Source organism: Pelodiscus sinensis, chromosome 4 (genome assembly GCF_049634645.1).
Source record: "Pelodiscus sinensis isolate JC-2024 chromosome 4, ASM4963464v1, whole genome shotgun sequence".
Taxonomy (NCBI): domain Eukaryota; kingdom Metazoa; phylum Chordata; order Testudines; family Trionychidae; genus Pelodiscus; species Pelodiscus sinensis.
In genome coordinates, this window is record NC_134714.1 from 57,477,517 (window position 1) to 57,547,500 (window position 69,984).

The window sequence follows — 69,984 nt, forward strand, 5'->3', positions numbered from 1 at the left end:
GCCTCGAAATTTCAAAATAAGCTATTTTGAAATAACATCGAAATAAGCTATGCAATTTGTGTAGGGCAAATTACGTAGCTTATTTTGAGGTATGGTGCTGTGTAGACGCACCCTTGAAGAAGGGAGGGGGGCTGGTAAAAGAACAAATAAAAAATGTCTTTTATCACCCTAAAATACAATGTTACTTATTTGAATGTACACAAGAATACTCTATTGAAAGGATGAGATTTAAATACATTAAAACTGGCGATTTAAGATGACAAAACACTGAAAATAAGCTCAAGCTGAAAAAATGTTCTTATTAGGAATGGGTCTGAAACAAAACTCTCTAAACCACACACACATCCAAAATTTGGGAGATGTTTGATATCTGAATCCTGACCTGGATTAAAATTTTGGAAACAGCCCTGATCTTTAAAAGGACCAAAACAAACCCTACACTAAAGTATTGATGAACTCTTGGAAGTCTGAAATCCACTTTGTGACTTAGATTTTGCAGTTTGACTGCCTCTCCAAATCCTTATAGAGGGGAAAAAGTGTTATTCTCTCAAATCTGGGTACAAGCTTGAGAAAAATATCATAGGGTACGTTTACATTGCATCCCTAGTTCGGACTAGGGATGCAAATGGAGACGACCGAAGTAGTTAATGAAGCGGGGATTTAAATATCCTGTGCTGCATTAACATGATCTCGCCGGTGCGCTAGTTAGAATCACAGCTGATTCGAACCAGGAAGTGCGTGCCGGGATGCATTAGTTCGGACTAAAGCCCTTAGTCCGAACTAACATTACTCCTCAAAAAGATGACTCCAAGATCTTTTTTTTTTTCAACATTAACAGCTAATTTAGAACCTATCGTTTTATATTAATGGTTAGTATTATGATTTCTGATGTGCATTACTTTTTTGCACTTATCAACACTACATTTTATCTGCTATTTTGTTGCCTAGTCACCCAGTTTTGTGAGATCCCTGTGTAACTCTTTGCCACCAGCTTTGAACTTAAGTATCTTGAGTCATTTTTGATTATCTGTAAACTTTGCTATCTCATTGTTAACCCCTTTTTCCAGATAATTTATGATTATATTGAACAGTACTGATCCCAGTACAGATTTTTGAGTGTACCCTACCACTTTCCATTGTGAAAACTGACCATTACTAGGCTTTGTTTAATATTTTTTAACTATTCAACTATTTACTGACTTATGAGAAAAAATTCTCCTTTATGTCATGACTGCTTTACTTAAAGCCTTTGGTGAAGAACCTTGTCTAAGGCTTACTGAAAGTCCAAGTACACTGTATCACTGTGATTGTTGACACCACTAAAGAATCCTTATAGATTGGAGAGGCATGATATTCCTTTACAAACACTGCATTGACTTTCCCCCAGCATACCATGTTCATCTACATGTCTGATCATTCTTTCCTTTCCCTTGGTCATATGCATTTTTGAAATGTTACCCATAATCAATATTTTAAATGTCCAGTGATCCTTTTATGTCATTCTCTCAGTTCGGGGGGAAAGTTAGCATAATTGCCACATTTAAGTTGCTCCATGAACCTTCTACTGGCCGCCTGCCTGACTCAATGGGTTCTTTTAGTTAAAATAATAACAATGAAAAAGTCCAATAGTATCAATTTAATGATAAGAGATAACATTATAAACAGGGGGAAAAGATTTAAATTATGAAGATGTTCCAATAATAGTCTGGTATGGGCACGTCTACACAGCAGCGTTCTTTCGAAATAAGAGACATTATTCTGAAATAATAAAGTAAGCATCTACACAGCAAGCCAGTGATTTTGAAATCATTTCAAAATAACAGGCATCTTACTTTGAATTCTGTAACCTTCATTTTACGAGGAATAACCCCTATTCTGAAATAGCTATTTTGGAATAGGGCGTGGATAGACAGGGCAGACAGGGCTATTTAGAAATAAAGGGCCTCCAGGAAAACCCACAAGTGCCCTGCTGGCCACTCTCTCCACCCCCATCAGAACTCTATAACTTCCTTTCCCCTGCAGCCCTTAAAGCTTCAGGCAGAAGGGAAAGGGCTTGTGGTATGAAAAATCTGCTTGCATCATGTCACACAGCAGGACCATGCACAGCCTTCCCTGCTGCGACGGCCAAGCCCACTTCTCCTGCCGAGCCCCCCACAGCTGCCAGCACTGCCCGCGGCAGCTCCCAGCACCCTGTCCAGGGACAGAAGAGGCGTGTGCTGCCTGGTATGGTGTGGCGTGGAGATCCTGGATCTCATTGAGGTCTGGGGTAAGGAGGCAAACCTCCAGGACCTCCATGCCAGATGCAGGAATGAGGATATCTACAGCTGGATAACCAATAGTACTGAGGTCCATCCGGGTGACGAGACAATGGAACCTCCCCTTGAGATGCCCAAAGGCACTTTCCATAACAGTACAAGCTCTGCTGAGCCTAGAGTTAAAATATTGCTTGCTGGGATCAAGGTGTCCAGTGTTGGGCTTCATGAGCCCGGGGAGCAGAGGGTAGGCTGCATCCCCTACAACACAGATTGATATGTCCACGTCCACAACCCTGATGGTGTGGTCAGGGAGAAAGATGCTGGCATACAGTTTCTGGAACAGGCTGGAGTTTTGGAGGACACGTGTGTCATGTGCCTTCCCCGACCACCCAACATAAATGTCTGTGAACTAGCCATGGTGGTCGATGAGGGCATGCAGGACCATTGAAAAATACCCCTTCCAGTTAATGTACTCAGATGCCCAGTGGCTGGCGGCCTGGATAGGAATGTGGATGCCATTAATGCCCGCCCCACAGTTAAGGAAACCCATGACGGCAAAGCTGGCAATGATGGGGTCCACATTGTCCTGCTGTGAAGACTCATCAACCTGGGCAGTGTTGATGTCTCTCACCACATGTAGAAGCAGACAGAGAATCATAGGGTTGCCAGGGCTCTTGGGAGTTCCCTGAACCCCACACCACCCTCCTCTCCCCCACACACCAGGAGCAACCCCGACTTGCCCCATTCCCCATCAAGGCTTTATGAAGGCAGGAATAAAAAACCTTCCAGAGAGGGGACTTCCAACTCCACAGATCCCCCCTTCCCCAGCAAAACCTCACTCCAGCAGTTCAGTTTCCCACCCTTCTGGGACAATAGCTCGAGAGCACCATACCTGCATGACCACAGCCCTAATGGTTGATCTCCCCGCACTGAATTGGTTCCCCACAGGGTGTATCTAGACTACAGGGTTTTTTTTTAAAAAAAGTAGCCTTTTTTTGAAAAAACTTCACCTGCATCTAGACTGAAGCCACGTTCTTTCTAAAGTAAATCGAAAGAACATTGCAGTAAACCTCATTTTATGAGGAATAATGCTTTTTTTCGAAAGTACTCTTTTGAAAAAAGGTGCTATTGAATGCAAACTGTGCTTTTTTGAAAGAGAGCATCTAGACTCTCTTTTGAAAAAGCGGCTCACTTTTTCAAAAAATCTGCTTGTGGTCTAGACGCTAGAGGCTTTTTCGAAAGATTATTTTGAAAAAGCCTCTTTTGAAAGAGGCTTGTAGTCTAGACATAGCCACAGAGAGGTAGCTGTCTTGCATGGTGAGCTTCCAGATGGTGATGGTTACCCACTTCTGGAGGTGGATGACGGGTCTCATGTGGATGTCTTGCCACCTGAGGGCAGGGGTTAGCCACTCATGCAGCTCCAGAAAGGTGTCCTTCTGCATGTGGAAATTCTGAAGCCACTGCTGGTTGTCCCACTACCATAGGATGATCTGTTTCCACTAACTGGAGCTGGTGTGCAGGTGCCAGAAGTGGTGCTGCATGATGTACAGGGGAGGGTGTGGGTGTGGGTTGAGCAGCATAAGCAGCACCCAGAGAGCAGAGTGGAATTTCCCCACAAGGAGCTGGGGGTCCTGTTCCTGCAAACCTGGAAGGCAGCCCACAGCAACTGCAGCAGGAGGAGTACCAAGAGACACGTAAAAACCGATGACTGCTGGGAGGCAGGTCTGGCTCCATTTTAGAGAACTGAGGTATTTGCAAGAGCAACCACAGACAGCAAAGGAAAGACTTTGCTGTCCCTCAATGAGGTAGGCAAAGCTGTACCAGGGGATTTCTTTTAAGCTCAAGCCTCAGCCTTAGGCAGCAGCTCCAGGAAGTGAGTCCTGTCCTGATGCCCTGCCTGAAGTGCTTCCAAGTGGCCTTAATGTGATTCAGCATGCAATGAACGTGGACACTCTATGCTGAAGTAGCTCAGTGCTATTTCGATGGGCATTTGCTATAGAGACGCACTATTTCGAAATAAGCTATTTCAGAGTATTTCCTCTGAAATAGCTTATTCTGAAATAAGTGTGCAGTGTAGACGTGCCCATTATGAGTGTGTGTGGGGAAGAGGGAGGGACAAAATTCTAGACATTCACTTAGTAACCTCGGTTGTCAAATAAATTATAACACTAATACACTTGAAAGACACCCTATCCAATGTTTGGCCTCGGCGTTATCTCTCTCTCTCTCTCTCACTCAACAACAACAAAAACAACAAAAAGAAAAAAAAAGGAATAGCCTCAGAGCTTCACCAAGAATGATAAAGAACTTTTAAAATAGAAAGTGTGGACAGATGGACATGTAGTGTATTATCTTGATCAAAGACCTAGAAATCAGAATGATCGCTGGCACTAAACATGACTGAGCCAAACTACTTTAACTTAGTCAAATTATTAGACTTCCTAATATCACAGTCAACTTCACATATAAAAATTGCTCTTGAACTGGGCTGTCCTGGGAAACTAAATTGCCAACAACATACCACTCTAGTTTCGCTTGTTACATTGATTTTATTACACCCAAATGCATTGATTATTTGTTTTAATTATTTAAAAAATTACTTATGTCTTAAAGAATGGATGGCTCATAGGAATGTTATTATGGCAGAAAGCCTGTAGAGACAGAGCCTGTATATTGCAACTGCCAGTTTCAATCTACTCTGTCTATCCTTCTGTTTTGGAAAGTTTTAATCTCCCGGCTGTTTAGAAGCCTATACAAAATATTTTGGTGTCTTATTCCAGTTCCTAGTGTGCCGTGCTGGCGTGCACAAAACAAAATAGCAACAGAATTGACTCTAATTTGCACTCTCAATGGCTATTAAATCTCCAGGGCTATCAATCTGGCATTTTTCATGAGGTATTATTTAAAATAATTCAGTGGTACTGCTGACTTGTGATTCATCCAGAAGTGGAAATCAATAAGCAGTAAAGCAAGTTTTCAGAATTGGATCTTTTGTTGGCACTAAGAAATACAACAATACACTGGGTCAAATGACAGTATTCAACAATGAGGGAATGGGGAAAAAAATCCAAGGGCCTCAATACCTATATATGTCTGGAAGAATAGCATATAGATGGAAAGGTTGTTTAAAGAATTGTATTATTTTCATGTCACCTGGAAGTTTCCTGCAAACATCCAATATTGTATTATGCTATTTAACATGTCTAAATTACTTCTTATTTTGAATATTTTATAGATAAGATTAGCCAAGATTTTCAAAAACTGCTAATGATTTTGGCTAGCAAGAAGGAAACAAAGTTTGCTGATATCCACAAATATTTTTTCCACTCCAACTCATCTGATGAAGTGGATTTTACCCAGGAAAGTTCATGATCCTATATATTTGTTAGTCTCTAATGGTACGTCTATACCACAGTGTTATTTCAGAATAACTGATGTACAATACATACAATAACTGAAATAACATAATCCACATCTACACTATAAGCATATATTTCAGCATAATGTCAAAATGATGGTCGACCTGAAGGATTTCTTACTCCAACTCCTGTAACCCTCATTTTATGAGTGGTAAGGGATGTTGGAGGAAGAATGCTCTTTCTTGGACTTTTTACTCTGTAGACAGCACCAAAAGCCAAAATAAGCTATTTTGACATAAGCCACACAATTGAGGTAGCTCAGCTTGTATAGCTTATTACAGTTTTAGTTCTGCTGTGTAGACATGCCCTAAGGTGCTACAGGAATACTCATTGTTTTTAAAGTTACAGACTAACATGGCTCCTCCTCTGAGACAAATATTTTAATGGGTCTTGGCTACTGCCCAGCAACTCAGGTTGCTGAAGGCTTAGGTGAATGGCATCTGTGGCCATCCTTGTCTAGTATAGTTAACATGTAAGAAGAACTTTGACATGAGTTGGATTTAGTTACAATATGTAGATCTGTTGAAGAGGAAAGTAAAATTATATTTATACCTAATATGCAAAGAGAGCTGTTTTGCCAAGCAAAATGAGTATTTGAATAAGATACATTCAGATGTTGACACACAAGAATTACTTTCTATGTATCGGTTGATAGCATACCAATGTGCTAAGTTGTTAGCATCACTCTAGGCATGTTATGGATTTACTGTATTACATACAATGTAATTATTGATTTACATAAGTATTGCTATTTTCCCCAAATGTAACAGATTTTAGCTTGAAAGGACTATAAACTGAGAGACTTGCTATAGTTTAAAATTGGCAGCTGGTTGGGAGATGAATGCCAAGCAAAGTGAGTGTACAGGAGGTTCCTGCTGTTTCTGCAGGGAAGCATCCCTGGGTGAGACATCTGCTGTTCAAACTGCACAACACATTGTATCAGGTGATACTCAGTCCACACCTAATCCAATTTTCTTCCACTATTATATTTTCTGGCCACAGGAAAATACAGTTATATTTTGTCATAAATAGTCAAATCTTATTAACTGACTCATGTTTTACTAATGAATCTCTACTTTTCTTAGTATAGTCATTGCTTGTTTAGCAATAATTTCTTTTTCTTTGCATATTTTAGTAGAAATGGCCTAAACTGCAAAATCCAGATCTGAATCTGGATCTAAATGTTTTCAAAATTCAGTCCTGCTTGGATCCGGGTTGCACTGGAAGATTCAGTTGCAGTTTACATTTAATCACAGACTTCCTACACTGACTCAAGTGAATGTCTGCCATTGTAGGAGGTAGTTGGTGATACATTCTACTCATTCTGGTGTGTTTTAGAAACACTTTTAGCATAAATCCTTGAGTGTGATTTGCACTTCACTTATTTTATAAATATATAGACAAGCCTCAGTCTGCACATCATAACCAGCAATATTTTTGTATCATGCACCTCAAATGAGAAAATCTGTAAATCAGTTTTCTGTTGTCTCATCTGTTTTCTTTGTCCCTCTTGCTGCCCCTTCTGTTCTTTTACACATTCTTTCTTACAACTGCTGCTGCTTCAGGGATGGACAGGGACACGTCCTAGGGGGAAGAAATGAAAGTTGACATCCATAAAGGTAAATGGAAAAATGTTTTCCAGTAGGATGCTTTCTTAAGAACAAAATGGTATCACTGCTGAAACAGTGACATTACTGAACAAAATCCATCTCCAACCTGACCACAACCACCTTCTTTAGAAACCCTTCTGCTCAGATGCTACACTACAGCTAAGCCATTTGTGCTCACCTTCAAGGTTTTCCTCAGCTTCAGCTAACATCTTTGCTTTCATCTGCTTCTCTCTACCTAGTTTGTTCCACCGAAACCACATTTTTCCATTCTTGTCTTTGCACTATCTTCTATTCCTCTGTTCTATTTCCAGAACCTCTGGCCTGACCCAGTTTTCCTCGGCTGATTTCAAATCCCTCCTTAAAACATATTTCTTCTGTGATCGTGAAAACATTCCACAAAGGTAGAAGCTCAAAATCTCAACTGGGTGTACTCAGAGTAGTTCCATTGACTTAACTGGACTAGGTGAGGGTCTGGCCATATTTAATAAATAATGAAAAGCTTGTGTCTCCATATCCTCCCTCAGTGTATATTTTGTCTTATGTAATTTCTTGTGGTTAGAGCCTGTATCATCCTTTTGTCCCACACAGAGTTGAAAACATTGTTAGATATTGACTATGATAAATCAATAATACAAAAGCTCCTTCCTTGGCCTTCTTCTCTGAACAAGCAGTTCACAATAAAAGGAAAGGGTACAGAGCCTATTGAGAAAAGGATAAACATTACATGACTCTGGCAAGAGGCTTTGAATTATGGCTTTGACAGCACTAGTTGGCGATAATATTGGCTGCCAAGAAATCTTCTATTGCCACTAACCACCACAAGGCCAAATATATTATTTTATAGCCCTTACTTGCACCTCTTATGTGAATGTCTGCCATTGTAGGATAGTTAATTTTTGTTTTTTAAATCATTGCTCTGGGGGGATGGGGATGAAGGGTTCAGTATGCAGGCTGCCCTGGGGTGAGAGGACTACCCCAGTCCTCTCTGACCACAGCACCTTGAGGCCAGGTGAGAAGTACCTCTCCATGGCTTCTGCAGCTCCAGCAAGCACAGCTGGGGGAGGGGTGCATGTCCCCAGGCTGAGGCAGGTCCAGGTTTGTCTGACCCCTGTGCTCCCCAGCCAGAATAAGATTTCCCTAAGCTAGTGAGTTGACTTGCCATGCAGGTCTTCTCTGGCTGTCAAAGCTATGACTACGACTCATTTTATAAACAGCTACCTGTATTACTGACATATCTTCATCTGTAACTCTGAATTAGGCATAAGTATGGGTTTCTTATCAATGGTTCCTCCTTATAATTCTTCTTCTTTTGTGAATAAGATATACTACGCAGCATGTATGGACTCATGGGAAATTGGACGGTATTTAGGTCCTCTGAAATGATCAATATGCAAGTCACCTTTCTTTCAAAAGCTAATAGGAGGTGGTCCAGTAAAATATATTACGTGACCCTCCTTGTCTGTCTGATAATGTCACTATCAGGCTCCAATTATGTGAGGACTACCGAAGCAGCTCTGTGGACAACTACTACATAGGACACAATATTGGCTGACTGTTATTTACCCCAGGACTCCTCCATTCCTGAACCTTGACATTTGGAGGAGAAACAGCCCTATCTCAGAAGTTTCCAATTGTATATATTTGCATATGTAGACTACATAACTAAGCAAAAAGAATAAAGTAAAATTCATATAGGTTCAAACAAAATGGGCTAATATAAAATAATCCAATTAATCTAATTATTAGATTGATAAACATTTTAAAATAAACTGACAATTCTTTAGAAGATGTACTTAATTATTGGGAAGGCAGCAGTTTTGTTCAGCCATCAACCCTAGAAGCAAAGTAGTATAGTTGTAGCCTGGTCTCTTCCAGGATATTAGGGAGACTAGGTGGGTGAGATTATTGTCATCCTTATTACTAAATGATATATTCATATTCCAGCTGGATGGCTGAACACCAGGAAAGTCAAATCATGTCCAGGGTTAAAGCTAATTCTGAGAATACATCTCTGATATCAGTTAAGAAAGACTGTAAATTATGAGTGATAGACAATCTATTTTTCTCTCCCAAATTGTAGGTAGTTAGGTGATAGACAAAAGTCCAATATAATTCAAGACATTTTGGCCTGTCCTATTAAAATATGAGAATTTAGAAGATGATAACATGGGTTTCTCAGGATTAAACATACAGCTTCAATCCATAATGTAGCCATGTGTTATTTTTTAGCCAGAGAGGTTATTTAAGCTTGGGCTGCTTTAGGTATTTCAAAAAGTATAGGCAATGTTCTCAAATACATCCTGCATGTTTTATATATACAGTACACAAGTACTTACACACTCATTACTAAGTAAAGCAACCGACCAAAAGTGCAAGAATGGTAAGGTCAAGGCATTATTCCATTACTAAAACCGTGAAAAACAAATAAAACCAGGAGATTGATACTTCTTAGGATGGTTATTGCAATTCTTCAGCTTCAGGAAGGTGATATATTCATAATACTGGATAGAACAAGTATGGTTATATTTTAGAATAAATTAATGTAATTCCCCCCCCCCCAACTGGCATTATTGGTGAGGGTGTAGCAATTCAGAGACCTACGTTTTTTCAGTCTGAAGAGAAATTTAAGGGTACTAATGACAGTTGTAGAAAATCATTATGTTTGGCACAGATGTCAGAAAGGCCAAGCTTTCTTACCACTTCTCCCCTTTCCCTCCTCAACTATTCCCCACTCTACAAATTTTTCTGTTGTGCATTGGGCTCTAATTATCATATGAATAATCTAGTTTCTGAATAACATACATTATTTACAACAAAAATCATGCCCCACAGTTGTGCATGCAACACAGAAAGTGATATTGACTTTGAAAGTCTCTATAAAAGAATAACACATATATCAGTTGTTTATTTTTAAATATCTTTTCTCCATAGTCTAAATAGTTTCAAACATTAATAATGGATATTTACCTAGAAAAAATACAGTATAAAGAGTGTACTGCCTAGAGGATAATATTAATTAATAATAATAGTCCATAAGTTAGCATTATTTTCAGAAACCATCTTCTTTTACGTATGTATCGAGAATACTAATTCCAGTAACCTTGTTTAAACTGGGTCACTTCCTTTTAGGCTTTGTAAATATCTAGATGTGAATCTTTTTTACCTATGCAGCTGAGTACATGAGTAATTGTAGGGTATGTTTACCTTGCAAATAAAAGGCGTGTTCTTAACTCAAGCCAGCTAACCCACGTTAGATAATGTGGGTTAAAATAGCAATGAAGACTAGGCAACTCAGCTTTAACTTGCATTAGCAACTGGAGTTCAGTTCCACACCCCCGTAGCAGGGATGGAGAACTTAAGGCCCGGGGCTGGGTGCGGTCCCTGGGTTGCCTGGATCTGGCCCCCAAGACATAGGGACTTCCTCAGCATTAGGGAGCCTGCACTGGCATTCCAGCCCCTCCCCATTGCCTCCCCACAGCCCGTGACTGATTTTTCTGTGTGTCAGCAGACCCCTCCCCCCCCAAAAAAAGGTTTCCCATCCCTGCCCTATAGGCTTTAACGCAAGTAGCTAACCAGAGTGAAAAAGCAAGTTGCCATGTTTTCACTGATATTTTAACCTAAGTTTTCTAACATGGGTTAGCTAACCCAAATTAAGAACACACTATTTGCTGCCGTGTAGACAAACCTTTAGAGGAATATATAGTCCTTGTGTACTGTGAATTATAATCGAGCTGCAAATATGTGTGCTAGTCTGGAATATCAGGTCCAAAAAATGGTAAAGGACACCTTCAATATGAAAAGCCTGGTTATGGAAATTGAGCCCATTCATAGAATGATGGAAGAATAGATTCCTTAGCACAAATTAGAAAGCAACATTGATAAAATACATTAACAGTTATTTTGTGTCACTAAGGCTATGTCTACACTACACTGGTCTTCTAGAAAAAGCTATGCAAATTGCGAACCGCAATTTGCGTAGCTTTTTCCGTTTCTTTTTTCAGAAGAGGTTTTTCCAACATTTGGCCCATTTACACTGGGCCAAATGTTGGAACAAACCCCTTTTTTGGAACATCCCTTCTTCCTCATAAAATGAGGTTTACAGGGATGCCTAAAAAGCACGTCTGCTCTTCTGAAATTTTTTTTCCGGGATATCTTTGGGTATGTCTACACTACCACCCTAGTTCAAACTAGGGTGGTTAATGTAGGCAACCGGAGTTGCAAATGAAGCCCGGGATTTAAATTTCCTGGGCTTCATTTGCATATTGCCGGGCGCCACCATTTTTAAATGTCCGCTAGTTCGGACTCCGTGCCCGCGGCTACACGCGGCACGAATTAGGTAGTTTGGATTAGGCTTCCTATTCCGAACTACCGGTACACCTCGTTCCACGAGGAGTAACAGTAGTTTGGAATAGGAAGCCTAATCCGAACTACCTAGTTCGTGCCGCGTGTAGCCGCGGGCACGGAGTCCGAACTAGCAGACATTTAAAATGGCGGTGCCCGGCAATATGTAAATGAAGCCCAGGAAATTCAAATCCCGGGCTTCATTTGCAACTCCGGTTGCCTACATTAACCACCCTAGTTCGAACAAGGGTGGTAGTGTAGACATACCCTTTGGTATCGCAGAAAAACTCTGCAGTGTAGACATAGCCTAAGTAAGATGTTATGAGGATAATCATCCAAGATTCCCTGATATAACATCATGTCAGTCACCTGAAAGCACAATTCTAATGAATAGATAGTGCCCAGATTTCAAAGGGGCCTTTACACAGGCTCTTTTTGTGCATGAAAACTCCTAGACAAATGGGATTTGCAAATGTATATGCAGGAGTTGATGCATAAAACACATTGTCACAGGCACGGTAGGGGCAATGTGCACAAAAGGTGATCTGAAAATCAGAAAAATGATGTTTTGTACCTTCACACTGACTGATATAAAAGTCTAAAGAATTTTAAGGCAAAAAGGTGACATAGATTGGTGTAAAAATGTGGATAGGCTATAGAAGTCTCCTCCTTCCAAATTCTCTCAGCCATCAAAGTCAAGGCTGCCAGCCTTCTTCAATGAGAAGACTAACTTCTTGAGGAAGAATCTCTTTTTGAGGTTTGTCTCACTATCAACTCTCTTTCTGACAAAAGTGATCATGAGAAACATTCTTCCTAATCCTGCTGAATTTTTCTTGTACTGCTGTGGTACAGAGATATTCCCTGGTACACTAGGATAACCTTAAAACAGACCTTCTCTGGCCTTAGCCAGGCTCAAGGAAGCCTCTCTCAAACTCCTTCTGAGGCAGAATATATTATGAACCTATACAGGTTCCCTAATCCTAACCCTGCTTTTCTTTGGAACCAGTGCATTACAAAGACATCTCTTTCCCATAATGCTGAGCTAGACAATGAAGTGATGAGGAGTATTGTGGGACTTTGCCAGAATCTTTCCAATTATTTTGCTAAAGGTTTTGGTTTCATAAAATGAAAACTTGTTTTGTAAAATGTAAAACTTTATGGAAAAATAATAATCCGAGGCTAAAAATTCTCATAATTTCAAACCAACCAATTCTTAGGTTTGATTTAAATCTATAAAAACAGGGAATTATAGAGTCCAGGCTAAAACGTCTTCTTCTTCATCTTTGTCTTCATCTTAATAATATTATTTTTTTGCTACATACTGTAAGATTCTCAAAACAGAGGCTGGTCTTGAATAAAATGTGTACTGGAAAATCTCAGCACAATGAGAATGAATTAAGGATGAAATATCAGCTTCAATTCTGACTTTTCCTAGTTTATGCCTTTAAAATATATTTTTATAATTTAATATACTCTTGATTCAGTTGCCTTCTTCAGCATTCGCCACTTTGTTCGTGTTTTATGCAATGTCTGATAGGAAGTGTCAAGAGAAATTTAAAATTATAGTTCATTTACTCTGGTTAAACATAAGGAAGCAAAAGCAATTACCAGAGTAAAATGATGGAATTAAAGATTCTTCTTGCAGCCTAGTTAGGCATTTAGTGTTTGATGAGTGTTGCAAAAGATAAATCCATTTTTCATAGAGGGCTGTATCAATCTACCAATCATGAATGAAAGCCTCTGAACATGATTTAGATATCAAATACATAGTTTGCAAACAAAAATCAGTCTTTTTTGACTAGGTAGGTACAAAGTAGTTGACAATATAGTATCCCTTTTTTGTTCTTCAGTAGAAGAATGCTTTTTAAAAAGGTGAATAAGCCTTATTCAACATTCTGACAATTCTTATTAAAAGTATACTTAAAGAGAGATTAAATTCTAAAGAGATCCATGCAGATGTTCTTCAGAAGATCTGAAGTAAATATACCGAATAAATGCATCCTTAACATGTGGATAATATGTGACTTTGTTTTTAGTTTAATTACAAGCTTGCTGCTTGCTAGAAGTTTAAACTTAATTGATTGCTGATTCAGTTTGATTGACCATAAAAATTAACATATACATTTTGTTTTGGTGGCTAACCTAAATTACTGCTTATGCACCTATAATTTAATCCATGGTTTATACTGTACAGTATTTTTTGCAATAATAGAAAATTTGAATTTATATGAGACATATATATATAAACCAGATTTTTTAGGTGAATGATTTATAAATTCAGTTATATAAGTGTTTTATATTGTTTCCTATTGTAATATTTAGGGCAAATTGAGCCTCTAGATTCAAATCTTACTGTGACATGTACCTATATTACCCCTGGAAGTGCTTTGGGAAAGAATGTGTGCCTCAAAATCAAAACTGCTCCATGCTGATCTCTTAATCTAAAAATCAAGGGGGGGGGGGTAATTTTCTGAAGCCTTGTTCTGTGTGTGGCATACTCCTTTCCACCCAGCTCCTTTGGCTATGAGTCTGTCCTCTTGCCACCTACTTGTTTGCTTGTCCCATGCGCTTTTCTTCACCTCAAGCTGTGACTCTGACAGATTTTATGTGTCCATGTGGAGAGGAGAGAACCTTATTCTTCTGGGTACTGTACTCTTCCCTCTGCTCCATGGTCATCTAGCTTCCCCGGTCAAAGCACGGAAGGTGCCATAGCCATGGATCTGTCTACTTTCCCTCTCTTCTTCCCATTTGCTAATGATATTAGATGGGCATCTGCTACCTAAGCCTGTAACTGGTACAATCTAGCTCTTAACAGAAGTACCAAAGTCCTCAACTAGGACTTGACATGCTGTGGCCCATTTTCTTTTGTGAGCTGTGTATGTAAAGTTTTAGGTTACAAACAGAAAAGCCCAAAGTAGTGTAAGGAAGAAAAAATTAACAGGATCTTTTTGAGACAGTTGGAACAAATTCTCTGTCTCTCAAAATTCCACGGGAAACTGGGCCCACGTAAAACACCTCTCAGGTGTCAGAGTTTGGGAACAGCTGTACCCTAGTTTATATGACCACTATATAGAATTTTTTCATGTGCTTTCTAAAATACATCTCAGCATATCATTTATTTGTTGCTAGGTGTGGAGCCAATATGGAAACATTTTGACTCAGTGGAATTTTTTCAGTTTCCAAGGTTTATTAAGTTTTTAAACTTGTAGTTCAATATCAACTCAAATAAACCTGTTCCTATACTCTTTTCTCATCCAAGTAGGGACACAGTACTGTACTTGTTGAATAAGCCAATAAGAAATACTCAGGGTTGAATAGGGTTTTTAAGATCAATCCCTAAATATCTACATGTCTGTGTTTATAGTCTAATGCAATAGTAAAAATATATTGAAAGACTGGTTATTTAGAAACATCTAGTACTGAACAGACCCAGAAATGCAAATTCTGATTGCAATTTCATGCTAGGCAGATTCTTATTTATATCAATTAATGTAACAATGGGATTATGTTAATTTATACCACCTGAAGATCTGGAATTTAGTTCTTAATGATGTTATTTTATTGTTTTGTTTGTAATTACTAATTTGTATTACAGATATGCAAAATTGTTGACAATGCATATTCATTTCTTAAACAGTGCATCAAAAGAGAAAGTTTCAGCTGCGTAATATAAGGGAATGCAACAGAGCTGCAGCATTAGTGGTTCTGAATTACATTTAAATATTACTTAGTGTTCTTTATTACATAAGTTATACCAATGTTCTAGAAAATGCTTTTGAGACCTACCATCTGCTTGCATTGTTGTTGTTCACAAGGTTTAGTATTTTTTCTGGGGTCTAGCCAGCCCGCTTGTGTGTAATAATTTGGAGTCCTTTTATACTTTCCTCAGTAATCATTCACATTCTGTTGCAATACCAGTAAAACTTTAAACAACTACTTCTCATGTTTAATTCATGTTGGGGTTATTGTCAGATGGTTTTAGAATGCTCCCATTCACTACAACCTTCTTAAAATAGCCTTTGGATATACAAACTTACAGATTCCTTCCCCATGTTCCCAGAAGGAAGCTTGTACTGTATCTCCACTGCACATTATATATATATATATATATATATATATATATATATGACAGATCAGGACCTACCAGGTGCAGCTGAATACCTACAGTTCCCACTGACTTTGGAATTATGCCAGTTGCAAATGTCCAATTAGTATATATTTTTAAAAACAATGCTGCTTTTATTTTTCTGTTATTTTTCTGTTTAATTATATATATTTATTGCAACAAAACACAATCCATTTGAGTTGAGAGTTAGAATTGCTGATTTTCATTACATATTCTATGATTTTAGTTAATTAAAATGCATTAAAAATCAGGGAGCATCAGCAGCCTTTGGTTACTTAATTAACCTTTCACTTCAAAAATACCCAGTGAATTTTTATATTATCTCTAGGAATTCCATACACAGCGTCCTCTAAATATTTTCTGTTCAAACTGCCTTGGATATTGTTTCTGGTTCTCAACTGATGGAACATCTAAGGATTTTCTGTACAATTTTAATGCTCAGTGACTTGAAGTTCAGGTCCCATGAAACTTCTTGTGATGGGCTTGTTTGTGTGGGAAAACTTATTTATATTTGCAGAATATCTGTCGGGTGCTTCGCATGTTTATAAAAAGTAAATGCAAAAGGCACATACACAGAGAATTCATTTAAAGATTGGAATGATTATTCATGGAAAATGTGTTGCAGTTTTTATCCTCTTCTAATAAAGAATATTTTTAATATTAAAAGGTCAAATACCTTTGTCATAGCCTGAAATAACTATACCATACCAAAACTTCTCAGTTTATTGTCTGAGGTTGTATTAGTTGTATCATAGCACATTAAGCTGAAAGTTACGATACAACCTTAACTATACTCTAACTTCTTCAACATAATCATTCCTCAATCCTACACATTGGTCTTTGTAGCTCTGTCTTGGCTAGCTAACACATAGTAGCTAACATGAGGTAAAATTCTAGTGAAGAGAAAATAGTTATAATTTTAAGATGTTAGCAGATTGAGGTTAACACAAAGATCCCCCAAGTCTTTACCTTGACCTGCTAATCCTTGTGTAAAAACTACAAAATGCCTGGCATTCAGTATGGTTTTACTAGTTTGTAAGCTAACACCTGTTTTCCTAGTGTGGACACACCTTGTGAGTAGACTGTGGCAGGGCACCATTCATGCAGAGATGTTTGCAAAACTGGGCCCAAAGAGAAATTTTCAAATGGCAATGAGGCACCTAACTCCCTTTGAAAGTAAATTAGATAGGTGCCTGCCATTTGTGCCATTAAAAATCTCCCAATGAGTGTGTACTTATTGTACATATAGACTACTCTACCTTCATTCAATCAAGAGGTAACATTGTGGGGGTGGTATGAATGAACACAATAATGAATTTTAAGAACAGACAATGGCTCACGACTCCCTCTGTCTTTAATGGAAGTTGGATGGCAAACTACACAGGCAAACTCCTTGAATATTTAGGACACAGCACAGAGATGTTCTGTGATATATATATAAAAGTCAAGTTCAACAGTCCATTAAACAATGTACTAATCTCAAGAGTTCATATGCAATTTGGGGTATATTTTCTCTTCACATACAAGCAATTGTAAAAATAATTGCCACGCAGAAAGTAAAGTAAACCTACAAAACACATGCACTGTAGCTGAAGCCTGAAATGTTTTGTGGTAAAATAGCTTTTCTCATTTTGCCTCAAAATGAAAACAATTTTTGCAAAATAACTTCTGGGGCATATCTTTATTTTTTCCCATTTTATGTCCTCTGTGACTACTTTATGTTTGCTGGTAACACACAACTGGTATTGCTTCACTTTGCATGGATTTTCTAGTCTGTTCCTTAATGTGTTTGTAGACTTTCAAGAAATAGCTAATTGCAAGAGTATTATTTTGGTCAGCTTTCTCTAACATAATTAATTTTGTGCAATAAATAAATAAATAGACTCTCACTAACTATGATGATGATAGTAGAATGTCAGTGTGGATCAGACAGAGAAAAAATAATTACATTGAGTGTCAATTCTATGGCACTTTTCATCAGAAGGTCTAAAAGCACTGCAAAACCATTGTTCAAAAAAGGATTGGCTATTAAGGTGGATCTAAAGAATATCCAGAGTGGCACGACTGAGTAGTTAAAAAATAAATATTTTTTAAAAGAAACAAGAATAGTTAGAGATTGACCTATATCTTTTTTCCTTATGGCATAGGTCAGTCTCTAACTAAAGTAGGTTAGGAATTTTTCTATTATGGGAAAATTAGGGACGAGCTTTTTTATAAACTCCTATTGCAGGATTTCTTGCACCTAGAATTGGCTGCTGTGAGAAACAGGTTATTGGACTAGACTGAAGCCTGGGTTGAAGCAGTAAGGCAATTCCTGTGTTTTTATTAATCCCCAGAACATCCCTAAGACATAGGTAGATAATACTATTTTAGAGATTGTTACAAGGCAGCAAGGGATTAAATAACTTGACAAAGGACTCTAACCAGCCCTGTTTTATAGGCAATGTGTGTACATAATGGCTTTCTGTTAAAAAATAATTATCATTACTATATCCGTGGCAGCAATGTTAAGAAACAAGATTCCTGCAAACACTGGCAATTAATACTGCGATCTAACCTGGCTCAGAGTTATTTGTGTAGCTACAAAAAGTATCAGCAGCCATAATCACAATGAGCTGCACTAATCTTTGCAATAGTGGGAAAATTTTGCTATAAAATACTAGTATATGCAGGAATCATACACACTTGGTTAAAAAGAGAACAAAAGGGAATTTATTGCAGCCTTTGTGCTTAGGCATCAACATTGATTACAACACAAGATAATATATCACTTATGAATATATATTACATGCAAAAACCATGTGTGCTTGCAAAGTCAATTACTTGGAAGTTACAAAATGCCAGTTTTATGATTGTCTATTCCAACTTAATTCAGCCTCCACTGAATTAAGACCAGGCTCCCATGGAAAAGTAGAATGACAGCATGTACTTAAATATTACAATTAATGCTGGTCAAAAAAAAAATCAGTGGACTTTTCTTAAAGAAAAAAAGGACTTTTTAACAACTCCCCCTCTCCCCCCAAAAAGAAGGCTGTTATCCCTCAATGGGGAGATGGCACTGCTAGTGCCACATGCAGGCAATGTTCCCTCTAGTTTTTTTCCATCTGTGCATGGAATACATTTTGCTATATGCACTAAGGCATATGTGAATGTACACCATGAGTAGAAACACATGCTCCTGGCTATGGGCAGCTGTGGGTGCTCTGCTAATACGTTGGGCGACATTTGAATTTTTCCTGGGTTGCGACCCAAGCGCACAATTTACAGGGCACCCTGCCCATGACATATGGCATTGGAATAAGCAGAAGAAGATCAATCACAATAAGAAAGAAGTAAAGAGTAAGGGGTAGTATGCCAAAATTTACATTAATAACTGTCATTGTCATACAGCAAAGCAGACCAGTAGAAGCTAGAAATGTTGAGGGCATTGCCATCTGTGGGACATTTTCTTAGGGAATATAAACAATGATGGGCTGAGGCAGGCTGTTAGTTGGTTGCCCCTTTTGTGATCAGTTTCCAGGAAACTGTCTTGACATCTCTCTCTTGATGCATCAATGACAAAATGCTCTAAGGGGGACTTTGTATTACAGGTAAGATGTATCAAGTTTGTTTAATGCTTCATGCAACCTCTTGTGGATTTTCTTTTGCACGCATGTGAAAATGTTTGCAATGGCTAAAGAGAGACTGGTGGTTAATGTGAAAATTGTATCAGAAGAGTGACTATTTAACCTAACAGGAAGTTTTGGAAGAACTGGGCCAGTTCCCCAGTTTAAGTAAAGTGGATTCAGATTTATACTAGCTGAGGATCTGGCCTATCATGTTTAGGCTTTTTAATGCAGCAGTAGGAAAATACAAAATTATCTGTCAATTGAGAATAATTCAAGTGGATGGATGACTCAGGACAATGCATCAGCCCTCTATAGCTATTACTAAGGCTCTTTCAGTCGATCATCTTTGAAAGGGTTAGAAACATGTTACTTTCACGTGAAGAGCTCTTGACTCTTAAGAGCCAAGAGCACTTCACATGAAATGTGAATGTCTGTTGAACATTTATTCTATTATTAAACCATTCTAATCTATTACCAAACCAAAGCATTGCAGCAGGTTTCCCCTTTAGTTCCCGGCATTTCTAGGTTTGAAAAGAAATGTGGAGTGATATTAGAACTCGGCTAATTATATTGCTCCTGCCTTAGTTTGCACTAGGCTTGCCACCTTATATTTTCTTGACTCATCAAACAGATCACACCATTCACCCAAGAAAGACATTATGGGTGAACTTAGAAAAAGAAAAATTAAAGGCTTTCTTGGAACAATTAAGGTCTACTTCAAATCTTACGTTAAAAAATCAGTGTAACAGGCTATATGCTAGCAGACAGCAATAACTCCTTTAAAATTCTTATAATCTACTGGGGGGGGAGCTGGAGGGGGGAGAAAAAAGGCCCTTGGCAGTTGGGAGAAGGTTGGGGGGAGAGGGGAGGAGAGAGAAAACAGCCCTGGTATCTGGGAGGAGATTGGAGGGAGATAAAAGGCCTGTACCAGATGGGACCCCCCACTCTGAGCCCCTCTTCATCCCCCATCCCTCATTCTCAGAGACACCCCCACCCCCAGCCTGCTGCACTCCCCCTCTCTACATCCTCAAGGCCCTGTCCTGCCTCCTGTACCTCTTACCACCAGTCTCCTGCTCTGGAGGACCTGGGCAACCCCTGGTAAGTCTGCTCATGCCCTAAAAATACAAGCACCATTTGGAAATGAAAAACTGCAGAAAAGAACAATAATGGCAATTCTTCTTTATTTTTTGTTTCAAAGATTGAGGACCATAATGCCCTTGTCTATAATAGGACAGTAGGGATACATCAACGGAGCCATGTAGATTAGTTTACTCGACAAAGAGAAATGAAGCGGCGATTTAAATTAGTTTACTTGACAAAGGGAAATGAAGCGGCATTAAGGCTGGCTGGAACCAGTTCCAGCAGGGCACCAGGTCAGGATTTAATGTGTGCTTAAAGGGACCCTACCCGCATCCCGGACTGACAGTTCTCAGGTTTCCCTGCTTGCTTGTCCACTTTGATGAGGGACAGCAAAGCATTTGTGTCTCTGTATGCTCTGCTTGCCCTCACTCGGGACACCACAGCACTCTGCCACAGGGAGCCAGAGCACTCTGGTGTGTCTTGTGGACCCATTGCCATCAGCCTGGCTGCACTTGCTACAGGCTGCCATTCGGGAGGTCCATTGGGAGGCTGTCAGTATCCAGGGGGCCCTGCGGGAGAGCTTCCGCCCCGAGGAGCTCTAACAGTCTCCCTGATCTGTGCCACTGGGGGCATGTGCCCCATTCCTCCCTCATGTTCTTCCACTTACCCTTCCCTAACTGCCCCTTCCTAATGTCAAATAAAATACACTTCTTTTCAAAAATAGAAACTCTGTTTATTTAACAAAATGGCAGTTGGGGGGGGGATTAACCTCTGGGGAGACTGGGGAAAGGAGGCGGGAGACAGGAGGAGAGAGGATGGGAGAGAGAAGGGGGAAAACTGGGAGGAGGAACCTGGAAGGGGGAAGCAAAGGGAGCAAGGAGGAGGGAAATGCTCAGGGTTGGGGGTCTCGTCGGGCCACATGTCTCCTAGCATGGTGGGTGCAGGGGCCTCGGTGTCCCCGGGGGGATGGGGAGGAGGGTGTGAAGGTTGAGATGGGGTGTGTGGAGATTGAGGAGAAGGGTGAGGAGGTTGAGGAGGGAGAGGCGGGAGGGGAAGAAGAAGTGGGAGGAGGTGGGAGGAGGAACGGTAACTGGGGGAGCAGCAGGTGCAGGAGCAGCACAAGGCAGCATGCTCTGCACCAGGGTCTGCAGATGGGTACAGATGGCATGACCCTGGGCAAGCAGCTCCCTCCAGAACTCCTGTTGTTCTTATGTCCGCTGCTCCATGATGCAGGTCAGGGCTTGTAAGACCCCCAGGTGCTGTTCTCGGTACCCCGTGTTGTGGTCGTCCTGTGGAGCACTCGGGTGCGGGAGCATGTCCCGGGAGGGGTGGTGCATCCTGCACATGCAGCTGGTGCAGCTGTGGAGAAAGAAGAGAAGCGGTCAGTTCTTCCTGGGGACACAGTGGGTGAAGCCCAGCTCACCTCTGCGAGGTGAGGATGACCATGTCCTGCACTGTCAGAGCTGCTGTGCTTGCACAGAGGCCATGGTTGGAATGTCCAGCTATTCCCGGGAGTGGGAGCTGCCCCAAAACTGTACCCATGCCCCTGTGCTGTGTATAGTGTGGGTGAGATGGGGGGGAGATGCTAGAGGAGACGTGTGAAGGGAGGATGTCCTGCTGTGTCCCGCCCTGGGGTCAGGAGCATATCAGGTCTCTTCACACACGTGTGGTTATCAGGCCAAGGCCCCTGTGTGACAGGCAGCTGGAGTCACCTGCCCAGGGGCGGCACAGCACTTGCTTGCCTGTGCACAGGTTGCTGCATGATCTGTGGTAAGCAAGGCCCACGTGCGTGGTCCCTGGTCTCCCTTCCTGCATCTCTCCCCCCCCCGGGTAGGGGACAGAGACGGCACTTACATGGTGTGGCCTCCCCGGATGACCCTGCTAACTCTGCAGGTGGGACTGCTTGGGAGTCCTGGCGGTGTGGCGGCTCCTGCTCTGTGCCCTGGTCAGGGTCCTCTGGTCCCGGCTCGCTGCCCCCCGGGGTGGCACGGACCGTCCCACCCCCCCGGGATGTGGTCCAGGGCCTTGAAGTAGGGCAGATGCCTGCTGAGGAGTTGCCCCAAGTGGCCCTCTCATACCCCTGCTGCAGCTCTTTAATTTTCAGGCGCACCTGCTCCTGGGTGCGCCTGTGGCCTTTCTGGGCCATGGTGGCAGCTATGTGGCCATAGATGGTCACATTCCTCTGTCTAGTGCGGAGATCGTGGACATTGGGGGCCTGCCTCCAAACCTCAGTGAGGTCCATGATCTCCTCACTAGTGCAGGAGGGAACGTGGTGTCTACGAGCCCTGGCTGGCTCCTGGGTGCTGGGGGACTGGGCGGGGATGGCTGGCTGGCACTGTCTGCCTGGATCATTGTGGGGGCAGTGGGTCGGGGCAGAGACTGCTGGCAGGCCTGGATATGGCACATGCAGTCTGGCCAGAGTCTACCCCTTTAAGGGCTCCAGAGATGGGGGAAGGGAGAGGAGTTTTCCTGGTTTGGCCCAGAGTGACCACCAAGGGAACCTGGGAAGGGCTGGAGGCCAGCTAATTCGAAATAAGCATCTACACCTCGCTTATTTCTAATTAGCTATTTCGAATTTGGCATTATTCCTCATAGAATGAGGTTTACCAAATTCGAATTAAGTGCCCTGTTATTTCGATTTTATTTCGAAATAGCAGTTTGCCTGTATAGACGCTGTTATTTCGAATTAACTTTGCAGTGTAGACATAACCAAACATGGAGAAGTGCAAGCAAGGTGTCATGGGGCACTGCCCTTCCATACGCTCCTTTGTGGCCCCACATGGCCTTGCAGGCACATTGCATTTAGGGCCCACTCAGGTTCTTTTTACCATTTATTTTGACTAAGTTGGTTCAAGACATGGACCTTCTTCATAGAGCCTTATCTATTAAGTTTTCCTGCCATGTGTATCTCACTGTGTTAATTATCCCAGGTCACCCCACTCTGGATCCATATAAAAGTCCGGTCAGCTTCACCAAACCAAGAATCCCCAGCCTTTCTCTTTGGGGCGGTAAGTTAGCCAGATGTAGGGCCTCAATCAGCTTCTCCCTCAGTTGACCACCTTTCACTAACAGTTCCTCAGCAGGCAGCCTGTCCATCTGCTACTGGTGTCCACCCTGGTATGGCAGAAGAAGCAGCATTTATGCTGGTTCCCTTCTCCCTGCTCACTCCCTATTTATTGGGTGAGTGGAGAGCCTTGCCCTGTCTCTCTGCAAGAGTCCTGACCCTGGGCACACTTGTTCCCAGAAGGGCTTCCCCTCAATGATAATCTCTTAAATCCTTGTATATATGTTGGACTTTTCAGTAAATTTAAATTGATGGGCTGGGCTGACTTCCAGGCACCGCTACCTTCGTAGGGGGACACTACCCCATCACTCCAGGCTACAAAGCATAGCATGGCTGCTAAACATTTTTTCTTTTATTACCTCATCTTCCTGCCCTCTCCCACTCTATTTGGTCTACCTGTTACATCTTATCTGACACCCTCACCAGGGCACAGACTGTTGCCTTTGTTGTTCTCTGGACGGCACCCAGCACAATGGGTTGATTCTTAGGTAGTTCTGTCATATAAATTAAATAGTGTTATGTAAAACAAGGAGAGTTCTGGAACCACTAGCACTCACACTGTTGCTAACAACAGCGGAACAGTGGCAGCAAAATGGGGAAGTTTTAGGAAGGAAAAGAAAAACTTTATGACGGCTCAGCCTGAGCTCAAGCTGAAGATGGCTCTCCTGCTGCTGGAGCAGCAGGGTGATATCACAGTTACAGGGAAATGTTAGCTTGAAACTGAGTCCAAGTCCCTGCTGTTGCACTTGTATGGCAATGACAGATACCTAGATGAAAAGGACAGATTTTGGCAGCTGGATGCACATGAGGTACTAAGTTAAAATAGCACATGACAGTATGCTGTAAACACGGGTAACAAATCTTCCTATTGTCATGGTACCCTTGACATACAAATACAATGAGGCTTAGGCAGTGGTTTGTTTTTTCTTTAAAAACATTGAATCAAACTCTGTAAGCATTTTCCCTATGTATTATGCAAGCAATGAGTAACAAAATAAAATAGAATAAAAGAGCTGTTATATTAAATCATGGTATAATATGTAATAGTTCTAAGCTACTGCATGTCAATCCACCATAACATTTGCAATATAATGAAATGGTCAACAGTGATTAATATTCTTAAGTGCTTTTCTTTTTTTCTTTTAAGTGCTTCCAGACAGAGCAACAAGAAATATATCACATTATCAGTGTTTGTGTGAAGTCAGAGGGTCACAATCTCTATTGGTTTTACCTTCTATCTTTAGATGCACATTAGGATGTTTGTTCTGTGCACTACAAACAGTTTGGTGAATGCATCTTGGGACAAATCCTTAGCTGATGTAAATGAATGCCGTTCTATTGTGTATATTGGAATTATGCCCATTTGCACCGTGTGAAGATATGGCTTTTTAACTTGAAAGTGAATTAGTGTTTTCAGTTTGTCATTTAAGATCTCTCTGGGGGCTCGGCTTTTGTTTTTGTTCACGTGTATGTACATCTTTTTTAATGTTTAAAATACATTATTTGAATTAAAAACACCAAACTAAACCAAGGGAAATCTTAATTTAAAAAGAGTATAACACACGGGAGTCTAGTGAATAGCTTTAAAACTCTCAAATTGTTTCAGTGAGTCACAAAGGTCATTTTCTCCTTTTGTAGTTGAGATTTACGTAGGTCATGTTCACAGGAAGAGAACTAGGACCTACAACTTTTCATTAGAGCAACTACACAAATTATAACTCTGAACAGAGTTAGATGAAAAAATGATTAAAAAAACACCTGACTTCTGCCTGCACCGAAGCCACCATTGATCCAAAGTTGCAAGTTTTAAGTTTAACCTATTATCGTGACGGTCACCTCAGTCTACGATGGAGCTATACTGTGCTAGTCCCTGTGGGATGCAAAAATTATCAACTACTCCTTGTCTTGTATTTGTTGTTTTTCTAAAATTTTTAATACCTGAACTCTAGTAAAAATACGGCCTGAGTACACCCTATAGGCTCAGAAACCAAAGGGCAAATAAAAAGAACCTGGCTGTGTCTAGACTGCATCCCTTTTCCGTAAAAGGGATGCAAATTAGACACATCGCAATTGCAAATGAAGCGGGGATTTAAATCCCCCCCGCTTCATTTGCATAAACATGGCTGCCGCTATTTTCCGGCTCAGAGCTTTGCCGGAAAAAAATGCCAGTCTAGATGTGGATCTTTTGGAAAATAAAGCCTTTTCCAAAAGATCCCTTATTCCTTATTTTAAGAGGAATAAGGGATCTTTCGGAAAAGGCTTTATTTTCCAAAAGATCCGCATATAGACTGGCGCTTTTTTCCGGCAAAGCTCCGAGCCGGAAAAAAGCGGAAGCCATGTTTATGCAAATGAAGCGGGGGGGATTTAAATCCCCGCTTCATTTGCAATTGCGATGTGTCTAATTTGCATCCCTTTTACGGAAAAGGGATGCAGTCTAGACACAGCCCCTGTGTATATTTAATGTCATTTTATTAATTTTATGCCAATCTCATTCATGGGGTGAATGAGACAGGGTTTTTTGTTAGCAAAGATTTCACCTGGCAGAGGGAAATGTCATTCCATTTTTTAAATGAAAAGATCTGCACTGTAACAGGGTAAAATATTGACTAGTTGTTGGGTCTTCCCTGCATATAAAACTCTAATCCCTAAATGCTTTCCACTACTACCACCCCCCATCCTCCATTTATTCACTCACATTCCAACTCAGAGCCAGTAGGAATCTGTTATGAATAGAGATGGAAATACCTGGTACAAGAAGACTTTTGCTGTGACTGATGAGGGACAACATGGGAGGGACAAAATTGGAAGTGAAGGATGTAAATCTCCCTGAAATGAGTTAGGGAAATGAAAGGTGCAAGGGAGGTCAGGATCTGCTCTGTGTGCTGGGAAGCCATGGAGCATTTCTGAGGGGAGGTCTATACTTGATGATGATATATAGGGGATAGACACTGCATGTCCAGCTAGCATAGGTATTAATAACACTGTAGATGGTGAGGCACTGCTTAAGTGAGTAGAGAATGGATTCACCAGAACTGTGGTTAGCCTACTTGGCTCTCTACACACCAAACCAGTTGCCACTCCAAGTCTACATTGCTATTTTTACGAGTTTAGAGACCTGCAGTGTCCTCACTGCTGGAGAGTTTCCTCGCTGCAGTAAAAGACATGAACAGCTAGAAAAAGCTGTGGTGGAACCAGGCATAGGCCCGTCGATGGGAAGGGCAAAGGGGCAGTTGCCCCAGAGTTGAGTGATTCAAAGGGGCCCAGGGCTCCCAGCTGCCGCCACCGCTGCTTTTGCATGAGTGTCAGTGGCCAGAGCTCTGAGCCCTTTAAATCACCACTGGAGCACTGTGCAATGTGCTCCAGCAGCTCTGAGGGCTGGGAAACTAGCAGGGTGCACTCCGGGTGGCACTGAGAGCTGGCTGCCTCAACCCTGCCCCTTCTGCCCAAGGCCCCTGCTCCTTCTCAGGGCACAGAGCTGGTCCTGCCTTGTCCAGGGCCCCGCAAGTCTGTTGCCCTCCCCTGGCCAGGGAACTGGAGACATCGCTAGCAGTGAGAAGCTACAGTCTCTCCTGCCATAGCCATTCACTGACATGCACATACCACAGTGAAGATGCCTACCTTTTGCTGTGACGTGTGGCTACACATTCCCTCTGTGTTGTCTCAACTACAAATAAGGCCTGAGATGGACATATGTGTTGGCTTTAGTGTTGGTGCTTTTGCCATGGAAGAGGATATATAGGTGATGTGATGAGCATAAATTATTCCAGTCAAGGCCTACAGTTAATTCTGCTCGTGGATTTTCCTTTAAAGGAAAGTCACATATGAAATCAATCAAATGGGCATGCCCAATCTCAAGGAATCCATCTCCTCTTTTGTAAATCTAGCCTGTAGTAGGCCAGAGGCAATGCAGACCTTAGGTTCCACTGCCTGTAAAATATGAGTAGAGCCAATATTTGACATGGAGGTTTATGTCAATCCTATCAGTATATGTGCTCTGTTGCATTTTAGAGGTTCATGTGCGAGGAGAATAAGAGAATTGCTCTTGTATAGTCAGCTCCTGTCAGTGGTTTGAAATGATAACCACACCTCAGTCTGAGCTCAAATTAAAGACTTTTCTATTTGTTGCCATTGAAAACTGAACATAAGATTGATTGTATAGAGTATTCTGGAAGCATATATGAAGAAAGCTACAGAAATCATTACAAAAAACGGCCTTATTGGCAGATAATAAAAAACATTATCATTCTACAATACTGTAGCAGAAAAGCACAAAGTAATGTAATAGTACATTGAAATAATTAAAAACTCCCAATAACAAAAAACAAGAAAACAGTGGAACTACATCATTTAAATGCCAAGTACAAAAGTGTGTGCAACTATGTCAGACTCAGCATTCATAATCATTAATAGAACTGTCTCTGCATGTTGATTTTGGTGATACCATGTTCAGTGCATGAGAGTGTGACAGAGCAATGAATACCGCATAGTCAAAAGATGAAATGTAACCTGATTTTCATGCACAATCAGATCACTTTGTAGATATTGTGCCCAACAACCTTCCACCACAAGAGAGAGGAGAAGAGCTAAAATCAACTTCATAATGCAATGCATTTTATTTTCAATGACACAGCCATTAGGTCTTTCTCTCTCTTTCTTGGAGTTTTCAGAGATGTAGCTTACTAGAATCTACTATATGAGCAAACATACTCTTAAGTCAAAAGAAGCCAAAACATTAAACCATTGTAATATAACCCTACACTATACACATAAAACTATGAATAACATAAAATGGGGAAACAATAACATTTCACTATAATTCATGTTTTAAAACAAATATCTCAGAAACCAATAACACAGATGTGATTATACATAGTGAGCAAAGGACAGAGTGAGACCCGGACATAAACATCAACAAACATATACATTGACACACAGTCAATTTATACATCTGCACAGATATGTTTATTCACACTGTATATTTTGTATCTTTGTATAGACGTTTATATTACATTTAATTACTTTCCCTGTGGCTTTATAATTGAGTAGTATTTTTAATGTGTATTTGGAGTAGGAAAGAGTTGATTTTTGAATATAGCTAATAAATGTTTGCCAAAGCATTGCCAAACCTACCTAACAGCAGTTTCTAAATGAGGGTGACTTCTACAGAAAATTTATAAAGCTCAGATAACTGAAGGGTTTTTCCCACAGCCTATGAATGCAACAGAAAGAGAATAAATGATGTCAGCAATTTTGGGTCTAGTCCAAAGTGAATGTGGATGCTAATCAAAGGTAACTTATAAAAGAAGGTATAACATAAACCAGGGGGGTAGCTGTATTAGTCGGTATCTGCAAAAACAACGAGGAGTCCTGTGGCACCAGATTTATTAGAGCATAAGCTTTTGTGGATAAAACCCACTTCATTGGATAAATTGGACTGTAGTTTATAGAGGCATGGGCATATATAAGAACCAATAAGAAGAGAGGCAATTCTTGATTAGTCTTAAGTGGAGTGCAGGATTTGGTCCAAGGGGTAAATATAACTGGACCACTTGGAAATAGTGATCATAATGTAATAAAATTTAACATCTCTGTGGAGGGAAAAACACCTCAGCAGCCCAACACTATAGGTACGTCTATACTAGCCCCCTAGTTCGAGCTAGGAATGCAAATGTAGGCGAACGAAATTGCTAATGAAGAGGGGATTTAAATATCCCGCACTTCATTAGCTTGATCTCGTCGGCGCGTTACTCTGCTCAACAGCTGATTCGAACCAGGAAGTGCGCACCGGGACGCGTTAGTTCAAAGCAAGGTTTGGTTTGAACTAACGCGTCCCGGCGTGCACTTCCTCATTTGAATCAGCTGTTGAGCGGAGTAATGCGCCAGCGAGATCATGCTAATGAAGTGTGGGATATTTAAATCCCCTCATCATTAGCAATTTCGGTTGCCTACATTTGCATCCCTAGCTCGAACTAGGGAGCAAGTGTAGACGTACCCTTTCAGAAAGAGGAAATGAGGAGGTTAGTAAAAAAGTAAAATCCCTACAAGCTTCATGGAAACTTTTCAAATCCACCATAATAGAGGCCCAACTTAAATATATATGCCAAATAAAAAACACAGAAGAGAACCAACAATGTGTCACCATGGCTTAACAACCAAGTAAAAGAAGCAGAGAGAGATAAAAAGGCATCTTTTAAAAAGTGGAAATTAAATCCTAGTGAGGAAAATAGAAAGGAGCATATACTCTGTCAAATTAAGTGTAAAAATATAAGAAGAAAAGCAAAAAGGAGTTTGAAGAATAGCTTGCCAAAAACTCAAAAAGAAATAGTAAAATGTTTTAGTAATAGCAAAAGCAGGAAGCCAGTTAAACAGCCAGTAGGGCCCCTGGATGATTGAGATGCCAGAGGAGCACTCAAAGTTGATAAGGTCATTGTGCAGAAATTAAATTAATTCTTTGCTTCTATCTTTATGACTGAGGATGCTAGGGAGATTCCCAAACATGACCCATTGTTTTTAGGTGACAAATCTGAGGAATTGTCCAAGATTGAGGTGTCACTAGAAGAGATTTTGAAACGAATTGATAAATTTAACAGTAACAAGATGGCATTGATTCAAGAGTTCTGAAAGAATTCAAATGTGAAATTGTGGAACTATTAACTGTGGTTTTTAACCTATCCCTTAAATCAGCTTCTATCCCTAATGACTGGAATATAGCTAATGTGATGCCAATATTTAAAAAGGGCTCTAGAAGTGATCCTGGCACTTACAGACCATTACAATCTAACATCAGTACTGGGCAAATTAGTTGAAACTATAGTAAAGAATAAAATTGTCAGACACATAGATGAACATGATTTGCTGGGGGAAAAGTCAACATGGTTTCTGTAAAAGGAAATCATGCCTTACTAATCTACTAGAGTTCATTGAGGGGGATCAACACACACATGGACAAGGGGGATCCAGTAGATATAGTGTACTTAGATTTCTAGAAAGCTTTTGATAAGGTCCCTCACCAAAGGTTCTTAAGTAAAGTAAGTTGTCATGGAATAAGAGGGAAGGTCCTCTTATGGACTGATAACTGGTTAAAAGACAGGAAACAAAGAATAGGAATAAATGGTAAGTTTTCAGAATGGAGAGAGGTAGCTAGTGGTGTTCCCCAAGGGTCTGTACTGGGACCAATCCTATTCATCCTATTTATAAATGATCTGGAGAAAGAGGTATACAGTGAGGTTGCAAAATTTGAAGACAATACTAAACTGCTCAAGATAGTTAAGACCAAAGCATATGGGGAAGAGCTTCAAAAAAATTTCACAAAACTAAATGATTGGGCAACAAAATGGCAAGTGAAATGTAATGTTGATAAATGTAAAGTAATGCACATTGGAAAAAATAATCCCAACTATACATACAATATGATGGGGACTAATTTAGCTATAACTACTCAAGACAGAGATCTTGGAGTCATTGTAGATAGTTCTCTGAAAACATCCACTCAATGTGCAGCGGCAGTCAAAAAAGCAAACAGAATGTTAGGAATCATTAAAAAAGGGATACAGAATAAGACAGAGAACATTTTATTCCCTCTATATAAAACCATGGTATACCCACATCTTGAATACTGCATACAAATGTTTTTACCTCAGCTCAAGAAAGATATATATGACATTGGTAAAGGTTCAGAAAAGGGCAACAAAAACGATTAGGGGTTTGGAACGAGTTCCAAATGAAGGGAGATTAAAAAGACTTGGACTTTTCATCTCAGAAAAGAGGAGACTAAGGGGTAATATGACAGAGATTTATAAAATCATGACTGATGTGGAAAAAGTAAATAAGGAAAAGTTATTTACTTGTTCCTATGACATAAGAACTAGGAGTTACCAAATTAAATTAATAGGTAGCAGGTTTAAAATAAACAAAAGGAAGTTTTTCTTGACACAGTACACAGTCAGTATGTGGAACTGGGAATGGATGACAGGCGAGGGATTGCTGGAAGATTCCCTGTTCTGTTCACTCCCTCCTGAACATCTGGAATTGGCCACTGTCAGAAGACAGGATACTGGACTAAATGGACCTTTGGTCTGACCCAGTATGACCATTCTTATGTTCTTATGTTATAAAGACAACAAAAGAAAGAGGGTAAAATACTTTTTATTGTCCTTATATATACCCTCTGTATACTCCACTCTAATTTATCTGATGAAATGGGTTTTACCCATGAAAGCTTATGCCCTAATAAATCTGTTAGTCTCTAAAATGCCACAGGATCCTCATTTTTTCTCTGTTTTTGATCTGATGTCTAGAGCTACAGACCAAAGCAGCCAGTGAAAGTTTGAAATATTGTCATTGGTAAATAGTGTAGCATCTTAGTTAATATGGTGAGAAGAAAAAGGCTGTATATAGACTGCATGCTTCTTTCGGAAGATAGCATCCACACTGAATGGACGCTATCTCGCATTTAAGCTGTGATTACTATGGATGAAGCAGCCACCAGGGCACCAGTGCTTTTTCCTCTTTCCTCTTCTTATGAAAGAACTCCCACTTCCCTGTCCACACATGCCTTTTTCCAAAAGAGCTCTTTCAAGAAAAGGTTTCTACCTCATAGAAAAGGATTACCAATGCTGGGAAAACCCCTCTGTTCTTTCGATTTACTTTTGGAAGAACGCAATTGCAGTATGGGCGTAACTCAGCTTTTGTCAGAAAAATGGTCATTTTTCTGACAAAAGTCTGTAGTGGAGACATACCCTAGAGAGAGTGAATAAGGAGATATAGTCCTTGAATGATGGAAAGGTATTCTATTTAATATTTTTTATCTGGAAGATTGTATGTGTATGGGCAGGGAGCAGCTTTAGAATACAAGGCAAAACATTTTTCTTCATGTTTCAAATTTTTTTGAGTCAGCATCATGTATTTGTGCTGGGTAGTATGGCATGGAAATCTGATCAGGGAAGCTTCAGTGTTTTAGTGCTTCCCCCCCACCAGTTTAAAGCCTCAAGAAACACATGCAGTGATGCAGTGAGTTCTCTCACACTCCAGAAACCACAAAAAATTCAAGGAAGGATTTATGTCATTGCTCATTTCTCTTATATTCTGGGAACCATTAAAATTGGCTCTGTTCTTCTTAAAGTGCCATGTTAACACAGATGGAATATACATGAGCAGAATTAAGGGCAAATAGATTCCATGTATTTATTTTTTCTATTGTTGTCTACACAAAAGAAGGAACTATACTGTACAGAAGCAGGAAGCATTTCTACAATGCACAAGTCAATAGTCTTTGATGCTAGGAATATTGGGCCAAATTTGACTCTATTGTAAACTTGTGCAATTCCACTGGGGTCAATGCAGTTATTACCAGAGCAGATCGTGGGACATAATTATTTCTGACTTTATGAAATATCTCAGTCTCACAGCTTATATCTTTTTGTGATGTCAATAATCAGACTACAACTGATGCTATGTATACCAACTAAGTTGCACTGAGTACAATGTGTCAAATTCAATGTATTTTAAATGATGAAATTTCCACACTTTGTAACTGAAAGAGAGAGATTTGTAGACAGAGATGCTCTATTCTTAGGAATGAAAGCATTGTGATACTTGGTGCATTTACTATTAAGCTGGAATGAGTGTACTGAATAGGTCATGGATATATTTAAATAACATTATTGTATCTGATTTAAAAAATGAGGGCAGGTGGATGGATGCTATGAGGATTTGAGTACCATCCCTTTCATAAAGTTGCATGACCGATCTGGAAAATGACTGTAGCTTTATTTGATTATATCCTGATACCAATATTGCGGTTAGTTGTTAAAAAGAAAACTATATTCATTCAGCAACAAATCCCACATGTAGACGTGCTACAGCATTTGCACAGGCAGTTATTATGACTGTACATGCAAATTGGGAAGGCATGTGAAAACAGTTATTTAACTCAGAGGTAAGCTTTTGAATGTGCCTTGACCTGATTTGCATGCTCAACTGTGGGTGCACATATGAATTCATACCATTTGCATACTTGAGTGGATGTTTGCTTGTTTTCCTTCTGATTAGTTAGGCATCGGTACTGCTATAATATAAAGGTCTACCTTTATGAGATTATATTTCAGCTAAAGGAAGTCACACACACATCAGTATTTTATACTTTTCTTTCCTCAGAGACCCAGTATTATTTCTTCTTCCCCCTCTTTTCTCAGAATATTTGTATCCATTCACACAAGACTTATTTGGTTTCAGGAAGCAGATGCCGAGTCTTGGGAACATATTTTTTCCAACAGCAGCATCTGGATGTATAGCTATCTTCCCTGGTGGTGAGGCTGGTGGCAGTACAACAGCCTTCAGGGCTAGTATCGAGGGTCACGCTGCTCTGGGAATTGTTAAAAGTCTTTCTCATGAATTATTTTTTTTCATTGACTTGCTTTTGATTTTAAGGAAGCTAGTTCCGCTACCTGTTAATTGAGATAATTTACAATTATTAGGTCACTTTCACAATAAAAAAAGAAACTCCCCAGGGACTAAATGTATTTCTTGTCTTGGTTTATTTAAGGATCTCTCTTATATGCAGACCACTTGTATTCTGGAGCTTGCTTCTGCGGCCATCTGCCCTCACAACTCAAGTTGATTTCTGTGCAGTAGGGATCAAATTCAGCTGTGAGAGAAATGTAAATTGTATTTCTTATAAAAGTGATAAAATACCAAATCTTCAGAGTAGCACTTGTTACTAATTCAAACTAGTTAACAGAGCTGGTCAAAATATTTCTTCAGGTTTTTTTTTTTACATGAAAAATGGCCTTTTTCACAATGACAGTTTTTGAGGGAAATTTTAGCTTTATTTTTTTCCTATTTTTACCTTTCATTGAAAGCAGAAACAAAAAGTTTCTTGGTTTCTGATTTTATTATTTTCCTTATTCTCCCACCTCCAATCTCTCTTAGCCCCCCCCCTTTTCCAGTAGCAAAATTAAAACAAATAAAATATGACAAAAGGAGAGTAACAGGGAGGATGAGGGGGAAAACAAAACAAAACAAAAAATCTGTGAAAAAATACCCATCATTTTTTATCTGAGATATTAATTAATTAATTAATTAATTAATTCTGTAGTCTCAAAGATGTGCATAGAGATTTACAGAAGTTAGGAAGATGGAGGCTATACCCCACAGAATTTTCTCTCAACTGACTTGATTTTGTATTCTGTGGTTGTTCAAAAGAAGTGCAACCTAATCATTCATAGGGATGATGAGAGGAGGGATTGTGGTAAGAAAAGGAAGGTGTAAGATAAGGTTGGCCTTCTGCTTTACCTTATGGCCTCCTGTTAGTTGTTTTCTGAATCCCTTCTATCCTGTCGTACACTGTGCACATATACTGGCTGTCAATTGCTGCTTTCAATACACAGGTGAAAAGTGTTGAATGATTTAATCCAGATTTATATCTGTGTAACCAAAAGCAAGCTTTAGCTTCTTACAGTACGTCACTGTTTTTAATGCTTGGTGGGCACTAGTGTAACTGCTTAATTTGATAAAGAGATTTACATATGAGTTGTAAGTAGGAATAAGATCCTACTTTGAAGTAGGAATAAGATCCTCCGGAAAAGGGCTTTTTTTCCGGAGGATCGGGGCCAGTGTAGACGCTCTTTTCCGGCTTTTCTAAAAGCCGGAAAAAAGCGGCGGACATTTTTATTTAAATGCCGCGGGGGATATTTAAATCCCCTGCGGATTTCCCTATTACGACCTGTGAAATTAACATGCCCCTTTCGGAAAAGGGGCCAGTGTAGACGTAGCCACTGTGTTTTCGTGCACACATTATTCATCCAAACAAGGAAAGTATTACACAAAAAGGTTTTGTGCAACCAAATTACTAATTTTCCTTAAATATTTTGGACTATAATCTAGTTCTTTTAGTGTTGAATAACCAGAAAGCAACTGGATTTTGGACAGCAGAATTCCTGGTGTCCAAAATCCTGGCTGGGAATTCCTCTTCCATGGGCAAAATGCTCAGCATTCACAGCATTAGCATACCCAGCCTTTGGTGGGGTAGCATCTTGAGGTCAGCCTACCCTGACACCTGGCATGGTCCTTTAGCCTACCTTGACACCTAGCATGGCTCCAAAAGATAGACCTGTGTTCCTTGGAATTAACTGTACTTTTAAGGGCCTGAAATCTTGAAGAGAAGGAAGGGAAAGCTGCCTTTACACCCAAAACAACTGGGAAAGAGTTGGGAAAAGAGGATCATAGCGAACAGACACTGATCAAAGAAGGCTGGCCTGCAGTACTCTTCAGACTGAAAAGTTTATTCAGATGAGTGTTCATCTGAAGGAGCTGGCAAAAACCTTTCATCAGTCTAAGATAGAGCAAGAGGCCTGAGATAAAACTCCAATCCCAGATGAAAGACTGAGGGAGAACTTCTGTCAAAGTAAAGAGATGCTGATTGTCCAGAGGCAAGAGGCAGAGAACTTCCAGCCATGCTATACAGTGACCACAGGGAAGAGCAGATACTGACTTTTAGGAGCCTCTTCTGTAGCCATTCTCATGATAAGCTCCGAGGAACTGCAAAGTCCGGGTGAGGGGATGTCAGGGTCTGCTGAGCTTGTGAAGATGCTGATGAGCAAGTTAAAGATAGGAATAGCACAGGGGAAATGGTGGAGTGATTGGCAGAATAGCTGTGAGCTGCCATAGATGGGAATCCAGAGGAGAGAGTCAGCCTGGGCTCTCCTATCTTTTTTCCAGGCCAAGTGGGGAAGCATGAGCGTGAAGTATAAAAGAAGCCAAGAATGGCAAGAGTCAGATAGGGTATGTCTACACTACAGCACTAATTCGAACTAACTTAGTTCGAATTAGTTAATTCGAACTAAGCTAATTCGAACTAACACATCCAGACTAAAAAACTAGTTCGAATTAGTGTTTTGCTAATTCGAACTAGCTTGTCCACACAGAGTGGACCCTGAACTGGGGTTAAGGATGGCCAGAAGCAGTGACGGCAGAGCATCAGATGAGGACTTAGAGCGTGGAGCTGCTGCCTCAGGCTAGCCGAGGGCTGTGCTTAAAGGGACCCGACCTCCACCCCAGACAGACAGTTCTCAGGGGTGCTCCGCTTGCAAAGCAGTCCTGGCTTGGAGTGCCCTGAATGCCCACACTGGGCACATCACAGCACTCGGCCATCAGACTGGCCGCACTTGCTGTAGGCTGCCATCTGGGGAGAAGGGGCAATTGGGGGCTGCAGGAGAGCTTCCACCCCCAGAAGCCCGCAGAGCCAGCCCAGTCCTCCCCATCGGGGGCTCGAACCCCATTCCTCCCTCACCTCCTTCCACTTACCCTTCCCTAGCCCCCCTTCCTGATATACAAAATAAAGAAAACGTGTGGTCAAAAATAGAATCTCTCTTTATTAAACAAAACTTGGGAGACTGGGAAAAGGAGGTGGGAGAGGGGAAGAGAGAGAGTGGGAGAGGGGAAGGCAACTACAATGATCAGAGGTTTGGAAGAGGTCTCATATGAAGAGATGCTAAAGAGACTGGGACTTTTCACTTTAGAAAAGAGGAGACTGAGGGGGGATAGGATAGAGGTCTATAAAAGCATGAGTGGGGTGGAGAGGGTGCATCAAGAAAAGTTCTTCATTAGTTCCCATAATAGAAGGACTAGAGGACACCAAAGGAAAGGAATGGGTAGCAGGCTTCAAACTAGTAACAGAAAGTTGTTCTTCACAAAGCAAAGAGTCAACCTGTGGAACTCCTTGCTGCAGGAGGCTGTGAAGGCTAGAACTAGAACAGAGTTTAAAGAGAAGTGAGATCAAGTCATGGAGGTTGGGTCCATGGAGTGGTATTAGGCAGGGGGTAGGAGTGGTGTCCCTGCCCAAAGTTTGTGGAAGGCTGGAGAGGGATGGCACGAGACAAATGGCTTGGTCACTGTCTTCGGTCCATCCCCTCCAGAGTCCCTAGGGTTGGCCGCTGTCGGCAGACAGGCTACTGGGCTAGATGGACCTTTGGTCTGACCCAGTACGGCCATTGTAAGCTCAGGGCTCAGGGTCGGGGGTCTCAGTGGACCACCTTGATTTTCATGCACACCTGCTCCTGGGTGGCCAGGCTGGCAGCTCTCCTGCCCTAGAAGGCCGCTTTCCTGTGCCTAGTGCGGAGGTCGTGGACGAGGTCCACGATGTCTGCACTAGACCAGGCGGGTGCCCGCCTCTTGCGGTCCCGGGCAAGCTCCCGGGAGCCGCCAGCCTGGTCCCGGGAAGAGGGGGAGGGCTGGGGGGCATCAGGTGGCTGGCTTGAGCCGTGCCAGGTGCAGGGTCTGCTAGCTGGGTGCTGGCAGGCTTGCACCTGGCACGGGCATCGTAGCCAGCCCGTGCCCCTTTAAGGGGTCCGGGGCCGGGAGGGGGGCAGTAGAGTTTCCCTGGTGTTGGTCAGAGTGGCCACCAGGGAAAGCTGGGGAGGGCTAGCCTCCCACTAGTTCGACTTAAGAAAGTTCGATCTAGGCTTAGTCCTCGTAGAATGAGGTTTACCTAGTTCGAACTAAGCGCTCAGCTAGTTCGAATTAAGTTTGAACTAGCAGAGCGCTAGTGTAGCACCTATCAAAGTTAATTCAAACTAACATCCGTTAGTTCGAATTTACTTTGTAGTGTAGACATACCCATAGTTACCAGGAGATTGGTTGGAAAGACATTAGATTTTGAGTTTCCTCTTTTCTAGACTTTTTTGTTTTTTCCTCAGAAGGGAAATGAATTTAGCAATTACCTGGCCAGGGAGCTAGACTTTGTGAATTGACAGACTGTTGTGTCACTAGAATAAATTAAGGGAGCACTAACCTAAGAAAAAACATGTAACACCACACCTGAACACTAGGCCACACTCTGGAGATGACAGGCATGCTGACACAGCCCCTGCAACACCCCCACTTTCTCTGGCCATAGGGTAGGAGACAGAAAAAGGGCAGATCCACAGCATGGCACATTCCAGAAATCCTCACTTGGCACATGGTGTCTTCAGGAGTGTTGCTAACTGACTTAGATAAAAGCAGCCTCAAGACTGGTAAAATTATTAAATTGCAGGGCATTTATTGCCTAACACAAATTCTGATGCATATAGGTTTCAGTATATTTGTGACATGTTTAATATTTGTAACCATATTTGTGGGTGTTTGTTATTCACTAAGAACAGCATCAGCAATGTGAATCTCTAAGATGAATGGTGTGATAAACCCCATAAGCCTCTTTAAATGGCCCCATTTGAACTTCCAGTTTTTAATCTAGATTTAAAGACTATAACAGCAGCATCATATCTGCCTTTGTTCCAACTGAGTTAACAGTCATCTGCTTTTACTGTATTAAAAAAAAAAGCAAATATTGAGCTAGATTCACCCTAATTCACAGAGGATGATGTTAGTGATGTTACATCAGAGATGAATTAGACTGTTTTTCAAAAATAAATGAAGATTCCTCAGTGCTATAAGTCTCTCTGTGTTTAGTGCCTGCTTTGATACATTGAAGCCCTTGTTGGACAGCAGATTAATAACGTGAGTCTGAAGTTTTGATATCTTTGACAGTTATAATAGTAAAACATAACATGCAATATTATTTATTATTTATTAATTTGTATCCTGGTATCCAGGAGTAGAAGTGTCATGGCCAAATTCAGATCTCTTGCACTAGCGTAAGTGAGGAATAACTCCACCGAGGTCATGAGAATAATTCTAGGTTTTCAAATTAGGCCCCAAAAGTTTAAATTTCCTTAATAAAATAAAGGATTCATACAGAGTCTTCTTTTCCCTTTGTTTCACTCAATATAAAAATCTTACCATATCAGAGAAAACTCAGATTCAGTGTTCAATTTCATCCAACTGTTTTCTGTTGTATAGAATAACCTTACAGATGATGAACTATTCCTATAACCTTATGTAGTTCAAATACAAAAGTTTCCTTAGCAAAAACAATCCATTTTCTGCGCAGAAAGACAGATAATTCTCCTATCTCAGAAATTAACCTAACCTACTTGCAGTGAAGCAGAAGCGTGAACATCTATAGCGGGGGTAAGCTGTGAAGTGGAAATAATCTTTAAGTGGCTTTTTGGAGCAATTGTATCATGTTGCCAAGTTTCTGTAAGACTCTGCTGTATTAATATTATTTGATTAATTGCTGTGTAATGGATTAAGATTGCCACCCCTCGTATGAGGTTATAGATATAAAAATACTGTTTTATCACTGACAATAATTTTCCTTTATACTGATAACACATACTATAAAGTTACTTAGATGAACATTATTGTAATATTATTACCATTGACATACTGTCCTTTCTCAGTATGCAATGCATTCTCAATTGGGGACTATACCGTGTTTGACCTCAGTTGTCTATAGTATTTTTTCCCCATCTGTCTAACTTTTGACTTCACTGTATTCATTATGATGAGATTTTAAAAAAAAGTGTCTGAATTGCCTATGACATTTAGCACTAAAATGGACAAAGCAATCCTGTAGAAGTAAAGGAAAGGAGTAAATGAACTAAAAAGTTTGTTTTTTCAATAATCCATGTGAATCTGCAAATTCTCAGCTGTTTGTGAATGAGAGTATCTTCAGATGAGATGGGATACTCCAAAGATTTTTGATAATACACACTACTACATGGATGCCACCTATATATGCATAGTAGAGAAGAGGTTGGCTTACACAGTCACAGAGCATTCCTGTGACAACTAGGCTTTGTCTACACTGGGCCACTTATTCCAAAAAATCAGCCGCTTTTCCGGAATAAGCTGCGAGCTGTCTACACTGGCCCTTGAATTTCTGGAAAAGCAACGACGCTCTACTGTACAAAATCAGACGCTATTCCAGAAAAGTTACACTGCTCCCGCTCGGGCATAAGTCCTTATTCCGGAACACTGTTCCGGAAAAGGGCCAGTGTAGACAGCCCAGTAGTCTTTTCCGGAAAAAAGCCCCAATTGCGAAAATGACGATCGGGGCTCTTTTCCAGAAAAGCGCGTCTACATTGGCCACAGATGCTTTTCCAGAAAAAGGGCTTTTCCGGAAAAGCAGCCTGCCAATGTAGACGCTCTTTTTCCGGAAATACTTATAACGAAAACTATTCTGTTTTAAGCATTTCCGGAAATTCATGCCAGTGTAGACACAGCCCTAGAGTATTATGTAGAAAAGTAAAATATTAAATGCATTTTTAGTTTCTTTTAATACAATTTAGCAGCTGGAGGGAAAAAGGAGAGGTATCACCATGTGATCAGCCAGCACTCTATGGAGCTCTTGTAGCAATCCTCTGATATAATAGATCTTGTGGACTAATCATTTATTCTCAAAAGGGGGGATTTTTCCAGATACACGTACTTGTTAGTTGGTGGCTTCGTTCTTCTTTCACTGAAGTCAGTAGTTAAGCTCCCACTGACTTCAGTGTGACCTGGATAAAACCCCAAATCTGCATGCGAGACTCTTACAATTTTTTTTTTTTTTGGTAAACCAGGTGTTCTTCAGACTTAGCTGCAGTACAAAGATGCACCCGCCAATTTCCAGTAGATTTGCTTTAAAGTTGAAACTTTATTTTGTGAGGTATGTTAATTTAAGGAAAAATCTTTTGGATTTAATAAGGGCTAAAACCTATAACATTTTATGTTCAATTCTCTATAGACTGATAGAATGTAAAAGCTATATTAAAATGATATAGGATTATATGGAAAGAATATGCTTTCCATTACATATATAGGGTAGTCTAAAATATAAACAAATACCAGCACTTTATAATAAATCCCGTAGTGCTTTTCTGTAATGTTTTGTTAGGTAGTTTGTTTTCCTTTTAATTTTAATATGGTAACATCAGAAAGAATTTCAATTCCTGAAAAAAGTTGAGAACTAGATTTTTAACCTTGCAAAAGAATCACATTTTAAAAGTCTGAAGAAATATTATACCGAATCTTGTTAACCTTAGTTGGTTGTTCCTATATAACTATATTTTATCATTGCAATAAAATACTCTTTGACTTAATCCTACATCTTTTTTTTCAGCCGCAAATGAATAGCCCTATTTATTTTCCTATAAAGATTTTTCTTTCTGATTACTAGGTAAAACGTATTATTTGAAAAAAGTACTATTTTTAGGCAATAATAATTTCCATTCAGGATGACACCAAGTCTAAACCTGGTTGCAAAATGCTTGTGTTAAAAGAACAGAAAAAAATGGCTTTTAAAAAAAGAAAGAAACATTGTAAAGAATATGGAAAAAAAACACAATAAAAGAGGAAAGTATCTAAATGTTTAACCATCCAAAATTCAAGTATTTTATGTATCATACACCTCGTTTCAATTGTGAAGAAAGCTACCCATGGTTTCAATTCCCTCTGTGTTATTGGATATTAGGGGGCTAAGAAATAGAGCTCATAAAGTATTTTCATTAATAAGCTCTCCTTCCTGTATCCTTCACCTTTCTGTTATTCTTCACCAGAACACCCAATTCATGTTTTAAAAAATTAGACTAACAGGAATCAAAAGCTGTACAACACAAATGCTACTCCAGCCATCAGAATCAGGTCAGTTTTTAACTTCATTAAATTGCTGTCATAGGGTGTCTGCTGACATGCATCAGACTTTGGAGAGTCTTACTCATCAGGTATTCTCTAAGATTGTTAGCAAGAACAGCAACTCTCATTAGGGGTCCCCAAAAAGCAGCTAATTAAGGGACAAAGGTTGCTCAGATTGTGACAATTACACCTGTAGGTTCCTGTAGAAACACCAAAATCTCTAACAAATGTATGTTTGGTTGCTTAGTACAAGAAATAAAGAGCTAGTCCATTAAAAAAATGAGAGGCAGAAACTGTCAACCATTTGAAAAGCTTTACGAAAATGATCATCCAATTAGTGGCTATGATCAAATCAAGCATGAACTCTCTCTGGATGGCTCCATAATTTTCCTTCTTGCATGGTGTAATTTCATATAGCTCAAATGAACTCGTGAGAGGTAATTCAGTTCCAAACAGTTTTCTCATCACTGCTAATTATACTAATACATTGAAATGCCTCCTACAAAATGCATGAGCCCTTTAAGCCACCTCATTAATGTGATATAATTTTTGCCAGAATATATATCAAACCTATTATCACCACAGGTTTTCTTTAGCATTTTTTTCAAAATGTCTATCAAAAAGCTTGAAAAAGTAGATTTCTTTGGTCTGGTCTCCTCATAATTAACTGTTTCTTTGAACTGTGGTTGTCTATTGTGGTATTTTCTTTAAACAGTACTTGCAGTATGAAGTATGATAGGGGTATCCCTCATACCCACAGGTTTTTTCCCCGAGTATTTGATTCCTTAAATCCTTTTTCCAGTTGTAGCTGATTCTGTAAATGGCAAATGGTGCATGCAATAATGTGCAAAAATGAGTTATACAAACTGAAAGCAGGGGTGTAAAAAGAAGCATCATCTGAGACTAAAATAAAGACAGATTTTATGGTATTTATGTCAGTTAATTTAACTGCTGGTAGGGGCTTTTGTTGAAACATGAGTTAGTTCCAGTGTTTAACCTTGCAGCATTAATTTATGCTTTATGGCATGAGTACTTCATCACTCCCTCCTTGGGAAGACAGTTATCTCATTAGCTAGAATTTAATGAAATGCAAGGATACACTTCTTAATTTCAAAGATTACTATAACACAAATCAGGTGTAAATCTCAGACTGTCCCTTCCCTTTGCCTGTTTAAAAAAATAGGTTCATTTTGCAATCATTTCACAGAAATTCATTTGGTGGGATAAATTTCACTACTGCTATTCAAAAGGCATTTCTCATCTGTAAAAGTTGGTTTAACTTTGTATGCCATAATACTGGTGACATTTAAGATCTCCATAAAGTTTGAAGTTGGTAACTCATCATTACTCCCGTGACCAATTTAAAAAAAATACAGTGTTGACTTCGGTGTGGGATTTTCTGGCACAAGGGATACTGAATGGGATTCTCTTTCAATTTCTTATAGATGTACAGCACAACATGTATGCAGATTCCACACTACATGATAACTGACTAGGATATTTTACTATTCTAGTATTTCACATTAATAGTAAAAGTAGCTTAACTGCAGAATCTGGATAGCTACTGGAATTTGGGCAATGTTAAATGACACACAATTAAAAAAAAATTATCTATGCCCTGAAAACATATATCATATGTGAGGTGAAATCTGGACCACTCGGAAATCAATAGTTAAACTCTTGTTGACTTTAATGGGGGCAAGATTTCACCTTGTTATGTTTTATATTTTGGGGAGGGGTTAGAAAGTCTTGTAACTGATATGTAAATCATATTTCTGTTTACAAAGACTCAATGCAAAAGATAAATAGCAGAATAGTGCTATCTATGTAGTACTGTATTGGTGGTTATCGCCATAATATACTCTTTAGTATATCTTAAATGAGCTTATTTTTACCAGTTCAGGTTGTGTGGAGTACAAAGCTAAGGCTGTAGTGAATGCAGACAGGTCGTAAATGAAATTTTTTCCATAGTCCTTAATTTTATTGTTGCTCTGAATTCATTTTATTTTTGTTACTCAGACACTAATCACTGCATCACTGTGTACTACTACTACTAAGATTCAGGGAGTTCATTATGTTACATTGTTTGCCTGTGAAGGATGCAGATACTACATTCCTGCTAATAGTAGCAAACATAGCTTTCTTCATATTATCAAAAGATGAAAGTCTATCAAAAACATTCTGGTATCATATAATGTCTATAGAATTAACACACAAAGAAGTACTTGATAAGCACATATCAAGATTTGGAAAAATAGTTTTTAATAGAGAGCAAAGCCAGTATTTTACATCTATAACAGTGCATTACAAATTGTGTCCCAAATTTTCAAAGATCATTAGGCACCTTCATGGTCAAGTGGGCAGCTTACTCAGTTTAAAGCAGAGGATGGGCAGGTAAATAATTTTCAAGATGGAGTTTGTGGAAGGACATCCTTTGTGGTTTTGTGCACTATGTTGCTCTTTCCAATAATGCACGGAACTAGGGTTGCCAACTTTTTTCTTGCACAAAACCGAACACCCTTACCATACCCCTTGCTGTACCTTCATACAAAGCCCTGCCCCTGCTCCTGCCCTGCACCATCTCTGAGATCCCACTCCTACTCACTCCAGTCCCCCTTCCTACTGTCATTTGCTCTCCTCACCCTCACTCACTTTCTCATTTTTATCTGGCTGACTCAGAAGACTGAGGTGTGGTAGGGTGTGAGGACTCTGGCAGGGGAGTGTGGGCTCTGGGTGCAGAAATGAAGACTTCAGTGTGTGGGAGAGGGCTCTCAGCTGGAACCTAGGAGTTTGGAGGGCAGGAGAGGTTCAGGGCTGGGGCAGGTGATTGAGATGTGGGAGGGGATTGAGGGAAATGAGAGGTTCAGGATGTGTGAGGAGGCTCTGGGCTGGGGCAGGGAGTTGGGATGCAGGGGGTGATGGTACTGGCTAGGGGTGCAGATCTTGGGGTAGAGATGGGGGGGTGAGAGGCTGAGGTGTAAAGAGGGTAGTCTGTGCTGGGACTAAGGGGCTGGGAGGAAGGAGGAGGACCAGGGCTGTGGCAGGGAATTGTGGTGAGGGGAGTGAGGGCTATGGCTGGGGATGAGGCTCTGGGGTAAGGGTGGGGATGAGAGTTTGGGTTGCAGGAGGATGCTCAGGGCAGGTTTAAAGAGTTCAGAGGACGAGATAAGGATCAAGCCTGAGGTAGGGGATTAGAGCACAAAGGTGGCTCAGAAGTGCAGACCCCAAGTGGTGTTTACCTCAAGCAGAACCTGGAAGCAGTGGCATTTCCCAAGTGGCTTGGCTTGCTGCTCTGTCTGCAGGCATCACTCCCACAGCTCCCATTGGCTGTTTCCCTGGCTGCCAATATGTGCAGGTGCCTGAGGCTACATCTAGACTGCAGGCATCTTTTGAAAGAAGCTTTTCCAGAAGAGATTCTCCAGAAAAACTTCTTTTGAAAGACAACGTCCTCATGCATGGAAAAAGAGATCTGCTTTTTCAAAAGATAGCATCCACACTGAATGGATGCTGTCTTTCATGTAAGCTGTGATTATTATGGATGGAGTGGCCATCAGGGCACCTGTGCTTTTTCCTCTTCCCTCTTCTTTTGAAAAAACTCCCTCTTCCCCGTCCACACACGCCTTTTTCTGAAAGAACTCTTTTGGAAAAAGGCTTCTTCCTCACAGAAGGAGGTTTACCAAAGTTGGAAAAACCCCTCTGTTCTTTCGATTTTTTTTCAAAAGAACATGATTGCAGCATGGACGTAAGTGAAGGTTTTTTTGGAAAAAATTACTGTTTTTCCAAAAAAACCTCTGCAGTGTAGACATAGCCTGATGAAGGGCATGCCACTGGTTCTGGGAGCCATGTAGAACCACGGCAGGCAGGGAGTCCTCTTTAGCTTTGCTGCACTGCCAGCTGCACTTTTAACAGCCCGCTCAACAGTGCTGACCAGAGCCACGAGGGTCCCTTTTTGACTAGGTGTCTAGTCGAAAACTGGATGCGTATTAACCCAACATGGATACTTATACTTAGCAACTAAAGAATTTTTATTTAAACATGGTACTACACGGTAACCGGACCCTGCTGTCTACAGCACTTTACACTTCCATGATCTCACCTAGCAGTCCAGAGCCCTGCCTTCCACAATGGAGGAATACTTTTGGTTTCTGCAGTCATGCTCCACATTCTTACATGACAGCTGTTCTACATAGGTACGTGAAAGTTAAGCATGGTCAGGGCATGTTGAACTGCGCAGGCCTGCCGACTGGGCCTGGTGATTTCAAAGGGCCTGCGACTCTCAGCCGTCACTGCCACTACTGCAGTGAAGGTGGCAGCCAGAACCCTGGGCTCCTTAGAGTTGCCATGCTCTACAGATACCCACTCCACAAGCTCTAGCTGGCTCTGAGAGCTGGTGGAGGGGTGCACCGCGCACTCCAGGAAGAGCTGAGGGCTAACTGCCCCTACCCCACCCTTTCCGCACAACCCCCCATCCCTTCTGGGAGCACGGAGCCAGACCCACCGCACATTGCTGAGTGGCCCAGCAATCCTGTTGACTGCCTGGGAGCTGTGCATGTATTTGAACAATTGTCACCTTCCTGGAGTGGTGACTGTCATGCAAGTGTCATGGGTGCACTTGATGGTGAGCTCGCCTGCCAGTTTATGTAGTGGGGAAACTGAGATAGGGACAAGTTCTGATACCCATGTTTGGGGAGATCCTGCTACACACAGCAAGAACTGTATTTAAGAACAGCTTTGTTCTTCATTTAAATTTCAAACAAGATATATTTTGAGATTTCAGATGAAGAGCTAAAACAATTGTCACTACCCACATGCATCATCTGTTACACATTCATATGGTACATGCTAAATAGGGCCAAATTTGAAGAAAATATGCAGGTCTTTAGATTTGGGCTTTTCTGTTGTCCTCATTTCTAGCTTTTTATAAAAAGCTTTTTGAACCCCTGAGCTCCTCACCCCTCCTCTCTTATTCACTGCTAGATAAGCCTTCATGTTGTCAGGCACTGTACTTGTTCTCCAGAATTCCTATTAGTACTGGAGTGGTTATAATCTGGATTATCTTCTTTTTTTCAGTAGCACTGATAATATTTTTCAAGGGAGAATTTTCACTCATGGCTGCTCTTCAGTTTATTTTATTTTTACCTTTCCAGATGCTCTTTTTCACATTCCATCTTGGAACAAGTGCGGGCTCCTTTACAGTGACTGTGTACACAAGGCTCAGTTGCTCTTCCTCACAGAAAAAAGGTTTGTTTGTTTGTTTGTTTTTAAAGTGTAGATATCTGTGAAGGTGGCTGGAGCCTAGATCTTGATTTCTGAACAAATGTTAACATGCTAGGAGAAATTTATTTACCAGAGTTACCACTTAGAATTTAAAATAGGTCACTTCATCTTTTTGAATGAAAATTCATAGCAATCTGTGAATCTAACCTTCAGTCTAAATAATTGCTTACAATAGTAAAAGAAGCAGTTTATATAGTGGTTAGAGCAGGAGAACGGAAACCAGGGCTTTAGTGTCTGCTGTATTACTAACTGGCTTTGAGATCTTGAGTTAAGGCGCTGTGGATACCACTGGTTTTGGTGCCTCAGATGGCAATTAAGTCTACTACTTAGATAGCATTGAGATTCTCCAGCCCCCCTCCAACTGAAGCCTAACCCTGCAGGCGTTTAAATTCCCTATCCACGTATATTCCTTACCAGTGAAGTTCCCTAAGTTTTGCAAGTGGGTATGTGAAAAACTGCTTACGTTCTGATTTCCCCCAAGATAATGGTGACTAACTCATGCCTAAACCATGGTGAGATTAATAATTAGATACTCCCCCTCCTATCTTGCTAGCAGGATCTGATCCAGCTGGCATGCCCAGTGCAAGCCAAACCTACACAATTCAGCTGAAGGCAAAGAGATAAGGGATATATGCGTGTTTGGTGGGGGTTACATCCCCAATAGTTTGGGAGTGAGGGCACTCACTGGGGCTGCTGGAGACTGACGGTTTGATTTCCATTCTGCCTGATTTGAACCCAAGTCTCTCACATCTGCAAGCATCAGAGTGTGGGTTTTCTGGATAGGCTGCTCTCAAGTCCTCATGTTTAAGGTGTTCCACATTGTGTATCAAATTCAATAGCTACTGGGCCAGAAAGTGTTAGAATGGCTTTACAGCAAAGTTAGAGCACTCAGCTGGGATGTGCGAGATCTAAATTCCTATAAATGCTCTAGTGAATAATTAACCATTTTTACAAAGGGGAACAGTTTCAACAGGTTAGATCACCACATAACCTAGTGGCTAGCCTGCTTTCCTAGGAGACTTGCATTCAAATCTCTGCTTCAGATCAGGTAGAGTGGTGCAATGTGTGCCGAACTACCATTAAAGGTTGGGGGCTCTCCTTGACATTTTTTACCAGTTAGGCAGCTTGTTGGTTTCTGTGACTCCTATTCTGAGATATCAAAGTCTCTTTGTGCATTGAGTTAGGCAGCCTATGACTAACTCCAGAATGAGTTCCACTGGCCAGCACAATGCCTAGGAGTTAAGTGTTGAACCTCTATAGTGTGGCACCCTGGGGACTTGACCAGTGCTGAACCAGAGAATTTGCTGAACCACTGTAGGTCAATATTGTCTAGCAGCATTACTAGCACTTCCACTGCTTACTGGGCTCTAATAAGACATGTAGTGGTAAATTAGAGCTAAGTAACAGAACAAAAGCCAGGACTGGTGGCTGAAAACAAATTTTATGAAACTGCAGGAAACTTGGCCATCCCCCTGATGAGTAGACATCTAGCTAACTAAAATCATGCTGAACCATGGATGTTGCCAGACCAGAGAGTGCCAGAATACAGAGGTTCAACCTGTACAGGCAGCCATTTATAAGTGTTTCATAAAGTGTAAACAATATATACATTTGTATAAACCTAATATATTTTTTAAACATTACTAATACACAGGTGAGCCAGACTGGTCTCCAGCTATTGTCAGTGTTCAGTTGAGGCCTTGAGATCTTGGCATGAGCTGGCAGCCTCACACAGTGAGTACCTGAAGCTCCAAGAGGTACATGGGAGAGGTAGATGGTTAGCACTTCTGAAAATTGCAAATTAAGCATCCAAAATCAGCAGACACATTTGGAAATTCTGGGCCTTAACATCTCTATCATCTTGCCATACAATGCATATAATTATATATACATTATAGTAATATTTTGAGAGCTAACTAATTAATAATTGCAGTATTGCCAGCACCAGGCACTCAAGGATCATGAATTAGGCCTTAGCAATTAATGAATGGTTGGAAGACAGGATACTGGGCTAGATGGACCTTTGGTCTTACCCAGTAAAACTGATCTTATATTCTTATGTTCTCACACAGACATAGGATTCCAGGAGCAGGGGATCTAAGAAAACCAATAAATACCATACAAATTGACAATGTTGAGTTGACAGTGTTACGATGTCCACTGAGGAAAATAGCTATAGAGAAAGCCAAATATGCTCATGTTGCAGTCAAGGGCTAACTTTGATTTACTTCAACCAGAGGAAGATCAAGCCCTGTGTGACCAAGACAATTGGAAGAGGAAAGGTACCTCAAAACATCAGTTTCTACCATAAATCAAAGGTTAAAAACTCTTTATCTCAGTGATGGTGTGGGTAGGAAAAGCTATCCCATACAACACCTGAACTGTTCCTGTGAATCTGCAGCAGAAAGCCAGCCAGGCGGAAGCTGCAGAAGAGTTCTAGATAAAAGTTCTTACAAACATATAGTGAAGCTATGTGAGAATACTGTTTTCCTTTGTTCCAGTCAAGTCCCTTGTTCAGTGTTAGAAGAATGACTCACTATGATTTCTTACTATTATCTCATGACATCTTCAACTTCAATAAAACAGAACCTCTTTGGACTTGTCCACTTTCCCCCTTCTGAAATGGTGCAAGACAGAAACTTATGGTTTCTACAAATCCACTTCTGGGAGATGAGGAAAAGGTGAGGGCAATGGCAGTCAGGAGCTGGGCACGTACATACATAAGATATAAGCAACTCTGCAAAATGTGACCATGGAGTTACTTTTGTTTTGGTGGTATTTTCCATGGCATATAGCCTTCTTTCTTGCTAGATTGGCTGCTATGAAGCTCATATTCTATGCAGCTTTCTAGGACTCTTACTTTGCAGGAAGTCACAACTTTATTCTGAATAGTTCCTAACATTTTCCATTTTAATTAAAAAAAATGTTTGGCTCTTTCACCTGTGTTTTTATTTTATTTTTTCTTACATTATTTTTGTTCTGTTAAGTAACAAGACCATTTCATAATTTCCTGTCCCCAAAAAGATTCTGACTGTAAATTGTGCTTAGTTTGGTTCTATTAAATTGCTATTATTTTCTTCTTGCTAAGCTGAAGTGTCAGTTTTGCTTGTATTAAGGGCTTGACACAAATAGGAGTTAAAATTTAACAATAGTCAAATACCCAACTCATGACCATTAATTTGCATAGCTCACCAACTGTATAAGAACTCGAATTCATATCAGCTTACTCTTGTTTGTATCAAGATAAACATATTGATTTATTTGGGTGGGCTACTGACAAATGTAGCTGGACCGTAGAGCTATCTGTAGATGTAATTCTTTTAAGGATCAAGGGGCAACACTTTATTCACTTAGTCCTGTAGATATTAATTAATAGATTTGCCTATTCATAGTATCATTAATGAAGAAAAGCTGCAAGAGAAAACAGACCATTTTCAGGAATGTGATTCAGAACATTAACACCTTAATTTACATAAAATTAGTTACATACTGCCGCAGTAATTTAATTTGTTTGACCAGGACTTTGCAACTGTGAAAAATAGATTCAGAAAGGCCAATCAAAGAGTCTTACATATTTTCTCCAAATGACTGATTTCAGAATAATATGATACTAGAGAGGTTTAATTACAAAGCAGTTAAAAAATACACTGGTGCCAGCTTTGAAAGGCATGGATGGGAAATTAAACAATTTTTTTGACTCCCTATATAGTGTCTGTCTCATGTTTGAATAACTGCCATGTTTTCCTCTTGTTCACTTGAGAGGTCATAAAATCATAATCTCTTTGTGAGTGTTTGGGATGTGAATATAAAAAGGCCAAACTGTACAAAATCATTAGGAAAAATCAGAAACAAAAATACAAACAAGGAATTACTTTATATAGATCTTTACTACAAATATAGATTCATAGGCAAAATGACTGGAAACTTCTTTTTTGGGGGGTGGGTGTGGAGTTCTTGTTTTTAAAATAAAAACTAACACCTTCCCTCATATTTCCAGGTCCTTCAAATGAGTGTGGGAGAGAAAACAAATTTATGTACTCTGGCAGCTGAATTCTTTGCTGTAAAGGAGAACAAATCACCAATCATCCTCTACCATTAAAATTTAAAATCTGCCTCTGTAATATTTATTTTAACTTGCATGTGCTTCTGACAAGGTACTCGCCACCAGCCTTTAGACCAATAATTCTCTAATCATAGAATCATAGAATAATAGGACTGGAAGGGACCTCAAGAGGTCATCGAGTCCAGCCCCCCACCCTCAAGGCGGGACCAAGCTCCACCTACACCATCCCTGACAGATGTCTATCTAACCTGTTCTTAAATATCTCCAGAGAGGGAGATTCCACCACCTCCCTTGGCAATTTATTCCAATATTTGACCACCCTGACAGTTAGGAATTTTTTCCTAATGTCCAATCTAAACCTCCCTTGCTGCACTTTAAGCCCATTACTCCTTGTCCTGTCCTCAGAAACCAAGAGGAACAAATTTTCTCCTTCCTCCTTGTGACACCCTTTTAGATATTTGAAAACCGCTATCATGTCTCCCCTTAATCTTCTTTTTTCCAAACTAAACAAGCCCAGTTCATGAAACCTGGCTTCATAGGTCATGTTCTCTAGACCTTTAATCATTCTTGTCGCTCTTCTCTGTACCCTTTCCAATTTCTCCACATCTTTCTTGAAATGTGGCGCCCAGAACTGGACACAGTACTCCAGCTGAAGCCTAACTAGTGCAGAGTAGAGCGGCAGAATGACTTCACGAGTTTTGCTTACAACACACCTGTTGATACAACCTAGAATCATATTTGCTTTTTTTGCAACAGCATCACACTGTTGTACTAATGCCTTGTCTATACTAGAAAGTTGTACTGCTTTAAGTGTACTAGTATAGCCAAAGCAATATACCGCTCCTAGTTTAGATGCAATTGTATTGGTGCCTTACACTGTGTATCTCTTTCTGGATGGGAAAGGGAATATGGGGATGTAAGAAAAAAGAAAGATGCAGAAGATGTGGCCTGCAATATTGCTAATTTAACTCACCTGGGAACTATTCAGTAATAATTAGTATAGTGCAGGTCGTGATTTCTTCCTTAAGCATTTTCCTCTGGTAGAGCTGCTATCAACTCCCCATACCTTCACAGCAGATCTCCAATCCATTACTGGATCTCTACTGCCCTTCCTTTGTATGAGGAGCTGCAGAAAGGGAGTTACCTCCTCTCTGCACTTGACGTTAGGAGTCCCAACCCCATTCTCCATGCCCCATGCCCTTAGGGGATGCTTTCCCTAAGTCCATTTCTAATTCTGGTTAATCATGAAACTGGACATCTCTGTAACAAATTCCTGCACTGGACCTTGCTACCAAAAGGGACCAACAGGCACCAGGAATTAGCCTGGCTCCCTCCCTCCCACCCCAGATAGGTTTCTAGATAGTTAACTATTCACTCACTACCACTGGCCATAAATGAGTTTCCCAATCACAGAGGTGAAAGACTGTTGTCAGCTATTGACCCTCCTTTATTACCATGGAGCATTAGGACAAGCCCTTGCTTCCTTTCCAGATGAAATTCTAAGTATTTCACAGAGCAATATGACCCATGATTAGTTCTCACTGCTTCAAGCATCTTCTAGTCTTGTCAGCATGTAGAGACCTGGCAATTCCATACTATGCCCTTCACTGCAGCACTTCAGATCAGTTTACCTGTAAGCGATGGTGGACAAGCATTAGTTTCCCCGCTGAATTGCCAGAAAGATTGCCTATCACAAACCAACCAACCCTCAAGTGGGGGGCTCCTTCATAAACATCACCAGAAGCCTAGTACCCTTTCAACTAGTTCAAATCCACCTTCACCACCCCCAATTTGGCAACATCCCAACCCAACTCATCCAGTTGTGGTGGAAGCAAATGCATACAATGTGGCTGTCTGGGCAGTATGCTTGCAGCAACTTGAACTCCACTCAGCTCTGCACCCTTGTGCTTACTACTTTTGAAAACTCACCCTAGCAAAAATGAATTATGAAACACCAGACAAGGAGATATTCATAATCAGAACAGCTTTTGAAGAATGGTGTTTCTTTCTCAGGGGAATTCAGCATCCAGTACAGTTTCTATTAACCAAAAGAACCTTAATTAATTCTGCAAATCCTGAGTCTTGAATTAGGGGTAGTTCAGATTGGCCTTGTTCTTCTCTTCATTTGAGTTCATTTAAGCCAGGAAAACAAAATGGGAAAGCTGACTCCCTGTTACGAAAGCAAGAATACCACCAGAAAAATGAGGAATTTACCTCCAAACAATTTTACAGCAGATCAGTGCACACTATTTGACTGTGGGACTCTTGTGAGATCCTATTTTACTGGTGTAGCAATAGTACTATTCTGTGATCCTAGTGTTGAGGCAGCTATACTGGCAAAACAGTAAATGAAACAAGCTATTGCAATTTTGCTGTTGTAACTGTTTCTCTGTTAACAGCTTCTGATGGTATAGCTATGTCAGTCAAAGATCATATATATTCAAACTCCTGACCTGACATTCCTATATCGGCAGAAATCTGTAGGATAGACCTGGCCTGGCCTGCCCTCCCTGCCTTTGAGGTTATAACTGCATCCATACTAGGACTTTTTTACCAACATGATATTACGTGTTGGTAAAAAATTACATCCTTAATCAATATAGTTATATGGATAAAATTTCAAGTATAGACCAGATTTTAGTAAAACAGTACATTTGAAATTAACCATTCACAGCAATGCATGTTACAAAATGTGAAACTAGTTACTGAATTATATTTCCCTAAAGGCTCCAGGGCCTAATGCTCAAGGAATGAGAAGCAGCATTTTGGAGGCTCCAAACAGCAAGGATGATATCTAGGTAACAGCTTCTCACCTTACTAATCAGTTGTTCTGTAACAAAACAAAAGAAAACAAAACAATTCCACACAACTAGCTCAGATAAGTTTAAGGAACATAAATCACTGTATTATTCACCGACTTTCTCTGGATTATAGGTTTATTAGGGTATGTCTACACTACCCCGCTAGTTCGAACTAGCGGGGTAATGTATGCATACCGAACTTGCTAATGAAGCCCGGGATTTGAATTTCCTGGGCTTCATTAGCATAAAGCCGGCGCCGCCATTTTTAAAAGCCGGCTAGTGCGAACCCCGTGCCGCGCGGCTACACGCGGCACGGGCTAGATAGTTCGAACTAGCTAGCTATTCCGAACTATCTGTACTCCTTGTGGAAATTCAAATCCCGGGCTTCATTAGCAAGTTCAGTATGCATACATTACCCCGCTAGTTCGAACTAACGGGGTAGTGTAGACATACCCTTAGGGAATAAGCTTTCATGAGTAAAACCCATTTCATCAGGTGAACTGGAGTGGAAATTACAGAGGCAGGGATATATATATATGAAAAGGGACTTATCAAATATAAGACCAGTGTTAATGAAGCCAATTCAGTCAGGCTGGATGTGGCTCACGCACAGCATCTAATGGGGAGAAGTGAATACCAAGAGAGGGGAAATTGCCTTTGTAGTGAGATAACCATTCTAAATCCTTATTCAGTCCTAATTTGATTGTATTGAATTTGCAAATAAATTGTAGTTCTGCTATTTCTTTTTGTAATCTAGTTTGGAAGTTTTTTTGTAGAAGGATGGCTGCTTTTAAATTCATTACTGAATGTCCAGGGAGGTTAAAGTGTTATCTGCAGGTTTAAGTATGTTACCATTCTTAGTATTTGATTTGTGTCTACAGTAATTCCTCATTTAACACTATAGATATGTTTCAGAAAATGATCGTGTTAAGTGAAAACGTGTTATGCGGGGTCAATTTTCCCATTGAAAATAATGGAAAAGGTGGGGGTTGCGTTTCAAGCGGTGGTGTCTGTTGGGACCAGGACATAAGGTTGGGGGAGAAAGGGGACTGGGTTACTGCAGGGAAGGAAGGTGTTTGGCTCTGGGGAAGGGAACGGTAGGAAAGGGGAGGGGAATTGGGTTGGGAGTACGTCCCTGTGTCATACTGGGACACGCACTGCGTCTGGCGAGGGGGAGTCAGTGGGAAACGGCTGTGGTGAGCAGCGAACTCTCCGCCGCTTTGCAGGGAGGTGTGGGAAGCCCTGCGCAGCTGCTGGCAACGAGCTGGCTGGGGAAATCATGTTATTCCAGGGACGGTCGTGTAATTCAAAAAACATTTCCTAAAAAAAAATTGTGCTATCATGAAAACATGTTAAGTGGGCACATGTTAAATGAGGAATTACTGTATTCATCCTTTGAGGCAAAAGACTGTCTGATTTAGCCAAGGGTATGTCTACACTTGCACCCTCTTTTGAGAGAGGGATGCAAATGAAGACATTTGAAGTTGCAAATGAAGCCAGGATTTAAATGTCCTGTGCATCATTTGCATATTCGTGTTATGGCGCTATTTTGAAATAGCGCTATTTTGAAATAATAGGCACTGTTAAGATGCAGTTATTTTGAGAGAAATAACTGTAGGAGGAATAAGGGTTATTTTGAGAGAAGGGGTTTCTCTTGAAATAACCGCGTCTTAACAGCATCTGTTATTTTGAAATAGCGCTATTTCAAAATAGCACCGTAACATGAATATGCAAATGAAGCATGGGATATTTAAATCCTAGCTTCATTTGCAATTTTGAATGTCTCATTTTCATCCCTCTATCGAAAAAGGGTGCAAGTGTAGGCATACCAATGTACATGTCAGAAGAACATTGATGGCATATATGACATTAGTGATTGTAATTTTGACTTTATAATTAATTAATCTTGTGTGTATGTTTTCTTCCACAGGAAAAAAGAGTCTTTTAAAATATTCCTGTTTCATCCAGTACATTCCTTGTCAGAGGGTAAGAGCAACATATTTCAGAATTAATCTATGACATACCAAAAAAAATATGTGCTGAGTTGGGCGGGGAGTGGAAAGTGTGTATTGTTGGACTTTGTAAAGCTCTCCAGATGTTTTTCATATTCATTTAAAAGATTCCTTGTTGATTTATAGTATTTTATAAATAATGAACCAGATCAACTGGTACAAATCAGTAGAGCTCTATTGACTTCCATAGGAACTAGACTGATTTTCATCAGCTGATTCATTCAGTTGACTGCTAAGAAAATAAATTGCTTGAATTTAAAGTAAGTAAACTGTACTGTGTGGCAAATAAAAAAAGACTTGCTTCTTTGTGCTGTAAGGATTGTTTCCAGGGTAATCCTTCATGTATATAGTCCAAGCTCTTTTTCGTTCGTGTATATAGTCCAAGCTCTTTTTCAGTATGAGCCGTATTTTAGTTCAGAGATCCCTGCTCCGCTCCATTTGTGCACATATAAAATCCCTGTGGAGATTACAGCAACAAGGACAAATAAGTGGCCAAAGTGAGACATCCTTGCTTAGGATGAATAGTATCTTTCTTCACAATAGTTCCACTGAAGTCAATGGAATAGCTTGTGGAGAAAGGTGTTACTCAGCATGAATAAAGGTGTTAACATCTGCTCTAATAGAAGGGTTACATATATATTAAACATTTTTATCCTTTCAGGTAGCACCAGCAGCAGCCAGGGCCAGGTTCAATATCTAGGGGTTCCTCTCCATCCATCCATCACAGAACTGGCTCAAGCCCCCATCCAGTAACCTGGGAAATTCACACAGCACCCCTCCTCTAGGAGGCAATGTTCCCCACTCACAAGCACAGAGTCTGAGTGTAGAAAAGAAACATTTAATAAAAAAGAGAGGGAAGTAACATGGCATTAATTTGGGAAAACACCACAAACACAGTTCATAACCAAAACCACAAGTAAATGTCCCAGCTCAAGCAGGCGAGGCAATGTCCTTTTCCTCTCAAGCTCTCGCGTCCAGTAATATAAATGTCCCCTTCACATGCCCAACCCCACTCTGCACCCCACTCACAGTTGCTGCCCTTGGTCAGGGCAGGCTAAAGTTCAGAAGTGTATCTGAAGAGTTCACCTCCTATCTTGAGTGTGTGTGTGTACAGGGGGGAGGTGTCTCACCCACTCTGCTGGTCACTTGCCATTCACCTGCTCGTTGGTCTCTGGCACTGGCTCACCCATGTCCACTGGCTTGTGGTGGATTTGGCTCTGGGCCAAACCTAGTGATTTCAGCTCTCTGTGATTTCAGTTCTTAGCCCAAAGCACAATCCAACCACAAGAAATTCCAGCATCCACTGGACTAAATTTAAATTCTAAAAGAGACTTCTTATGGAGCCTTTCTTTAACTCGATCATTGAAACAGTGGGGAGAAACAAGTTGAGCCTGTCTTACAGCTCACACCTGGAGTGCATGCTGCCTGCTGACTCATCTCCATCCCCTGCTTAATCTATTTGGCTCTGGAAGTCAAGTCTCTGTCCATTTTACTGTACTTACACTGACAGGGTCTCTCCTTTTAACGTAGTTAAACACAGTGGCTGTGTCTAGACTGGCAAGTTTTTCCGCAAAATCATCTGCTTTTGCGGAAAAACTTGCCAGCTATCTACACTGGCCGCTTGAAATTCTGCAAAAGCACTGACGATCTCATGTAAGATTGTCAGTGCTTTTGCGGAAATACTATGCTGCTCCCATTCGGGCAAAAGTCTTTTTCCAAAAGACTTTTGCACAAAAGGGCCAGTGTAGACAGAGATTTCTTTTCCACAGAAAAGCCCGATCGCAAAAATGGTGATCGGGGCTTTTTTGCTGAAAAGCGCGTCTAGATTGGCCACGGGCACTTTTCCACAAAAAGTGCTTTTGTGGAAAAGCGTCCTGCCAATCTAGATGCTCTTTTCCGAAAATGCTTTTAACGGAAAACTTTTCTGTTAAAAGCATTTCTGAAAAATCATGCCAGTGTAGATGTAGTCAGTCTGATTTTTCTGCATTCCCACAATAACTGCAAGTATTGTTGATCATCTCTCACAATTTGTCCATTCAGTGTTAACACACAACAGCCAAATTTTTGACTGCACAACAGCCAAATCAGTTACAAGGGCCAAAACACCATTTTAACTGTTGAATATCTAACACATCTAAGCAAAACAGGCACAAACTGCATTAATATAAACACACCTCGGATTTCTTTCCCATTCCAGCAGGCTGTAATTGAAGCATTGATTCAGACCTTGCTTACATATATTTCAGCAATCTTCATGAAGCTGAGCAGCTGAAAAGAAAAGACAGCACCATATAACCAGCCATACCTGTGGACCACCAGAGATCCTCAGAAGTGAACTGCCTGAACTAAGTTACAATGTTCTGAATACGAATGATCAAGGTGGGATTCACCTAAAGACCTTTGTTTTCTTATGATGGTGTAAAAGAATATGGAACCAAAGTTGGCTGATTCTGATTTTGCGGATCTCGAAGATTTTCCCAGTGCTCCTCTGAAGTCCTATCATGAGTAAAGATTCCTTCCCTTCCTAATTCTGTAACCATGTTAATAAAATATGAAGCAGAGTTCAGTTTTTTTTAAAGGCTGAAAGAAAATATAAGATCAAAACAATAACAGTGGATGGGGCATATGTTAATGATGAATATTTGAAAGTTGCCCAATAATAAATTATAGGGCTTCATGAAGAAAAGCAAAACATAAACATGTTGAGAAATGGCTTCTAAGTGTGGTATGAAAACTGGTCGAGTAGTTTGCTGATTTTAGGCCTTCATCAAATAAAAAAGGAATAGGCTTAAATAACTAACTTTTAATGAATAGACCTGGAAGAATAATACATTGTGTGCTGAACTAAATCCTACAGTGCATCTACACTGTACCTGCTACTTGATGTAAGCAATGCGATTTGAGCTGTGCAAATTGCGTAGCTTATTTCGAGTTAACTTCAAAATAGTGTATTTTGTAATTTGGTGCTGTCTACACAGTGCCAAATTTTGAAATAACCTGCATTTCCGAAACATCTCTTACTCCTTGTGGAATGAGATTTACAGGGACGTTGGAATAGTAAGACCGTTATATTTTGAAATAATGAGCTTGCTGTTAAAATGCTGGATAGCTATTTGGGGATACCAGAGGTAGTGTACATAGTGCTGCAGTCTACACAGAGCCACAGAGACCCATTTAAGTGAATATCATAAAAAGGAATCTGCCTTTTAAAACAATAAATGCACCACAAGGTGAAAAAATGCAAAGGAAATTTCACTGGCTGCAATGTCAGTGATCAGACTAAAACATATTTCATGAAACAGCAGAGTCTCTGCTGAGTGAATATCTCTTAAAAGAATAGCTCTGTGAAAAAGATAGTTTATAATTTTTGCTCAACAAGAATTTGTATTTAATAGATTTCTACTCTAGCTTTGATCACGTTTGGAATTATGCTGCTTTTTGTTACATTTTCTCAGTTATTTTTTAAAACTTTTTTATGCTTTCTTTGAAATATATGAACGTTTTAATGTATGGATAATTTATTCAACTCCTAAATTTAAATGCCTTGTGGGCGTAATTTTCCTATTTTAGTTTACTTCTATAGCTGCCTTCTCTTTGTCTGGAATATATTATTCATTGTCTCCAAATTATAACAGGACTGATGTGTTAGAGTATAACTTCTTAAATTCATTTCAATATTTTAACTATTTGCATAACAATCTGGAGGGGTAGAAAGCTTCCCTGGCAATGTCTTTGTCTCAAAGAAATTGTCAGAAGACTTTTAATGCTTTTTAGTTGTGTTTTCAGGAAAGTGCAAAATATTTTAATATGACCGTGCGAATATGAACATGAAGCTGTTTAGGTTCCAGTACTGTGACTTTTTTGTAATTTGAAAAAGTTTGTACAAATTAGGAGTTATTGAAGATATAAAAATATAGAGACTGATCCGGAAGTCCTTAACCAGGTAAAACTCCTCATTGGTCTCCATTGGCATCAGTGGGGATTTGCTTCAGAGTATAGACGACAGTTCTGAACTCATGATTTTGATTTCACAGATTGTAATAGACCTTCAAACAGCTTAGAAGTACACCCCATTGGAGTATTTCAGTGTCTGTGATTGCCAAGTATGCAGAACTCTTTCTTCACAAAAATACTTCTCTCTTTTTCCTTTATTTATAGAGGGCAAAATTCAACCAAGTGAAGGGGGACAGTCAAAGACATCCCACACCACTTATGCAGCTCAGTGGGCTAGTGGAAAGGGAAGAGGCATGGCAGAGCAGCAGCTCACAATAGGAGGAGATGGAAGGGAACAAAGTGCATGTTGCCACTGAAGTACACAGAAGGACCTCCTGCAAGAACTCCAGACAGCCATAATGGAGTGTGCTTTTGAACGCTTATGCTTGTGAGAGCAGAGGGGCAGTAGCTTCAGTTCTAGCTCCTGAACTGGAATAGAAGCTGTGAAAGGGCTTATGGTATCTAAATATTTGCTTTTAAATGATAATATTAAATGCAAAAACAATGAGGAGTCCTGTGGCACCTTAAAAAACTAACAAATCTGGGCATAAGTTTTTGTGGATTGGAACTCACTTTGTCAAATTTATGAAACGGAAACTTCAGTTTGGCAGGTATATATACACATGCAAAAATGGATGTGTAACATTACTATGTGGAAGACCAGTACTAATGAGGACATTTCAGTCAATGTGGATCTGGCCCATTCCCAACAGTTGATGACAAGGTGTGCATACTGAAAGAGGGGAAATTACTTTTTATAGTGAGCTAGCCTGGTACATGATTTTTGAATTCTTGGGGTTGGCAGTGCTGTGGAACCTAACAAGCATAAAGCAATACATATTAAGAAGCCAATGCAACGTCTTGTCCTTAGTGAACTAGCAAAAGAAGTTCTACTTGAGAAATGTCTTAAACATGTGCCACTTGAAACCATGGGATTTGGATTACTGGGATCATGTTCCAGAAACAAGTGTGACTTCTGGTGTCACTTGGTCTTGGTGTGAATGATGGTAAGATTATGAATAGCAGTAAATCAAGCAATACATTTGAAACTGGTAGAGCTAATTCTCGAAAGAGATCATACCAAAGTCTTCCATGGATGACCGACCCCTGAACAATTTATAATTTCAATTGATCAAACCGATCAAACTGAGTGACAAATGAGAAGCACTTGGATGTGATTGTGTTCACTAGTTGATAAAGAATTCTGCATTGCAATTTGAGAGATGTGGCAGACACTCTATTCCAAATAGGAAAGGGTAGTCTATCTGAGGCATAGGAAAGACTTTGCATTACTAGTAGATCATAGAATCATAGAATTATAAAATACTAAAACTGTAAGGGGCCTCAAGAAATCATCAAGTCCAGACCCCTGTCCTCACGGCAGGACCAATCACCGTCTGATCATCCTGATAGATGTTTATCCAACCTGCTTTGAAATATCTCCAGAGATGGAGATTCCACAACCTCCCCAGGCAATTTAATCCAGTGTTTAACCACACTGACAGGAAGGTTTCCTCATTTTAGGAGGAATAAGGACTCCTCCGAAAGAGGAGGCTTTTCCCACATTTGGCCCTGTGTAGATGGGCCAAATGTTGGAAAAGCCTCTTCTGAAAAAAAGCAGAAAAAGGTATGTAAATTGCGGTTTGCAATTTGCGTATCTTTTTCTGGAAGAAGATCTCAGAGTGGACATAGCCCCAATGTCCAACCTAAACCTCCCTTGCTGCAATTTAAGCCCATTGCTTCTTGACCTATTATCAGAGGCCAAGGAGAATAATTTTTCTCCCTCCTCCTTGTAACACCCTCTTAGATACTTGAAAACTGCTATCATGCCCTCTCTCAGTTTTCTCTTTTCTAAACTAAACAGGCCCAAGTCTTTCAGTCTTCCTACACAGGTCATGTTTTCTAGACCTTTAATCTTTTTTTTCTCTCTTCTCTGGACCTTCTTCAATTTTCATATCTTTCTTGAAATATCTTACCCAGAGCAGGACACAATTCTCTAAGGCTGTGTCTAGACTACATGCCTCTGTCGGCAGAGGCATGTAGATTAGACAGATCGGCAGAGGGAAATGAAGCCGCGATTTAAATAATCGCGGCTTCATTTAAATTTAAATGGCTGCCCTGCTCTGCCAATCAGCTGTTTGTCGGCAGAGCGGGGCAGTCTAGACGTTCCCCTGTCAACAGAAAACCCTTTTGTCGTCCACCCCGTTATGCCTCGTGGGATGAGGTTTACCGGGGTGGTCGACAAAAGGGTTTTCTGTCGACAGGGGAACGTCTAGACTGCCCCGCTCTGCCGACAAACAGCTGATCGGCAGAGCGGGGCAGCCATTTAAATTTAAATGAAGCTGCAATTATTTAAATCGCGGCTTCATTTCCCTCTGCCGATCTGTCTAATCTACATGCCTCTGCCGACAGAGGCATGTAGTCTAGACACAGCCTAACTGAGGCATAATCAGTGCAGGGTTGAGCAGAAGAATGACTTCTTGTGTCTTGCTCACAACACTCCTATTAATCCATCTCAAAATCATGTTTGCTTTTTTTTTCAACAGTGTCACACTGTTGACTCATATTTAGCTTGTGGTCCGCTATGACTCCTAGATCCCTTTCTGTAGTATTCCTTCCTAGACAGTCACGTCCCATTCTGTATGTGTAAAACTGATTGTTCCTTCCTAAGTGTAGTACTTTGCATTTGTCCTTATTTAACTTCATTCTGTTTACCTCAGACCATTTCACTAGTTTATCCAGATCATTTTGAATTATGACCCTATCCTCCAAAGCAGTTGCAACCCCTCCTAGCTTGATATCATCTGCAGACTTAATAAGTGTACTCTCCATGCCAGTATTTAAATCATTGATGAAGATATTGAACAGAACCGGTCCCAAAACAGACCACTGCAGAACACCACTTTTTATGCCTTTCCAGCAAGATTGTGAACCGTTAATAACTACTCTCTGAGAATGGTTATCCAGCCAGTTATGCACCCACCTTTTAATATTCCCATCTAGGTTGTATTTCCCTAGTTTATTGATAAGAAGATCACGAGAGACCATATCAAATGCTTTACCAAACAGAAAGAAAGAAGTGGATAAGAGTAGCTATGTATTTTGAAGCTGCAACTTTTCCCTCTGTTTCATTCAGGAGCCTGTTCAAATTTATGGTGGCTGACATTTTTGCTCTCAGCATTTAAAGTTGCAACATGTTCTGTCATATTTTCTACTCCTCTGTAGCTTTGACAAGCAACATTGGCTTAGCTTGGAACTTGCCAGATTTACTCTGTAGTCAAAGGAGAACTGTCCTATAAAATCAGAAGAAGATAGGTACACAGTTCTCCATTGAAGCTGTGGGTTGTTGAACTCTTTTGGAAACCTGCAACCAGTGAAGTATTTAACTAGTATTGGAACGCCATGAAAAATCTGCATGCTTTCATTTGGATGCTTTCATGAGAACTGTTTGATGCTGATCTCTTTTCAGAATCTGACCATTCAGAAGCAAGTTTTCAAATTGGGCACCAAAGTTAGGATTCTAATTTCATATTGGAGGGCTCAGATGGGCATTTAAATGCCCAAAACAAGTTTGGGGGTCTATATAGTATTTTTTTCTATTTAGCCCTTATATAATAAATGGAGATAGATGCCAGACATAATTGTCTAAAATTGTAAATTGGCCTCTACTCCCATTATCCACCCTCCACGTCACACTCCCTAAAACACTGAAGAATGAAAGACATAATATACATAAAATCATAGAACTGTAGGGCTGGAAAGGTCCTTGAGGAGTCATCAAGTCCAGCCCCTCATATTGTGGCAAGACCAAGTAAACCTACATTATCCCTGACAGGAACTTGTTTTTAAAAGTTTTAAAAGTTTTAAAAGTCTGACTTGTTTTTAAAAAATTTTCAATGAAGAGGAATTCGTGACCTCTCTTGGCCCTGGTCTATGCTAGGGAGTTATGTCAAAATAACTCCCCTTATTTCGAAATAACAAGCAAAGCATCCAAACTATCAAGCCAGTTATTTCGAAATGAGGGGTTGGTTATTTTGAAATAATAACTCCTGTTTTCCATGAGTAATAATGCTTATTTTGAAATAGTTATTTTGAAATAGTGGTAGTGTGAATGTTCCACTGCTGCTATTTCAAAATAATTACTCCCCAGACTCATTCACAGTAATTGCTCCCAAATACTTTCTGGGGCTCTAGCTTGAGGTAATGTATCCACATTAAGAGAGCCTTCCTCAGACAAATTTTGGGGCTTCCCAGTAGTGAAAACACACTATTTTGAAATAGTTATTTCAGGAATTATTATTTGAAAATAAGTTTTGAAATAATTTCCTAGTGTGAAACCATCTACATGTTTTGTTAGTCTTTAAAGTGCTACTAGGCAATTTGTTGTTTTTTAAGTTTTTTTCTAGTGTAGACATGCTCTTGGAGGCTTGTTCCAGAGTTTAGTTATCCTTTTAATTAATTTTTTTCTAATATCTAACCTAAATCTCCATTGCTGCAGATTAAGCCCATTACTTCTTTTCCTACCTTCAGTAGACATGGAGGATGATTGCGCACCATCCTCTTTATGACAGTTCTTTACATGGTGGAAGACTTATCCAGTTCCCTCCCTCTGTCTTCTTTCCTCAAGATTAAACATGCCTATTTTTTTAAACCTATGCTCATAGGCCAGGTTTTCTAAACATTTGTCATTTTTGTTGCTCTCCTCTGCCTCTTTATGGTTTGTTCACTTTCCAAAATTGTGGTGCCCAGAACTGGCCATAATACTCTAGCTATAGCCTCACCAGTGCTGAGTAAATCAAGACATTCAAAATTGTAATAATTATGAAAGAGAATCAATATTTTTTCCTTTTGAGGATGGAAACCTTGATGAAAAACTGAGAGGAAGGGTGGTCTTACGGTTAACGCTGTGACTCAGAAGATCTGGATTCAATTCTTGTCCCTATCAGGGCCTTCTATGTGACTTTGAGAAGTCACTTAATCTGTCTGTGTTTCAGTTCCCTGCCTGTAAAATACAGATAATTATATTCCCTTTCTCCCACCCTTTGTCTGTCTTGTCAGTTTAGATTGTAAGCCCTTTGGGTCCGGGATTGTCTCATACTATGTGTTTGTACCAACACAATGGGTCCCCATCACAGCTGAGCCTCTAGGCACTTCTGTAATAAATGCAGTAAAATGCTAGAAACAAATAACCTTTCCTTTTGAAGGCATTAAACATAAATATGTTTATGCACATGTGGAATAAGGTGAGGACAGTCAAGTTCTAAAACAAGACTTGCAATGATTACTTTCATAAAAGCACAAAATAGTGATTAAGCACAATAAGTGGGAGATAGAAGTCTGTTACAAGTGAATGGAGAAATAAAAATGTCAATACAAACTACGAAAATGATATATTAGGAAGTCATCTTTGAGCTAGTATGTATGTACCACGAATCAGCTTACCTAGAGGGTGATGATTACTCTTGTCCTCTCCAAGTTATTTTTCTGACATTGTACCTATTCCTTCAAATATTGATTTATCAAATATACAAATATAACTTAGTAATAAATTGGGTGAATGAAAAACAATGTACTGTGCAGTATGAAATAGGTACAAATACTTAATGATGTGTAATGTGTATTCTGAATCCCAACATGCTATTTGATATTTTTGAAATGAACATGTCCGCTGTTATATAGAAGTTATCTGTAATTGCTGCTGGTTTGAAATGCACCAAGTCAAGATGCTGTAGTCAGATGTTGATCTGAGGTACAGAGGCAATGGGTCCAATTTCTGTTGAATATCTGTCTTATTTGGCAGTAAGTTAAGCAGTGTGAAAAACCGTGCAAATGCTCTTTTGGGTCATTATGTTATTGTGCATCATCTGCAATATATTAATGTATCTTGAGCTTGTGTACACGTCTTGTTAAATTATTTGTTTTTAACAAATCACTTTTGAAAACCTGCACTCTTTATCACAACCACTTCTTAAATCTAACATTTATCATGAAGTATTTTATTTATTGAATTTTATTTGCCATCAAGAGAGACAGACATGAATATAATGTTTAAAAAGATGTCTATTGATGTGAGAAAAATGCAAACCGTGTGGTAGAAGCTCAGTGAGTGGGAGAAATGTAAATGTTCTCTGCATTTTATCTCACATGACAGAATGCATTATGGTCAAAATAGTGTCTTCTTTGAGACACAGGTTTCTAACATCTGCATAATGCACACTTTTATGTAAGCCTTTTATTCTGCATGCAATTGTTTAGTTAAATGCCCTACAGTCTCATTTATAAGGCTCTCTTTTATAACACCACCTTGTATTAGGGCACTGTACTCTGGCTACATATAACCTAATTATAATTACCCTAACAATATATAACACCTTCTTATTACCCCCCTAATGCGATATAGGGTGCAGTACATATTGATGTCAAAAGCAAGCTATTTTCATGAGACAATTAATTGTCTTTGACTCAAGGCCTGCATATCCCACCAATTAGTACAAACAGCAGGGTGCATTTCTAGAATTCTGCGGAGTTAGCAGCTACTGCTATTATCTGGAATTTAGAGCATTTAAATAAGTTCCAGTACATGTTCCGGTTTCTTCAATTTGTTAAAATCAATAGTCACTATCTGTGCATCATTTTTGCATCAAGATAATGCACTCGGACTTTAGATTTTTTGAGCTTCTTTCTTCCTGTCAACAAAGAGATTGTTATAATTTTAGCCCTTCATTTCTGATGAGTTCCATTGACTACAACAGAGCAAGAGCTCAAAGTATTTTTTGTAGCAGTACAGTAGTTCAGCCAGGACACAAAATGAGAACAGTTATATGGACGAAAGGAAAAAAAATCTGATGCTCTATTATACCAATTTCAAGTGGACTGCCTTTATAGTGAATTCTTATAACCCTATATGCAAATTAAAAACCCCAGAATATTGATTATATTTTAATATGTTTGCACATTTTGTTATACTTGAAAATGTAGAGCTCAGTTGTGGCCTTCCCTACCATACCACAAATTAACTTAGATGCAATCTCACATTATGGATCTAAGCTTCACAGAGAGACACATTATTTAGAAAAATTTGAAATGTTAAACAGTGTTGACATGGTCAGTGTTAGCAGCTGGGTCACAAAGAGCTGTGTAGTAGAGACCTGATCCAAAGCCCACTGAAGTCACTTAAGACTCCTGTTCTTTCAACAGGAGTTGGATGAGGTCCTAATAAACAGAAGAGTAAGAGTATATACTTCATTCTCCTTCGTGGTGGGACTTCAGTTCAATTCAAGAGGGCTCTCCATGTCTCAAATTGCATTGTTTAAACAGAATCTTAAATGGCAGTGGCACTCCTGTGCACCAGTGTGTGACCAGTTAGTTTACAGACCCATCTCACTAAATGCTATCGAAAGATTCAGATTACTGATAGTCACCTTAGGTGGTATCACTTCCCCTCCCTACTCTTGTTCTCTTTCTCTCTGTTCCTGTGCTGTTTTTTATTTTGCTTTCTCCCTCTGCCTCATTTTAGACTTTGCTGTCCTTCATAAATTTTAGATTTATGTTTCAGGAGGAGTTCTAATTTATAGCAGACACATATGATAACAGGCCTATCTCTGAACTGATGTACAAAATTAGTTGGGTTTCTTTGTTATCAGTATGTATCATTCAATGACAACATTTATTTAAAATATTCCTGTTGCTTATTAGGGTTGATTTTCCCATCTGACCAAGGGTCTTGTAGCCCATCTTTTTTTGTAGCCCTTTAAAAAGGCCATTCTGAGCTTAAAAGACAGCCTAGTTATATAACATTGCTCCAAGCAGCTAACCAGCCATGGTGGCCATCTGGGTATAACTGAAGTCAGGAAATTCAATTAGCTTGTTCTGTGGAGCTTCTTGGGATCATTCCTACATCAATAATTCATATATGTTTAGGGAATAGAAATATAGATACTTTGTAAGGTGTGATAGACTGAAGCCATTATGTGGTGCCTCTGGCTGTAGACCCCAATATTTTACCAACAGCAGAAGTCTGGAATGTCTGCATCTCAACACCTGTAGAGCCTACTTGCTGCTGAGATGGACCCTTAAGTGTGTATTCTCCCACTGATGCATGGAGGACATAAGCTCATAACATCCATTAACATTAATGGGAGTTATCCACGTAAATCCCTTCAACATCAATGAGCGAATAGGCCCCTTTCAGTGTTAGAAATCTTTTCTACAAGGATTTCCCGGGTGTCTAGTATGGGCATATAAATGGCCATTTTATTGTATTAAATATGTATCACATCCATCATTTTAAATGCTGTGCTGTGATGAAGGTTCCTCTGTTCTGGGATCAGTTCGGAAAATATTTAAGCTTGGCAAGCTAAACAAGCCTCAGTTGAATAAGCCTAAGGGCCCCATTCGTGGTAATGTTATATACCATTTATGCTTGATTTTTACTTAAATTACTTAGAAAAAGTGTGCAGAATATTGTTTTGGAGCAAATTACAGGCTTTTAATATTCATTAATCCACCTTCTTGAATCTTAGTGGAGACTTTTCCATTATTCATCTGACGACTACTCTATGCTAAATGAAAAAGGGGAAAAAAATCTGTGGAAGTGTTTATAGCTTGAATGACTACAAATGACTGTATACTTGTTGATTAAAATATAAATAAAACTTTCTGGGATGGACAGAACATGATAATGATGATGATGATGATGAAGAAAAGAAGAAGAATTAATTAATCCTTTATCTGGCATGAACATTTCAGAAGTTGGATGCTATAACATTAATTTGATTACTTGGTGAAGGGATGCACTAATAAGCTTTGCTTATTACATTTTAAAAAATTATTTTCAAAAATAACCAAATACCAGAAGACATAACAAAAAGGGAAGAACAGTACAAAGTGACTATAACAGTAAAGCAATGACATAGATATAGATATGCTTTTTCTTTAATAGTGGTATATGCTATTTTATTGGCAGTTTATTTGCTTAATTAAAAATATCTGCACTACATGCTTATATCTGTTAAAATACAGCCAGTGAGTTGAAACAGAAACACTCACAGAAATTCTAGGGACTGATTGTTGATATATTAACCTCTTTTTTTGAACACCTTATTTGTTCACAGAATTAGTTTATTTTTATTCTGTAACCATCTTTTGCTTTTCTTGAAATTGGAATATTATATTTTAAATATTTTAAATATTGTTTGATTAGTTTTTTTACGTGAATAAGAACTAAGAGACTGAAAATATTTTAATTCAAGTATTTTCACATGGCATTTTTTTCTGAACAATAGATTTTTACAATTTAAATTTAAATTATTTTGCATACATTGTATGCAACGTTTCTGCAGTCAGATTTCACCATTGTATTAAATGTAATTTGTATATAGATTCAACCACAGGGTATTCAATCTAAAAGCTTTTTTTTGATGAACTATGGAAGATTCTGCTTAGAGCTACCCTGACACCCATATTATAGTACATATACATAAAATATTGTACAGTAAGAATGAAAGATAATTTTAGAAGGACAAAATTAAGATTAGTATATGTAGTATACATTAAGAATATTTGGATAGGATTATGAAAGATAAAGTGTGTGTGTGTATGTGTGTGTGTGTTTTACGAAGACAAAGGCCCAAGGCAATTCATGTTCGGGTTTACAATGGTTTTGCTGCAAGCATGCAGAACTAACTGGGTTTAGATTAAGGCAGTCTAATTAGTGTCATGTCAAACTGGCAGTGATCATAAGACAAGAGAGGGGTCACTCTTGTCATCTGCTTGGTCTTTTGCCCTTAAATATAGAGCTGCATAAAGCACAATCTCCTTCTTGTTAATGGAAGCAGAATA

General features: G+C 39.9%; 1 long non-coding RNA gene across 10 annotated transcripts; it reads left to right on the forward strand.

Annotated features, from left to right (window-relative positions):
• The first annotated feature begins 24,082 nt into the window (after window positions 1-24,082).
• On the forward strand, window positions 24,083-60,671 carry LOC112547391 (uncharacterized). 10 transcript variants are annotated; one of them, XR_012903187.1, is made up of 9 exons: window positions 24,083-24,312; window positions 47,146-47,239; window positions 48,930-49,009; window positions 49,348-49,557; window positions 51,273-51,429; window positions 54,065-54,136; window positions 56,070-56,125; window positions 58,398-58,530; window positions 60,310-60,671. It is a non-coding gene; the product is annotated as an uncharacterized LOC112547391 (long non-coding RNA). The 10 variants fall into 10 exon arrangements; XR_012903184.1 differs by lacking the exon at window positions 60,310-60,671 and having other exon boundaries at window positions 58,398-58,712; XR_012903189.1 differs by lacking the exon at window positions 60,310-60,671 and having other exon boundaries at window positions 49,513-49,557; window positions 58,398-58,712.
• Window positions 60,672-69,984: the final 9,313 nt, after the last annotated feature.